The sequence below is a fragment of the Cetorhinus maximus genome, chromosome 3 (genome assembly GCF_964194155.1).
Source record: "Cetorhinus maximus chromosome 3, sCetMax3.hap1.1, whole genome shotgun sequence".
Taxonomy (NCBI): domain Eukaryota; kingdom Metazoa; phylum Chordata; class Chondrichthyes; order Lamniformes; family Cetorhinidae; genus Cetorhinus; species Cetorhinus maximus.
Genome location: NC_135881.1, coordinates 176,331,784 through 176,403,872, shown reverse-complemented (window position 1 = coordinate 176,403,872; position 72,089 = coordinate 176,331,784). Strand labels below are relative to the sequence as shown.

At 42.7% G+C, this 72,089-nt stretch overlaps 2 protein-coding genes across 2 annotated transcripts in view; one reads left to right on the top strand and one right to left on the bottom strand.

Annotated features, from left to right (window-relative positions):
- Positions 1–21,625, bottom strand: part of acot13 (acyl-CoA thioesterase 13) — a 23,354-nt gene extending 1,729 nt beyond the window's left edge. Inside the window, exons 1-2 of the mRNA XM_078539316.1 lie at positions 21,515–21,625; positions 7,658–7,842 (exon numbers count right to left, since the gene is read on the bottom strand). Of these exons, the coding sequence (XP_078395442.1) occupies positions 7,658–7,842; positions 21,515–21,598 (269 nt within the window). The 5' untranslated portion in view covers positions 21,599–21,625. The remainder of the gene's footprint in view (positions 1–7,657; positions 7,843–21,514) is intronic.
- A 10,467-nt stretch (positions 21,626–32,092) lies between these two features.
- tdp2b (tyrosyl-DNA phosphodiesterase 2b) lies at positions 32,093–71,258 on the top strand. Its single transcript, XM_078539314.1, has 7 exons — positions 32,093–32,455; positions 37,692–37,789; positions 40,158–40,319; positions 47,525–47,616; positions 61,329–61,447; positions 64,161–64,331; positions 70,465–71,258. The coding sequence occupies exons 1-7, from the start codon at positions 32,198–32,200 to the stop codon at positions 70,741–70,743; spliced, it is 1,179 nt and encodes a 392-aa protein (XP_078395440.1). The 5' UTR covers positions 32,093–32,197; the 3' UTR covers positions 70,744–71,258.
- The last annotated feature ends 831 nt before the right edge of the window (positions 71,259–72,089 follow it).

Sequence of the window (72,089 nt, the reverse complement as noted above, 5' to 3'; positions counted from 1 at the left end):
GCACTGGAGCACTGCTCCAGCACCTGCTATTTAATGCAAGCTTGTCCAACTCAATGCAGCCCGCCAAACTTGTTAGACATTCAACTGACTTAGATTTGAAAAATGCTGTAAAGCTGCTCACCCAATCACAGGCAATCACTAGTGAGCCTACCAGCAGCAAATGCAGAGAAAAACCAGCCTGTGACTGGACGAGCAGCAAAATGTGGGAAGGTACGTGTTGAATGTAAGTTCCAGGGCCTGGAGCACAAGACAGCTGGAGCAGCGAGGCCCAGGCGGGCCGGAGTGGAGCGCGAGGCAGCCGGTGCAGGGCCCAGGTGAGCCCAAGAGGCGCGTGAGGTAGCTGGAGGGGGGCCCACCAAGGTCTGAGTAAGTGACTGGAGCCAGTATGAGAGAGAGAGAGAGTGTGAGGGGGTGGGTTAAGAGAGTGTTTGTGGGGTAAGGGGAGAGCGAGTGTGTGAGGGAGTGGAGGGAGGGAAACTGTGAGGGGGCAGGGGGAAGAGAGAGAGCGTGTAGGGTTGGGGGAGAGAGAGAGTGTGGAGAGAGAGAGAGAGAGAGTGATTCACATTAATTTATTAGCAGTGATGGCCTGAGGATGTGAAACACAGTATAGCATTTCTATTCCCTGCTGGGAGCTTTACATGGAATTTACAGCACAGAAACAGGCCATTTGGCCCACCCCATTATGTTGGTTTATATTCCACACAAGCCTCTTCCCAACCTTCTTGATCACACTATCAGGTAACCTTCAGTTTCTTTCTTCCCTGAGTGTTTACCAACTTCCTTGAATATATCTATACTAGAATAATAGAATGGTTACAACACAGAAAGAGGCCATTCAGCATATTGTCTCTTTGTCGGTTCTCTGCAACAGCAAATCAGCTAGTCTCATTTCTCTACCTTTTCATTGTAGCCCTGTAAAATCTTTTCTCTTCAGATAATTATCCCATTCCCTTTTGAAAACTGCATTGAATCTGGCTCCACCGCACACTCAGGCAGTTGCATTCCAGATCCAAACCACTTGTTGCCTAAGGAAGTTTTTCCTCACCTTTGGTTCTTTTGTTAATCACCTTAAGGTTCTCAACCTTCTGCCGAATGGAACGGATCCTTCCCATTTGTTCTATCCAGACCCTTCATGATTTTGAACACATCTAACAAATCTCCTCTCAACCTCTCTTCTCCAAGGAGAACAGCTCCAGCTTCACCAATCTATCCACATAACTGAAGTCACCCTCAGAATCGTTCTTGTAAATCTTTTCTGCACTCTTTCTAAAACCTTCACATACTTCCCACTGAGGCTGAACCAGTGTTTTATAAAAGTTCATAACTTACTTCCTTTGTACTCTACATCATGGTAGTGGTAGTGGACTCCAGTATTAGATACTATACGGTACTCTGTTCTAGGGGGTCATTTGACCTGGGGTTTGAAGGTCAGATAGCACATTTTGGAACCTGTCTTGATAGAATTCAGCTACTGCAGATATGTGTTTGTGTTAGGAAAATGTATTATCAATGAAGTTAGCTCAGCTACAATGTCGATGGCCTGTGTGCATCATTGAAACAAAAAAACAAGACATGGTGTCAGGAGTAAACTAAACACAACAATGGAGGTTCCGAAACAACTGACAGAGCTCCATTTGGAGGGCAATCTCACCAAAAAATGGAGAAGGTTCCGGCAGCGATTCGAGCTGTACCTCAGTGACGGGCAGTGATAAAAAAGACCCTCAGGTACAGTCTTCCATCTTTCTTTACATAGCAGGGGAAGACACCCTAGAAGTCTATAACACATTCATGTTTGAAAGTGATGAGAAACAAAATGACTTGAAAGAAATAATGGAAAAATTCAAAACCTACTGCAGCCCTAAGAAAAACATCACGCATGAAAGATATCGATTTTTTACGTGCACGCAAGACAGTGACAACATTAGACAGTACGTAACTAAGCTGAGAAAACGATCTAAATCGTGCGAATTTGGAGAGCTTGAAGATTCACTCATCCGAGGTAGAATAATTTGCGGAATTGCAAATGACACTCTGAGAGAAGGGCTTTTGAGAGAAGTTGATCTCACGCTGAAGAAAGCAATAAATATTTGCAGAGTGGCAGAGACAACGAAATGCCAGAATAAACAGATGACAGATGATGATGATGAGCCGCACACAATCAAGCAATTAGATGCAGTTAAACATAAACAACTCTGGGAAAGAACAAATAGACAGTCTGAACGTAAAAAGAACAAACCTGCTATTAAAACATTTAAATGCAGCTGATGCGGAACAGAGTATTTACCACATAGTTATCAAGCCTATGGAAAGTAGTGTAAGAACTGTGTTAAACTAAATCACTTTGTTAAGATGTGCAAATCGAAGTGCACACGATTGACACAGACACTAAAATGGAACTTTTTGTTGGTGCAGTAACAACGAATTCCAAAGAAGACAAATGGAAGATTGATTTAAAAATTGCCAACATGATGGTTAATTTCAAGTTTGACACTGGTGCACAAGCAAATGTCATTCCCATAACCCTGTATAAGATAAGTAAAGAAAAAGAGCTAACTAAAACAAAAGAGAAGCTGTCTACTTATACAGGTGAAAAAAATTGCAGTAGAAGGCAAGTGCACACTTAAAGTGAACTACAAGAAATAGTCTCAAGCATTTCCATTCATAGAGGTTAAAATTGATGCAAAATCCATTCTTGGAATCAAAGCTTGTGAAAATCTGGAACTAATCAAGAGAATAATGACTGTCACCACTGATGGCATCCTGAGCGAATATAAAGATGTGTTCCAGGGGATTGCTTGCCTAAAAGGAGAACCCATCTCAAGACTGACGAAACTGTGACACCCAAAATACACCCGCCCAGGAAAATACCAGTAATGCTGAGAGAGCGACTGAAAGCAGAGTTGGACAGAATGGAGAAACTTTACATCATCAAGAAAATTGAAAAACCGACAAAGTGGGGTAATCCAATTGTAATTGTAGAAGAATCAGGTGGGAATCTGCGAGTCTGTCTGGATCCCAGAGAAAATTTATTGCTCATGGAATAAAAGGGACAGTAGCAACGTGGAATCAAAATTGGCTGAAAAATAGGAAGCAGAGAGTAATGGTCAATGGATATTTTTTGGGCTGGAGGAAGGTTTGTAGTGGAGTTCCCAGGGGTCGGTATTGGGACCCTTGCTTTTCCTGATATATATTAATGATCTAGGTCTCGGTGTGCAGAGGACAATTTCAAAGTTTGCAGATGATGCGAAGCTTGGCAGTGTTGTGAACTGCGAAGAGGAACGGTGTGGAACTTCAAGAGGACATAGACAAGTTGGTGGAGTGGGCAGCTAGGTCGCAGATGGAATTCAATGCGGAGAAGTGTGAGTGAGGTGGTGCATTTTGGTAGAAAGAACAAGGACAGACAATATAAAATAAGGGATGAAATTTTGAAGGAGGTGCAGGAGCAGAAAGACCTGGGTGCATACGTACATCGATCATTGAAGGTGGCAGGACAGGTGGAGAGGGCAGTTAATAAAGCATGTAGTATCCTGGGATTCATTAATAGAGGCATAGAGTACAAGAGCAAAGAGGTTATGCTGAATTTACATAAGACACTGGTTAGATCCCAGCTGGAGTATTGTGTACAGTTCTGGGCGACACACTACAGGAAGGATGTGAACGCATTGGAGAGAGTACAGAAACGGTTTACAAGAATGGTTCCAGGGATGAGAAACTTCAGTTACGAAGATAAATTGGAGAGGTTGGGACTATTCTCCTTGGAGAGAAGAAGGGTAAGAGGAGATTTGATAGAGATGTTCAAAATCATGAGGCTGCTGGATAGAGTAGATAGGGAGAAGCTGTTCCTGCTCATAAAAGGATCAAGAATGAGAAGGCACAGATTTAAAGTGATTTGCAAAAGAAGTAAATGTGACGTGAGAAAGAACTTTTTCACATAACGAGTGGTTCAGGTCTGCAATGCACTGCCTGAAGTGTGGTGGAAGCAGGTTAAATCGAGGCATTCAAGAGGGCATCGGATGATTATTTGAATAGAAACAACGTGCATGGGTATGGTGAAAAGGCAGGGCAATGGTACTAGATCATAATGCTCATTTGGCCGGTGCAGACACGATGGGCGGAATGGCCTCCTTCTGTGCTGTTGTGATTCTGTGATTCTAAACCAGGCAGTACAAAGAGAGCATTACCAGCGGCCCACAGTAGAAGAGATCACGTGTAAGCTAGCTGGTGCTAAATACTATTCACTCTTGGATACGAGTTCAGGCTTCTGGCAGGTCAAGCTAGATGAATGCAGCTCCTATCTCTGTACCTTCAACACACTATACGGGTGATATAGGTTTTTAAGCTTACCTTTTCGTATTAACTAAGCTCCGGAGGTGTTCCACAGAACAGTGAAGCTGCTGTTTGAAGGGTTAGAGGGCATGGAAACTTATATTGACAATGTGCTGGTCTGGGGAGCCTCATGAGAAGAACACGACCACAGACTGAGGCGGGTGGTGGCCAGAGCTAGAAAAAGGAACCTCAAGTTGAAGAATGAAAAGTGCAAAATAGGTCTTCATGAAATCAAGTACTTGGGACATGTGCTAACAAGTGAGGGACTGAAGCCGGACCCGAGTAACATCGAAGCAGTCGTGAATATGCCACCCCCAAAATGTAAGAGAGACTTGGAGAGGTTTTTGGGAATGGTGGCCGATCTTGGGAAATTCATTCCAAACATGTCAGACCTGACAGCACCTCTCAGAGAACTTCTACAAAATGATGTGGAATGGCACTGACCCAAGCACCAGTGTTGAAGTCTTACGATGTCAGTCAGCCAGTCAAGATCTCAGTGGACACTTCAAAGACTGGCCTGGGAGCTGTACTCTTGCAAAATGAAGCACCAGTGACACACGCTTCAAAGGCAATGACTGAAATACAGCAGCGGTATGCCCAAATAGAGAAAGAAATGCTAGCAATTGTGTTTGGCCTAGAACCCTTCCACCAATCTGGCTATGGCAAAGACGCGGAGGTAGAGTCTGATCATAAGCCTTTGGAAGCTGTATTTAAAAAACCCTTGAACTGTGCACCACCAAGAATCCAAAGATTACTAATGCATCTGCAGAAGTACCAGGTCAGAGTTAAATACAAACCAGGCAAGGAAATGTATATCGCAGACACTCTGTCACGTGCATACCTACCCATCACGAGGAAGAGGATAAAGAAACAGAAGCACAGGGAACTTACCTGTAGCTGTAACCAAACTGGATGAGATCAAGGAAGCGACCAAGAACAACGCCACCTTGAGAAAACTGCAGCAGATTGTGCAAACTGGCTGGCCCACACATGGGAGCGGAGCTGTCCAATAGTACTGGAACTTTCGTGAGGAACTTCGTGTAGAAGGAATACTTTTCAAGGGAGAAAAGATCATAATTCCTGCAACACTGAGGAAAGAAATGCTGCAGCACATACGTGAAAGTCACCTCGGCATAGAAACAGCAGGAGAAGTGCTCACGGTGTAATGTATTGGCTTGGAATGGGAGCACAAATTGGAGAAATGGTGAATGCGCGTGCCATGTGCAAAAAGTAGAGTAAGTCGCAACAACAAGAACCACTTCAACCACACAGTGTTCCAGAGAGACCCTGGCAGGAAATTGGAGTGGACTTGTTCACATTTGACAACAGTGAGTACCTACTAGCGGTAGTATATTCCTCAAAGTTTTTTGAGTCTGTACTGCTGAAAAATGATAGTAAGAGCATCACTGTAATATATCATTTAAAATCAATTTTTGCTCACACTTCATATCTGAAATGCTCATCTCAGATAATGGTCCATAATTCTCAGGCACTGAGTTTCGCAAATTTGCACAGGACTGGGAGTTTTGCCACAATACATCAAGGCCCAAATATCCACAATCCAATGGAATGTTGGAACTTACCGTGCAGACCTTAAAACACCTGTTGACGGCAGCAAAGGCAGGTGGAAGAGACCCCTACCTGGTTCTGCTGGATTTCAGGAATACTCCATTAGAGGGCATTGGATCATCTCCAACACAGCTCCTCATGGGAGAAGACTAAGAACTAAGCTTCCAACTGTGTCCCAACTGTTATTTCCACAGCCAGTGAGCTACAGCAGATTTGCTCAAACTGAGACAGCAGAAGCAGAAACAGTACTTTGATCGAGGTGCCCGACCTCTGCATGACCTGAACATGGGCGAGACAGTGAGGATTCAGCATGAAGAGATCTGGAATCCTGCTGTTGTCACAGGAATCACAGGAGAACCAAGGTCTTACATAGTGCAGACTCCAAACGGACAATACAGGAGAAACCAGAAATTCTTACAGAAAACGAATGAAACGCAACCCTGCTCTGAACCAGAAAGTGGAGCTGAAGATCAAAAACCCAGAATGCACCAGTGAAGCAACAAAGCCTGAGAATCCAGAAGACTATCCAAGGAGTGATAATGACACAGAGCTGGAGAAGGCTCCTTGTCCTTCAAAATCACCTCTATCACCATTCAGAACATCCCGTGGAAGGATTGTGAAAAAAAAACCTTAGATACAGAGATGAGTAAAAGACAAAACAGACTGATCAAAACAAAGTGAGAAAGAATAGATAAAAGACTGTGTACTTGAGTTGCATAAAAAAAGGGACAATAGTTGATTGTGGTAGTGGACTCCAGTATTAGATACTATATGGTACTCTGTACTAGATAGGGGGTCACCTGACCTGGGGTTTGAAGGTCAAATAGTACATGTTGGAACCAGTCATGATAGAATTCAGTTACTGCAGATATGTGTTCATGTTAAGAAAACGTGGTATCAATAAAGTTAGCCCAGTTACAGTGTCAATGGCTTGTGTGCATCATTGAAACAAAAAACAAGTCACTCTGTCTGTGCCTCTGTTTATAAAACCCAGAATTCAGTATCATTTATTAACTGATTCCCCAACCTGCCCTGCTACCTTCAATGATTTATTTACATACACACCCAGGTTTCTCTGCTTCTGCATTCTCTTTAGAATTGTACCCTTTATTTTATGTCACCTCCCCTCATTCTGCTGATCAAAATGTATCACTTCCCTACATTGAATTTCAACTGTCATGTATCTGCTCATTCCACCAACCTGTCTATATCCTCTTGAAGTCTATCACTATCCTCCTCACAGTTCACAATACTTCCAAGTCTTGCGTCATCTGCAAATTTTGAAATTCTGCCCTGTAAACCCAGGTGTACGTTATAAATATAAATCAAGAAAAGCAATGGCTCCCTCTATATACCACCCTCCAGTCAGAAGTAAGTACATTTTTCTGTAATTCATGTTTTTAATAGGCTTCAATTAAATAATTAAACTGTTGCATAATGGAATGCTGAAGCTATGCTAAAGACTTGTGATTCAAAATACCACACAGTTCAAAATAAAATGCCTACCAGCACTAATATTTTTCACTTAAAAAGCATAGTTTACTGGTTTTTGGGGACTCAAATGCTTAATACATAGGAAAACAACGTAATAACAGGTTTAGAAATTATATGGCTAACACATTTTCTTAGAGCTCCTGCACCTCAAAACTAGCCACTACACCACTGCAGTGAATTTAGTTGCTCTGCGATGAGGCTTCAGTACTGCTACCATATCGCCAAAACAGTTTAGTAATATTGACCAAGTTCTGAAAATTGCACTCACGTTATATTCATGTCTACACTAACTCCCGGTAGCGCACGTTCTGTATTAAGTAAGGCTATTGTTGATACCACATCCACAAGAGTGGCTGTCATTCCTCCATGCAGTGTGCCTGCTTGGTTCACATGTTCCTGTTCCACTTTCATCTCGCAGACTATTTTCCCAGGACAAGCTGAAACAACAGTCATCTAGAAAAAGGCACAATTGTAATTCCATTATAAATTTAGATTGCCTTTTAAAAGTACTGTTTTGCTAAACAACAAATACTGTTCCTTAAGGGCATTAAACTGAAACCTTGTCTACCTTCTCGGATGGACATTAAAGATCCATTGGCACTATTTTGACGATCTCCCAGGGACTTTGCTGTGCACAAATGAGCTGCCTTGTTTCCTACAAGACAATTACTACACTTCAAAATTGCTTCATTGGCTACAGATTGAAAGACAGTGTATAAATGTAAGTCTGTTCTTTCTTTATCTCATTGAAAGATACAATACTGTGCTTACTCTATGTCTCTAAAAATGTCCTAAAATATGACAATAACAATTTTTATTTGTGTAGCGCTTTTAAAGTAGTAATACATCCCAAGGCACTGCACAAGAGAATTCTAAAGTAAAATTTGACACCAAGCCACAAAAGGGATATTATGGCAGATGACAAAAAAACTTGGTCAAAAGGATAGGTTTTAAGGAATGTCTTAAAGGAGGAGAGAAAGGTGGAAAGGCAGCAAGGTTTAGGGAGGGAATTCCAGAGCTTAAATCTTTGGCAGGTGAAGGCATGGCCAATACTGACGGAGTAATTAGGATCAGGAATGCTCAAGAGGTCAGAATTAGAGGAGCATTGGCATCTTGGAAAGTTGTGAGGCTGAAGGAGGTTATTGAGATAGGGAGGAGTGAGGCCATGGAGGAATTTGAAAACAAGGATAACAATTAGAAAGTCAAGATATTGCTTAACAAGGAGCCAACAGGCATCAGTGAGTTCAGGAGTGATGGCTGAACAGGAGCTGGTGCAAGTTAGGACATGGGCAGTAGTTTTGGATGAGCTTACATTAGCGGAGGGTAGAACCAATGGACAACTGTAAGTCAATTTTGGATTCCAGAAGAGACCATAAATCAAACAAAATTTGTATGGTTTTAAAAATGTGCTGGTAATTTGGAAAGTAACTTATAGCCTTCTAATCACCTTTAACAATTAACACACATTAACAGTTTCAGGTTTCTTTAGCTTGTTTTTGCATCCAGTTTTAGGACTTTAGTGATTCCCATAAACAGTTTTGCCAATACTTCTTATGCAAATGCATTATTCAGTATTCTTCATTAATGATGTATAATTGCTGGAGCTTTATTGACAAATGCTCTGCAATTGGCCACTGCAGCAAACTGTTACCAAGATAATGGGCTTAACTTCTGACTAGTGTCGAAAAGTGTGGGGGTTCTGGGGGTCAGGCGGGGGGGGGGGTTCTGGGGGTCAGGCGGGGGGGGGGGGGGTTCTGGGGGTCAGGCGGGGGGGGGGTTCTGGGGGTCAGGCGGGGGGGGGGGGTTCTGGGGGTCAGGCGGGCGGGGGGGGTTCTGGGGGTCAGGCGGGGGGGGGGGGTTCTGGGGGTCAGGCGGGGGGGGGGGTTCTGGGGGTCAGGCGGGGGGGGGGTTCTGGGGGTCAGGCGGGGGGGGGGTTCTGGGGGTCAGGCGGGGGGGGGGGTTCTGGGGGTCAGGCGGGGGGGGGGGTTCTGGGGGTCAGGCGGGGGGGGGTTCTGGGGGTCAGGCGGGAGGGGGGTTCTGGGGGTCAGGCGGGGGGGGGGTTCTGGGGGTCAGGCGGGGGGGGGGTTCTGGGGGTCAGGCGGGGGGGGGGGGTTCTGGGGGTCAGGCGGGGGGGGGGTTCTGGGGGTCAGGCGGGGGGGGGGGTTCTGGGGGTCAGGCGGGGGGGGGGTTCTGGGGGTCAGGCGGGGGGGTGGGTTCTGGGGGTCAGGCGGGGGGGGGGTCTGAAGGTCAGGGGTGGGAGGTCCAGAGGTCGGGGGTGGGAGGTGATGGGGGTTCTGGACCATGGGTGGGGAGGGGAGGGAGAGTGGTGTTGGGAGGTCAGCGAGTGGCCGGGAGGTCAGGGGGTGTTCCGGGGGTCGGGAGATCGGGTGGGGGCGTCTGGAGGTCGGGCTGAGGATTAATGGGGGTGTCCCGAGGTTGGGGGTTGTGTGTGGGGGGTGCGCAAGTCGGGTGGGGGGTCCAAGGTCGGGGGTCTGAGCTCAGGTGGGGGGGGATGAGGTTGATGTGGGGGTGAGGTGCGATTGTTGGAGGTTGGGGGTGATGGGGGGAGTCCCGTGGGGTTGGTCTGGGTCTTTACAATGGTTACCCAGAAGATAGAAGACGTTTTAATGAACAAAAGGCAATACAAACTCCACACTACAATAAAACTTCATCTTTTCAGCTGAATTAGGAAAGCAGCAGAGTTGTTGTTGTTGATTCTGTGTTATACCAAAGCTTTTGGTGCTTGGAGGATTAGTGCAGTTTGAGCTGAAATAAGGTTGTTCAAGAAAATAATCCCTTGTGGTCTTCTTTCAATCCTTTGAAGTTTTGTTGCAACTTTCACTGTGGTGTAATTATTAGTTGCCTTGGATGTCAAGATTTCCTGTTTAGCCACTTTCAGAATATTATATTGGCCCATAACTTACATGCTTCCCTGCAGCAGTATGCCCAAATAGAGAAAGAAGTGCTAGCAATTGTGTGTTCTGATCTGTGTGTTCTAGTGTGATCTTGTGTGCTAGTATGTGCTGTGAAGATCACAGCAGAAGAACATCAACTAGACATCTCTGCAGCCTACAGGTAAAAGTCTATCTCCCTCCCTCTGGCTGGAGGCAAGTCAGCAAAGCCCCAGTCAAGGAGGAGACAGGAAAACTCCTTCAGCTAACCTGCAGAACCAAGTGTCTCCAAACCAACTGTTCAACTACCAAAATCAGCTCTACCAGAATCACCAACTTAACGGCTGTAACATTTCGCCATCTATTCCTCACATACAAGCCAAAGACTGATTCGTAAATCTTTTTTAAACTTTTATTTTTGCACTCAACTTCTCATTTCTGATATGTGTGTATATGCGTGTTGTGTTTTTATTATTTTTCTCGGGTTTTTAGTAACTAATAAACTTACTGTTTCTCTGACTCAAGAAAGCCTTATTATATTGACTCCTTCAAAAACATAAATACATTTGGGCTGGGAAAAGGGTATCCACAAGGGAAGGAATCCCTTTTAAATTAAGCTTGTTGCGACCGACTGAGGGGGTTGAATAAAGGGGGGAGCCAGCTCATTCCTCCTCACCTGGGAGCATAACAAAATTGGGGTCCCGCTCGGGAGGTTAACAATTTGGGGTATCTAGTCCAGGATCATAATAAATTGAGGGACCTTGCCAGGTGACCAATTGTAACAATGGACACTGTAAGCAGCCAGAGGTTGGTGGATCTGCAGCCAGAGGCAAAATAGAAGAGGGTTTCAGTTTTGTTGACATGGAGATAAAATGGTTTTGACTCATCTGAAACATTCTGAGCATTCTTGAAAGTGGATAAATCAGCAGGCCTGAATGAAATGTAACCCAGGCTGCTAAGAGAAGCAAGGGAACAACTAGCAGAGGCTTTGACCATAATTTTCAATCCTAACTGGCTAGAGACGTGACAGTATAAATCGCCATTTAGAGGAGCATGGATTAATCAAGGACAGTCAGCATGGATTTGTTAAGGGAAGCTTGTGTCTGACTAACTTTATTGAATTTTTTGAAGAAGTGACAAGGAGAGTCGATGAGGGTGGTGTATTACCTCGCATTTGTCCGGATTAAACTCCATCTGCCATTTCTCCGCCCAAGTCTCCAACCAATCTATATCCCGTTGTATCCTTTGACAATCCTCTTCACTATCTGCAACTCCTCCAACCTTAGTGTCGTCTGCAAACTTACTAATTAGCCCAGTTACATTTTCCTCCAAATCATTTATGTATACTACAAACAGGAAAGGTCCCAGCACTGATCCCTGCGGAACACCACTAGTCACAGCTCTCCGTTCAGAAAAGCACCCTTCCATTGCTACTATGGCCTTCTATGACCAAGGCAATTCTGTATCCATCATGCCAGCTCACCTCTGATCCCGTGCGTCTTTACCTTCTGTACCAGTCTGCCATGAGGGACCTTGTCAAAGGCCTTACTGAAATCCATGTATATAACATCCACTGCCTTTCCATCGTTGATCATCTTTGTCATTTCCTCGAAAAACTCGATCAAGTTAGTGAGACACGACCTCCCCTTCACAAAACCATGCTGCCTCTCACTAATACGCCCATTTGCTTCCAAATGGTAGTAAATCCTGTCACAAAGAATCTTCTCCAATACTTTCCCTACCACTGACGTAAGGCTCACCGGCCTGTAATTTCCTGGATTATCCCTGCTACCCTTCTTAAACAATGGAACAACATTGGCCATTCTCCAGTCCTCTGGGACCTCACCCGTAGCCAGTGAGGATACAAGGATTTCTGTCAAGGCCCCAGCAATCTCCTCCCTTGTCTCCCTCAGTACTCTAGGGTAGATCCCATCTGACCCTGGGGACTTATCCACATTAATATTCTTCAAGACACCTAATACCTCCTCTTTTTTGATCTCAACATGATCCAGGCTATCTACACACTCTTCCCTAGACAAATCGACCGCTAAGTCCTTCTCTTTGGTGAATACTGATGAGAAGTATTCATTTAGTATCTCTCCCATTTCTTCTGGCTCCACACACAGATTCCCACCTCTGTCCCTGAGTGGGCCTACCCTTTCCCTGCCTACCCTCTTGCTTTTTACATATGTATAAAAGGCCTTGGGATTTTCCTTAATCCTGGTTGCCAGTGGCTTTTCCCTTTAAGCCCTCCTGACTCCTTGCTTAAGTTTCTTCCTACTTTCTTTATATTCTCCACGGGCTTCAGCTGTTCCCAGCCTTCTAGCCCTTACGATTGCTTCCCTTTTCTTTTAGACTAATCTCACAATATCCTTCGTTATCCAAGGTTCCTGAAACTTGCCATGTTTATCCTTCATCCTAGCAGGAACATGCCGGTCCTGAATTCTTATCAACTGACGTTTGAAAGCCCCCCACATGTCAGTTGTTGATTTGCCCTCAAACATCCGCCTCCAGTCTAGATTCCTCAGTTCCTGCCTAATATTGTTATAATTAGCCTTCCCCCAATTAAGCACCTTAACCCGAGGACTCCTGTTATCCTTATCCACCAGTACCTTGAAACTTACTGAATTATGGTCACTTTTCCTGAAATGCTCCCCTACTGAAACTTCGACCACCTGGCTGGGTTGCTTTCCTGGGAAACAAGCAGTTTCCATGGCGGGCGGGCTCTTATTCGCCCACCACGCCATCACCTCGCCGCTTCATCACACTGGGCGCCATACTTAAAGTCCAGCTGTGCGCACACATCTCAGTGCTTCCAGCCCAGGGCTACTGCAAGAAAGTTGGCCACGAAAGGCAAAAAGACTGCAGCCCCCAGGTTTAATGACACGTTACTGAAATGCCATTTGGACGCCTGCCATGATGTCCTCTACCCCCGCTCTGGTGGCAAGATGGGCAGCAGCATCACCAATCCAGCATGGCAGCCGGTGACAGCGGTGGTCAGTGCCAATGCTGCACAGAAGAGGTTGGCCATCCAATGCAGATAGAGGATGAATGATCTCATCCATGCAGCCAGGGTATGGCAACCATCTCATCGCTCTAAACTCACACACTCAAGCCCATCATACATCCACTGGCATCTCACTCACTGCCAGCTCAAGGGACATCACCACCCATTCTCACACACATAGCCTCACATGTCCATCTGGCCTCATCTCCTCTGGAGACTGCTTCCTCAGCCCTCACCATCTTGAGGCCACTTGCACAGATCAACATGTGCCCCCACACACAACCTGGGATACCCTCCTTCCTTAGTATAGTTCTTGCATTGCAGCCTCTTCCCTTACCTAAGGCCACTTCTCCCCCTTTCCCAAGCAAGCCCTAGCCCTGCAGCCGTTGAAAAGCCACCCACGTATGGCTGATCTGCTAGGTAGAGACCTACCTGTGAACCCCGCTAAAAGTGATGTAATGCTGTCTGTGAAGCCTGGCGCTGATGACTGCGAGTGGTGCCTGAAGCAAGGTAGGCAAACAAACCTTGAAGTCCTGAGCAAAGTGCAGCCCGCCAGGTGCAGGTTGCTTATGTGGTGTTGTGAAACACATCAGCATGTTTTCCCGCTGACGTGGGCGGGCAATCCAGTGGGGGCAGGGGGGTGAGTCCAGCGGGCTGGATTTATAATGATACGTTCATGTATTACAATGAGGTCCCTGACGTCCAATGGCAGGAAACGTGGCCCGCCATCGGCGGGCTCACCAGATAAATGCAAACTGGTTTCATGCCATCGTGAAACCGATTGCGCCATATTGTGCGCTCACACCACCGAACATGCCTGACGCCAGCGGGCACGGAAAACCCTGGCCCTAAATTTAGGGGCATGATTAAGAAGTTTGCAAATGATACAAAAATTGACCGTGTGGTTAATGGGTTGAAAAATGCTGGGGCCTGCAGAAAAATATGAATGGACTGGTCAGGTGGGCAGACAAGTGACAAATAGAATTCAATCCTGAGAAATGTGAGATAATGCATTTGGGGAGGGCAAACAAGACAAGGATATTCATAGCAAATGGTAGGATATTGAGAAGTTTAGCAGAACAGAGGGGCCTCAAAGTGCATTGCCACAGCACCGGATGAGCAGAAATTTCCTCTATTTAAATATTGGGAAGACTGAAGCCATTGTTTTCAGTTCCCACTTCAAACTCTGTTTCCTAGCTACCAGCTTCATCCCTTGCCGTGGTGAGAGTCTGAGATTACGCCAGTCTGTTTGCAACCTTGGCATTACTATGATCCCGAGATGAGCTTTTAACCTCATATTTGTGTCATCACTAAGACCGCCTATTTCCAGCTCCATGACATCGCCGGACCTAGTCCCAGCTGCTGCTGAAACCCTCATTCATGCCTTCCTTATCTTTACGCTTGACTATTCCAATGCACTCCTTGCTGGTTTCCCAAAAACTTGAGGTAATCCTAAACTCTGCTGCCCATAACTTAACTGGCAACAAGTCCTGTTCCCCTTCAGCCCTGTGCTTGTTGACCTACTTTGGCTTCCAGTCAAGCAATGTCTTGATTTTAAAATTCACATCCATGTTTTCAAATCCCTCCATGACCTAGCCCCTCCCCATCTCATTAATCCCTTCCAGTGCCACAACCCTCTAAGATATTTGCACTCCTCTAATTCTGGCCTTTTGTTCATGCCCAATTTTAATTGCTTCACCATTGTGGCAATGCCTTCAGTTGCCTAAGCAGCAAGATCTGGAACACCCTCTCTACACCTCTCCGCCTCACTCTCATCCTTTAAGACACTCCTTAAAATCTACTTATTTGACCAAGCTATTGGTCATCTGACTGAACATCTCCTTATGTGTTTTGGTGTCATACTTTGTTTTATAATGTTCCTATGAAGGGCCTTGGGATGTTTCATTAGGGCACAGATGCTACATAAATAAAAGTTGTTGTCGTTGTTTTATTATTAAGCAAGTTATTGTTATATTATTCATAAAGAGGTAGAAATGAATTGTTATGTGAGTATGTATCCCTGGATGTCACATTTTACTGCTGCACTGGAGTCATGTTCCAAGCAACAAAGTATCAGTCTATCAGTCTACCAGCCACAATGGAGAGCAGAAAGGAATACACTCGATGAAGCTCCAGCATTTAGAGACTAAAGTGAAATTATTTCTAATTTATGGGAACCAGAAGACTTAACTTGGTGGCAGCAGATGTCTATGAGTAAAAGTTCCAAGCCTTTTAAATGAATTTAGTGCTGAATTAGGTTGAAATATCAACCCAAACGAGTGTCAGAGAGAGAAAAACTGAATGAATCATGTAAAAACAAAATGATAACCACAGCAGTGAACGCATGCTGAATTGGGAGGCTGATGACATTGTCAAGGTATTTGGGAAGCTTAAGCAAATATGTGGACTAACATTCAGTCGCTTTCTAAGAGGTACTAATGAAGAGGGGAGTGTTGGCCACATTGTTAGGTGCGGAGGGGAGGGTTACGTTTGTTTAGTAGCTGGGGGATGAGTGACAACAACAGCAGAACCCAGACAATTTTTAAAAATCAGCACACATCTCCAGCCAAAGTCAAATCATCGGATCCACTAGTATGAATTCCAAGGCCTGTTGAGGCTGCTGACAATTTCATAGCATCATTAAAAAATGCAGCCAGAAAATGTAAATTTAAGGATCCAGAAGAAAAGCTGCTGGGTCAGCTCATTTTGAGGTCTGCAGATCCTGAAGTACAAAAAGATTTGATTGGAAAAGACAAGCTCACAATAGTGCAGGCTGCAGGCACTGCCACATGAAGCCACAAGTAGACAGATGAAGCCCTGACCCCAATTGGCTAGCTTTCAGATAAGTTAAGAGAAAGACAGCAGTGTTGATATAGTGAAACTGTAACAAAAGAATGCATGACAGAGAGAAAGATGTGCAGGAGCTGTGGACGACTACATGACGGGTATAGTACGAATAAAACTGCGAGCTAAATCACTAGGAAAAGATATGCAGAACAAAGAAAGAAGATGGTCAAAGAGTTATCAGAGTCAGAGCAACAGGGCAAATGAAAATGAAAAAAAAACCAAAACATCCATACCCTGGAAGATGACAATGAGTTTGAGAATGTAATAGACATAGGAATCATACAAGTGCATGAAATGGCTGGATGCGCCAGTTCCCATAGGAAAGAAATTCGCACAACCATTCAGATCAAGAAGAGGGTGAGAAATAAACTCACAAACATAAACCTGAAGCTGAAACTTGATACCGGAACATAGAGTAACAGCATCCTGCTCAGACTAGACTACACCAGAAGATCTTTCCTGAAAATTTAAAAGAAAATGGTTACCCAAGGCACTCTGAAACCGAGCAACGCCATCCTAATGGCATACGAGGGAACTGAGTTTTCACAGCTATGAACAACCCAAATCAGAGTAACAAACAAAGGAAAAGATGTTGACTATATGTCCTACGCCACTTATACAGCTGGTCCTGCTATCCTGAGGGTGAACAGTTGTGAAGAACTGCAGTTTACCTTGATAAATAATGAGATGAAAGAGGTGACATTACTGAGGTTTGAAGATGGTACACCCATTGAAAAGCACCCTCCAATCAGAAGCAAGAAAAATCTGGTACAAATGTACTTTGATGAGACAGTTGAAAGCTTTGAAGATTTTGGGTATCACATCACTATTGATCCAGAGAAGAAACCAGTCATTCAACTCCACGTAAAGTATTGATGTAACTTAAAGGGAAATTTTGAAAGAGAGCTCCATGAGATGGAAGAAAGAAAGGTGATCACCAGACTCACCGAGCCTACAGATTGGGTAAATTCCATTGTGGTGAAAGAGAAGCCAAATGGATGGCTAAGAATTTGCCTGGATCCTAAAGATCTTAATAAAACGATAAAGAGGGATCAGTACCCTATTCCAATGCTGGGAAATATCACACCAGCACTGGCTGGGGCAATGTTTTCAGCAAGCTTGAGGCCAGAAATGGCTGGAATGTGAAACTTGATGTAGAATCTTTGCTGTTGACCACATTCAACACACCCTTTGGCTGGTAAAAATTCCTGAGTCTACTTTTTGGCCTTAAAGTGAGCTAGGATGTGTTCCAGCATATAATAGGCAAGACATACAGGGGATGCAAAGGAACAGTTGGAACAGCTGATGATATCCAGATCTATGGTGTAAATGGAAAAGATCATGACAACCATCTACATGAAGCCATGGAGAGAACCAGACAAGCTGGCATCAAACTAAGCACAGACAAATGCATTGTGAAGGTGACAGAATGCCAGTTCTTCAGAATGGTGTACACACCTGATGAGTCAAGCTGAGTCCTGAAAAAGTCAAAAGTCAGAAGTGTTTATAGAAAGACATGTCAAGACGGTCAAGAGAACCCTCACAAAATGCTGAGAGACAAAGGAGGACCCAAACCTTATTGTCACTCCGATCTACATCTCTCAAGGCTAACATGAAATTGCAAAGCTGTTGAATGGAACAAAATATAAGTCAAGCAAGATACTCCCTCAAGTGACCATGAAGAACTAAGACAACAACTTACTGTTGTACAGGTAGGATTTGATACTTCAACAGGCATGCCAAATCCTTGCTTGAGTTGTTGAAAGGACAAACTGTATATGTACATCTTGGGTCCAATCATGAAAACCTGGAACCCAGCAAAAGTAGTTGATGGAGCTGAGACTCCAAGGTCATACATCATTGAGACCTAAACCGGTAAGCAAATAAGGAGCAGAGTCCATATTCGACCTACACCCGAGCTGGAAAAGCAGAAGAGGTAATCAAGAACACCAACAACATCATTAACCAGTGAAACAACACCAACAGCATCACCAACAAGTGTTGAAACATCAACACCACCACCAGCAACTGGCATAACATTAGCAACATCAAGCACAACTCCTACAACACCAGGAACAACACTCAAAACATCGCTTATGCAGCATGCCAACTCACCACTGAGAGCAATGAATGCGAAATGTACAAGATGGAAGCACATCTTACCATCCATGTGATACCGTGAATAATATTTGGAGAAAAGAAAACAAGCTATAACAGACTCTAAAGGTGTCAGTTTATTTATAAAAGTCAATTGTTAATCTTCTTTAGTATAGGAAAAAAGTTAATGATTGGAACAGTTATATTGATATAGAGCCAATGTATATATTTTAAAGAGAGAGGGGTGTTATATTGGGTTTTTTTCTGAAGAACTAGGAACTAATTGTAATGTGAATATATACCACATTTTATTGCTGCACTGAAGTCAAATGGGGAGCAACAATGTATCAGTCTATCAGCCAGAAAAAGCCTTCAATCAAGCAATGTTTTCCCTGAAGTAGCTGTTTCAACAGTCTAATGGATGTCTAGGCTCTCAGCCAAGAATGTATAATGAGGCTTGGCTGAGAGCCCAAACATCCATTAGAGTGTTGAAACAGCTGCACTCAAGGGAAACATTGCTTGATTGACAGCTCTTGCTCTCTGATCTATTCTGTCAATTGCACAATGTTTATTTCCACAAGATAAAGAGGTTTCAAGTGTTTGTAGTTTCAGCTATTATTTCCTTAAAGGCTCTGGATGACTGAAACTTTCATAGGGCTGTAATGAAAGGAGTTTTTTTTTCAAGAAAGTAGAAAGTTATGAATGACTTGTTTTTAAAGCTTTTTCACACATTCTATTGTTCCTACAGGGTTCATTGATTCAGTACTGAGTGAATGGGCATGGAAGTGCCATAGCTTGACATGGGCGATATGAGGTGCCATGAGGGGGTGGGGGGGGGGGGCATGGAGGTGGGTGAAGGGCCATAGCTTGGCATGAGTAACACCTTTTGAACTTACCTTTCAAAAGGTCAAAAGGTCCCCTCGTTCAAACTATGGTTCACGACACCTCTGAGGTGCCATGACCCATGAGTCCTTTAAAAGTTGGCTCGACTCCATGAAAATTGTGGAGGACTAGGACATGCCTATCCCTGCAATGGAGCCTGCCAGGTCGGGAGTGCAGGGTACAGACTCACGCCCTGCAGCCCTCACCCTTAATCTACACTGGTGAGAATTGTGGGCACCAGGAATATGAACATAGGAATTAGGAGCAAAAGTAGGCAACTCGGCCCCTCAAGCCTGCTCTGTCATTCAACAAATCATGGCTGATCTGATTGTAACCTCAACCTCACATTCCTGCCTACCACCAATAACTTTTCACCCCCTTGTTAATCAAGAATCTATCTAGCTCTGCCTTAAAAATATTCAAAGACTCTACTTCCACCACCTTTTGTGAAAGAGAGTTCCAAAGACTCACAACCCTCAGAGAAAAACAATTCTCCTTATCGCTGTCTTAAATGAGTGACCCCCTTATTGTTAAACAGTGATCCCTAGTTCTAGATTCTCCCACAAGAGGAAATATCCTCTCCACATTCACTCTGTCAAGACTCCTCAGGCTATTAAAGGTTTTGGTCAAGTCGCCTCTTACTCTTCTAAATTCCAGTGGATACAAGCCTAATCTGTCCAACCTTTCCTCATAAAACAACCCACCCATTCCTGGTGTTAGTCTAGTAAACCTTCTCTGAACTGCTTCTAACATATTTACATCTTTCTTTAAATAAGGAGATCAGTACTGTACACAACACTCCAGATATGGTCTCACCAGTGCCCTGTATACCTGAAGCATAACCTCCCTACTTTTGTAATCAATTCCCCTCACAATAAATGATAATATTCTATTAGCTTTCCTAATTACTTGCTGTACCTGCATACTAGCGTTTTGTGATTCATGCACTAGGACACCCAGATCCTTCTGAATCTCAGAGCTCTGCACTCTCTCATCATTCAGTTAATAAGCTTCATTTTTCATCTTCCTGCCAAAATGGACAACTTCACATTTGCCCAAAGTATACTCCATTTGTTGGATCCTTGCCCACTCATTTAACCTATGTCCCTTTGTTTTCTTATGTTCTTTTCACAATTTACTTTCCTATCTATCTTTGTGTCATCAGCAAACTTAGCAGCCATACCTTCGGTCCCTTCATCCAAGTCATTTATATAAATTGTAAAAAGCTGAGGCCCCAGCACTGATCCCTGCGGCACACCACTCGTCACATCCTGCCAACCAGAAAAAGACCCATTTATGCCAACTCTCTGCTTCCTGCTAGCCAATCTTCTATCCATGCTAATATGTTACCCCCTACACCATGAGCTTTTATTTTCTGCAATAACCTTTGATGTTATCAAATGCCTTCTGGAAATCTAGGTACAGTACATCCCCTTTATCCACATGTGACTTCTTCAAAAAAACTCCAATAAATTAGTTAAACATGATTTCCCTTTCACAAAACCATGTTGACTCTGCCTGATTGCCTTGGATTTTTCAGAGTGCCCTGCTATAACATCTTTAATAATAGCTTCTAACATTTTCCCTATGACAGATGGTGTTAGGTTAACTGGTCTGTAGTTTCCTGCTTTCTGTCTCCCTCCCTTTTTGAATAAGTTACATTTGCTATTTTCCAATCTAATGGAACCTTCTCCAAAGCTAGGGAATTTTGGAAATGGGCTCAGGAATTCCATAATCAGGTCCCAGCCGCCATTTTCACATCTCCACAAAGTCTCTGCAATTCCATGAAAATCCATCCCATTAACTCTGTTTCTCTCTCCACAGATGCTGCCAGACCTGCTGAGTATTTGCATCATTTTTGTTTTTATTTTCTGGCTTAGTGCCCTTGCAACCACTAGAGGGAGATTTTAATTTCATTCAAATCCTGATCCCAAAGGTAAAAGGGCATTGTGTTACCCAATGTCTGTAAATTGCAACATTTTAAAGGTGACATTGTTAGTGTTTGCAGCATCTTTTAGTGCGTGGGAAAGAAACTGTTGAATATTTCACACACAAAACGCAGACTGTGGAAGTAAATAAGTTGCATCCAAGCTAATGTTTCCGGCATAATGTAATAAAACATTAACAACCTGGATATAATTTCCCCAAATGATATCAATGCAGTCGGAACAACTGCTTGCATCTTCAGTCTGGAAACCATTAACATTTTCGATCGAATTGTGTAAAGACACACTAAAAAAGCCAAATGAGGCCACCTGAGTCAGATCTTTACAGATGGTGAGGGTATTTTTGCGGGGGGGGGGGGGGGGGGGTGTCAGTCTCCTGAATTGCCCCTGATATAACCTGACTTTGCTACAATAAAGGCTGGTGACTCTGAATTTCAAAGCTGTCAGCTACCTACCTTATTCGAAACCCGACTGAAGCCAGTTCCTCCCGTCAAACCCTGAATGATCTGCCTTACGGCATTCAAGGACGAAGTAGCCATGGCCTGAAATCTGGTCCGGGTTGAAGTTGCAGCTTCACAGACCAAGAGGAGTTGCAGCGAGGCCTCTCTTTGCAGCAGGTTAGATTGCTCCTGCTCCAGCTGATTGACAGCTCCCCTCCCTCTACCAGATTTCACACAGTACCAGGAGCAAGAGCTTCCTCAACTCAGGCTCAAGTGCTCCCCCTGCTAACCTACTCACTAACTTTCGTTCCTGGCTGCATTTTCGTTTTCGAACTGAGCAAGTTTTAATAGATCCCTTTACACAGATTCCAAGGCGATTTTTTAGCCTGTATATTAATTTTAAAACTTATTTTATAGAAAAGTAATATAAATCAGTTTCTGGTCTGCCTTACACATGTCAAAGTCAACAATTTGAGGTTTTATATTCGTACCTTACTCTCCATAGAAGTTAAAGAGAAAAGTGAGGGGAATAAGGTAGGATCAATTCTCTTCACTTACCAAAGACAGTCCCAGGATGAGGCACTGTATCCCCAGATAAGTTCCTTATTCACGAAACACCTCCCCGAATCCTAACTATTAGCAGACACGGGGGTTAAAATCACTTGTTTCTGTGTTGTGCTTTCACAGAGTGCTGATCCTTGTTTGGTGATAAACACATTCTGCTATCTTACCTTTATGCCCCTATCAGCACCTTCTTTAGTCTTTAACACTACCATTAACACTCCCTTTTTCTTATGTCCATGACATCTTTGTCAATCTCTCCTAAGCTCCCACCCGTCCCTGACCTTCTATTTTGCTCCACTTGTTCCACTCCCTCTTAAATAGTATAATATCCAGCACATTACTACTTCTCTTTAGCTCTGAATAGTCATTTGGGCTCAAAACAACCCTGTTTCTCTTTCCACAGATGCTGCCAGGCCTGCTGAGTTTTTCCAGTATTTTTTTGTTTTTATCCCCGAGTAGTCCCTGGATTTTGCAGTTTTTCTGTGAATTTCAGTTGATTAGAAAATGTGGTTGACTCTTAGCTACCCTGTGAAATGGCTTAGCAAGCCACTCAGTTGTACCAAACTGCTACAGAAAAGTCAAAAAGGAAAAAAAAACAGACAGACCACCTGGCATTGACCTAGGCACCAGAAATGACAAAGACACACCCAGCCCACTCTACCTTCAAAGTCCTCCTCAATAATGTCTGGGGCCTTGTGCCAAAATTGAGAGAGCTGTCCCACGGACTAGTCAAGCAACAGCCCGACATAGTCGTACTCACTAAATCATATCTTATAGCCAAAGTCCCAGACACCACCATCATCATCCCTGGGTATTGCCTGTCCCACTGGCAGGACAGATCCAGCAAGGGTGATGGCACTGTGGTATACACTCGGGAGGGAGTTGCCTTGGGAGCTCTCAACATTGACTTTGGATCCCATGAAGTTTCATGGCATCAAAGAAAACGTGGGCAAGGAAGCTTTCTGCAAATCATCACATACCACCCCCTGCCCCCCCCCCCCCCCACCCCTACCCCACTCAGATGAATCAGTACCCCTCCATGTCGAACACCAATTGGAATAAGCACTGAGGATAGCAAGGGCACAGGATGTACTCTGGGTGGAGGACTTCAATGTCCATCACTGAGAGTGGCTTATAACATCAATACCAACCAAGCTGGTCGAGGTCTGAAGGACATATCTGCCAGACTGGGCATGCAGCAGGTAGTGAGGGAACCAACAAGTGGGAAAAACCTACCTGACCTTGCCCTCACCAATCTACCTGTCACGGATGCATCTATCCATGACAGTATTGCTAGGACCACTGCACAGTTCTTATGGAGACAAAATCATATCTTCATACTGAGGATACTACACATCGAGTTGTGCAGCACTACCAGCATGCTAAATGGGATAGATTCAGAACAGAACTAGCAGCTCAAAACTGGCATCCACGAGATGCTGTGGACCATCAGCAGCGGCTGGACTATATTCAAGGACAATCTCTAACCTCATGGTCTGGCATATACCTCACTTCATATACCATTACCATCAAGCCAGAGCATCAACCCTGGTTCATTGAGAAGTGCCCAGCATACCTAAAAATTAGGTGTCAACTTGGTGAATCTACAACACAGGACTACATGCATGCCAAACAGCAGAAGCAGCATGCATTAGACAGATCCACAACCAACGGATCAGATCGAAGTTCTGCAGTCCTGCCACATCCAGTTGTGAGTGGTGGTGGACAATTAAACAGCTAACTGAAGGAGGAAGCTCCACAAATATTCCCATCCTCAATGATGGGGCAGCCCAGCACATCAATGCAAAATACAAGGCTGAAGCATTTGCAACAATCCTCTGGAGGTCCCCGGCATCACAGATGGCATTCTTCAGCCAATTCGATTCACTCCACGTGATATTAAGAAATGGCTGAAAGCACTGGATACTGCAAAGGTTATGGACCCTGACAACATTCCGGCAATAGTACTGAAGATTTATGATCCAGAGCTAGCCTTGCCCCTAGCCAAGCTGTTCCAGTTTAGCTACAACATTGGCATCTATCTGGTAATGTGGAAAGCTGCCCAGGTATGTCCTGTACACAAAAAGCAGGACAAATCTAACCCAGTCAATTATCATCCCAGTCAACCCTTGATCATAAGCAAAGTGATGGAAGGAGTCATCAACAGTGCTATCAAGCAGCACTTGCTTAGCAATAACCTGCTCACTGACGATCAGTTTGGGTTCTGCCAGGGTCACAGCTCCAGACCTCATTACAACCTTGGTACAAACATGGAAAAAAAACTGAACTCAAGAGGTGAGGCAAGAGTGATTGCCCTTGACCAAGTGTGGCACCAAGCAGCCCTGGTAAAACTGAAGTCAATGGGATTCAGGGGGAAAACTATCCACTGGTTGGATGAGTGGGGGCTCCAACAGCACTCAAGAAGCTTGACACAATCTAGGACAAAGCAGCTCACTTGATCGGCACTACTTTAAACATTCAATCCCTCCACCAGTGATGTATTGTGGCAGCAGTGGGTATCATACACAAGATGCACTGCATGACTAGCCAAGGTTCCTTTGATTGCACCTTCAAAATCTGTGACCTCCATCACCTAAAAGGACAAGGGCAGCAGACACATGGGAGCACCACCACCTGCAAGTACCTCTCCAAGCCACACACCATCCTGACTTGGAATGATGTCACAATTCCTTCACTGTCACTGGGTCAAAATCCTGGAACTCTCTCACTAACAGCACTGTAGTTGTACCTACACCACATAGACTGCAGCGATTCAAGAAGTCTGCCACCTTCTCCAGCTTTGCCGGTGATGATCACATAGAAACATAGAAAATAGGAGCCGGGTAAGGTTATGCGGCCTTCGAGTCTGCTCCGCCATTCACTGAGATCATGGCTGATCCTCTATCTCAACACCATGTTCCTTCTCTCTCCCCATATCCCTTGATGCCTTTAGGGTCTAGAAATCTATCTATTTTCTGCTTAAATATAATTCAGTGACTTGGCCTCCACGGCCTTCTGTGGTAGAGAATTCCACAGGTTCACCACCCTCTGAGTGAAGAAGTTTCTCTTCATCTCAGCCCTAAATGACCTACCCTGTATCCTGAGACTGTGACCTCTTGTTCTAGAGCCCCCAGCCAGAGGAAAGCATCACCCCTGCATCCAGTCTGTCCAGCCCTGCCAGAAATTTATACATTTCAATGAGATCCCCTCTCATTTTTCTAAACTCCAGTGATTACAGGCCTAGCCGACCCAATCTCTCCTCATACGACAACCCTGGCATCCCAGGAATCAGCCTGGTGAACCTTCGCTGAAAGTATATCTTTTCTTAGGTAAGGAGACCAAAATTACACACAATGCCCCAGGTGTGGTCTCACCAAGGCCCTGTACAGCTGCAGTAAGGTATCCTTGCTCCTGTACTCAAGTCCTCTTGCAATGAAGGCCAGCATACCATTTGCCTTCTTAACTGCTTGCTGGACCTGCATGCTTGCTTTCAGTGATTGGTGTACAAGGACACCCAGGTCCCTTTGTACATCGACATTTCCCAATCTATCACCACTTAAATAATACTCTGCCATTTTGTTTTTCCTACCAAAGTGGATAACTTCACACTTATCCACATTATACTGCATCTGCCAAATATTTGCCCACACACTCAATTTGTCTAAGCTGCCTTGAAGCCTCTTAACATCCTCCTCACCACTCACATTCTGACCAAGTTTTGTGTCATCAGCAAACCTGGAAATATTACTTTTGATTCCCTCATCCAAATCATTGATATATCTTGTGAATAGCTGGGGCCCAAGCACTGATCCCAGCAGTACTCCAATAGTCACTGCCTGCCTCTTCGAAAAAAACCCATTTATTCCTACTCTCTGTTTTCTGTCTGCTAACCAATTCTCAATCCATGCCAATATATTACTCAAATCCCATGTGTTTTAATTTTGCACACTAACCTCTTATGTGAGACTTTATCAAAAGCTTTCTGCAAACCCAAATACACCACATCCACTGGTTCTCCCTTATCTATTCTGCTAGTTACATCCTCAAAAAACTCCAGTAGGTTTGTCAAACGTGATTTTCTTTTCATAAATCTATGTTGACTTTGTCTAATCTCATTGATTGTTCCTAAGTGTGCTGTTAGCACATCCTTCATAGTAGAGTCTAGCATTTTCCCTACCACTGATGTTAGGCTAACTGGTCTGTGATTTCTTGATTTTAATCTCTCATGAACGAACTGAATAAAAGGACCTGGAGCCCAAATGTCTGAGTAACGGGTCACTGGTAACTGGACTAATGAATGGTGTTTGAAGCCAGGCCATATGGACATACCAGGAGTCAGATTGCATTCTGCAATTGTGGATGGTGTGGGCATGCATCGTACTGTCTATCCCCAGATTCGTTTTAGAATGTATGGTCACCCAACACTGAGGAAGCTATTTATGCCTTGAAAGAGAAGAAATTAAATTCTGTAGAGGAGCAAACAGATCTGGAATGTAGATCCATAAATCAGAAAAAGTAGGAACCCAAGTTGATGAGGCCACAAAGAATGCCAAGTACCGTGTTTCATTTCTAGAAGAATGGAATACAAAAGAGAAAAGATAATGTTAAATTTAAATTGAACCTGAGCTAAACCACACAAAAACATATTATTTGATCATTGCTTATGTGGGAATTTGTTGTACCCAACTTGACAACTGCACTTCCTACATTAGGAGATTGGCAACACTTCAAAACGTACTTCATTTCATGTAGGGCGCTCTGGGAAGACCTGAGGTCATGAAATTCACTATATAAATGCCAGGTTTTTCTTTAAATCTAAATTGAAATAGTATCTGCAATGTTTGACTCTATAGAATTAATTCTTTCATGATTTTGAACCATTTAAAAAGGTTTTTTGTTGTCTTGAGTCATAGAAACCAGGAAACTCTCTCCTTTGACCCTCTTATTTGTGTTGCCACAGCTGGTCTTAGAGGGGAAAATAAATTCTGTCAGAGCTGCTCCCACTCCACTGCCATAATGTCACTGGAACTGTGTTAGAAACCAGTTTTCTTTCTCCAGAGATCCGGTCCTCCAAGCTCCCTCTCACCAACACCACTGCAATTGGCAGGGGATCCATAGCTGATGATAATGTGGGCCCCTCCAGTTGAGCAATGTTGAGAGGTGAAGATGTTTTATCTTTTGTTTGTTCTTCTGCTCCTGAATGTGCTCCTTTCCCTCCTCAGTAGAGGTACTATTGATATCACATCTTCTGGTGATGGTGGAATGGTGTGAGGGGACATGGTTGGAGCAGTGTAATGTCAACCTCCACCATCTTAACTGTATTGATGGCTTGGGTGGAAGCATAATTCTTGCAAATATGCTTCGCCTCCTTGCAGGCAAGGTCACGAATTGGCCTCAGGGGTTCAAAAGATCAAAAATAAGGTCAGCTGTGGCTCAGTGGCAGCACTCTTGCCTCTGAGTAGAAGTTCGTGGGATCAAGCCCCTCTCCAGAACTTGAGTCCATAATTTAGACTGAGGGAGTGCTGGAGGTGCTCACTGTCAAATGAGACTGCAAACCAAGAGCCTGGCCTAAAACATCCCATGATATTTTTCAAAAAAAGGAGGGGGATTCTCCTGATGTACTGGTCAACATCCAACATCATTAACATTATCCAATATCACTTGTTCTTACGGCTTCTCCCATTTTACTTGGTGGCATCACAGTGTTTATTGATCACCCTTCTACATCTCCTGTCAGTCACCCATTCCTCTTCCAATTCCCCTGCATTTAAGTCTCTTACCATTGCAACTTTTCATCTGGTTTAGGTCTTCCTCTTCCCCTTCTTCCTGGCATTTTCATCTCCATCACTAGCCTTACCACATTTCCTCTCCCTCTCTCTCTCATAACAGATAATTATATAATTTCAATCTCTTCTCTGCTACTTTCTTCAATGCTCTCACAATCTTCACTGACCCCCTGATGTGTTGCTTCCTGATTTTGTTATTTCTCATTAATCCACAAATCCATCTCAGCATCCACATCTCATTTGTATCCAGTCATTATTCCTCTGTTCTTGATGTTACAAGACTGGTTTCACACTGTCTTGTAGATTCTTCCTCTCAGTTTCAGCGATACTTTTCTATTACTCAACACTCCACTGCACTTCTTCCAATTACAACAAACAGAACTAATCAGTTACTTAATTTCCATTTCCATACTTCCATCTTCAGCCATTGACCCCAGTTATTTGAAACTACTCACTTTCTCCAAGTCTTCACCCATAATCTTTACATCTTCACTCTGTTCCTCTTGCTTAGGCTCAAGTTGACAGTCCATAAGTTGGGTCTTTGGTCTAATGATCTTTATACCCCTGTCTTCCAGTGATTTTCTCCAGTTAATATCATTAGTATTAACATTATCCAATATCACTACAACAGAATATCTGTATAATATGTGAAAATTATTAGGAATAACTTCTTGTTCTGGAAGATTTGGATTATCCATTTCTCTACTTTGGACAGCGAAGGAGTGAATGGAGAAGAGGGAGTGGAATTCCTAAAATGTGTACAGCCCTCCTTATTCCAGTAGCACCATTTAAGGGCTACTAGGGAGGGGTGTTGCTAAATGTGCTTATGAGTAATGGATTGGATCAGATAGATGAGCCAAATGTGAGAGTGGTGACCACAAAATGAAAAGGTTGAACATCCATCTAGAAAATGAACATCATTACAAAAACTCAAACCTCAGACTGAATTCAGGCACATTTTACAAATTTGAGGAGCAAGCTAGCTGAGGTGAGGTAGAAGGAAATATTTGCACACAGGAATGAGAACAACAGTGGGATTTATTTTAAAAAGAGTTTGCAAAGGTACAGAATAAGTTAGGAGAGAGACAAGGTGGGAGTATAAAGAAAACAATTTCAAAACATCAAAACGAATAGTGAAGGGTTTTAAAATATATAAAAAGAGAAATGAAGGAGGAAATTAAGCATCCCAAGATATTATTTTTCAGGGCTCTACTGAGTGTAGATGTGTATGGAAACATTGGCCAAAGAAGTACCCATAAAATGGAGACAGCCATTTCAAGCCAGTTAGCTTAACGTCTGTGCTAGGGAATTTATTTTGTGTTTAATTAAGGATAAAGTTTGAATGTATATAAATGAAGAGAAAATAATTAGAATTACCAACCTGGATTTCAAAAAAATGATCATGCTGAACAAACTTCATAGGATTTTTTTGGGAGGTAACAGTAGATGGAAAATGCCGTGGCTGTGGTATACATGAACTTTAGAAAAAGCTTTTGACCAGGTACCACATGTTATATTAACAGGGAAGATTAGGGGGCATTGAGTTAGGGAAGATAGCATACTATTAAAAATTGGTTAGGCAGGAGAAAAAGACAATAGGATTTAAGGATTATTTTTCAGTGTGGTTGGAAGTGGGTAATGGTTTCCCTTGAGGTTCAGTTCTAGGGTCACTTCTGTCCTTTGTTTATGTCAAATATTTGGGTGTAGGCTTGGAGAAAACAGTATCAAAATTCGCAGATGATGCTAAAATAAGATGAATAGCTTTTGTTTAGAAGACCAAAGGAAACTGCAAAGAGGTATTGCAGACTGGGGAATTGGTTAAAAAGTGGCAGGAGTAATTCAGCGTTCTTAAATTTAAGGTAATGCTCAAGAGGAGGGCACCACTAGTAAAGATCAAAAATAAATCCAACTAAACTATAATCTTGTGTCTTGCTGAAAAAAGACATTTTGATTAAGCTTTTTGACTTGCACTCATCAGGACAATTGCAAGAATTTGAATTGGCAACCTCGTAAGCAGGGCCCAAGCCATTTGCTCACCATGCAAGCTTGATGTTAAAATAGGGCGCATCAAAGATATCCTGTGGAATAATGGCTACCCTGATCAGATCATTCTGCGCTGTATATTACACAAACTCATGACTGGGCCTAAGACTGTCACTTTTGGCTCTGAAAAGTGCCCAGTCTACCACAGATTACCCTGGAAGGGCAAGGTATCTCAAAAATTTGAGCAACAGGTAATACAAGCTGTTTTACGCTGCTGCTATGCAGTAGCAACATGAGTGGTATTTGCCACCAACAGGAAGCTGCTGTCAAGCCAAAAAGACATTCTGCCTATCACACAAATGAATAATGTGGTATATAAATTTCAGTGCCAGTGTGATGCTAGGTATGTAGGCTGTACATCCCAAAGATTGGTGTATTGTATCAAACAGCATGTTCCTTCCACTGTTCGCAACAGACAAGGTATAGACCGTGCCCAACCAACCATTGCTTGCAAAACTCAAAACAGTGTCCAAGATTAGATATGATTCCATGACTGGACAACGTTTGCTAAATAATCCTCAGTGTGCCAAAAATTATGCTGACGGCCAATTTAAGATTGTCAGTTGAGCTCGCAGAGTGGCGCACTTGCGTGTACTGAAAGCTACATATATTATTACACAGAGCCCTGTTCTTTGCAGACAGGAAGAACATGTACACACATTGCACCTGTTTCAGCTAAATGAATAAGTGATACCTATTCACTGGTTCATTCCTCAGGGCAATGCCTTGACCAATCAGAGTCAAGCTGCCTGATTTAAATTTCAGACAATGCTTGGCAGTTAACTGTCAGTCACCATTAACTGGTACATTCTCTGTGGCAATGCTTCTGCCAATCAGAGTCCACTTGCCAACCAATCAGAGCTCTCTTGTCATACAGTATAAAGTTGTTGCTTCCCCTGATATTGGTATTCTTGATTGTCCTGATTAGTGCAAGATGAAAAGCTTTGACAAAATGTCTTTTTCTCAGTAATACTCAAGTTCTGTACTACCAAACGACTATTTATAATCTTGTCTTCATTATTTATGACGCAAGTAAGATTCTGTGATGTCCACTGGTCACAGGGGCCTTGGTCCTCCAATCAACCTGCTCTCCCACAACAACTCCCTCCCCACCTATCAGGTTGAATGGTGTTGCCTGCCCTCCAGGATTGTCCAGGAATTAAAGGTTAATCGCCTGGGAACTGCTGAGAGATATCCAGGAAATAACACAGTGGGTGATAAAATAAAACTGTGTGTCTCTTTCATTTTCTTTGAATATTTCTGTCTATGAGTTATAAAAAAAATGAAAATGGAAAAAAAAAAAGCTATTTGACCAACTGGAGATGGGGATCATGTGACAAAACCAAGTTGACAATCCTAGTCGCCAAAGTTCAGCAGCGTTGGGTTAAAGCACTGCCAAAAATTTCATTTCATTTCAAGGGTTTATTTATTTAAAATCTACTTCCGTCACGTCCAATGACTGAATTGTAAGTTTTACAATCAATAGTTTTTCCAAGTAAAATCAAAAATTTTAAAAATGATAGAAAGAGCAGAGTAAAACAATGGACAAGCCGCCAAAGGAAATAAGTCACAGCCTCATCACTTGAAATCTTCACGGCCCATCTTTAGATTATTTCCATTTAAAAGAATAGCAAAAGAACCAAAGGCCACATGAGGAAAGACATTATTACGCCTTGAGTGATTAGGGTCTAGAATGAACTGCCTGAGAGTATGGTACAGACAGATCCAATCTCGGCTTTCAAAAGAGTACCGGATAATTATCTGAAGAGAAAAAATTTGCAGGGTTACTGGGAAAAGGCAGGAGAGTGGGACGCGCTGAGTCGCTCTGAGAGAGAGCCGGCATGGACATGACAGGCCGAATGGCCTCCTTCAGTGCTGCAATTATTCTATAATTCTAAGTTTTCATTATCAGGGCTACCATTTCAGCAGGTCATGCCTGGTTTAGCTAGCGTTACCCACGTAAATGTTGTCGGAATATGGATGTGATGCTGACACAATTTAGGTAGAAGCAGAAACGCAAGAGGAGTTTTTGCGCCGAGCTACAGTCTATCCGCTGGAGGGCGCTAGAGGGTGACCCCCGAAGCCCGGGATATCTTCGCCCCGCCCCTCCTCCCCGCCCCGCCCCTCTCCTCTCCTCCCCGCCCCGCCCCTCCTCTCCGTCCCTCATTTCCGCCCCTCCTCCGCCCCGCCCCTCCTCTCCTCTCCTCCAATCAGCTTGGTAACGGGGAGTGTGCGCGGAGCGCGGGTGAGGGGCTGCTGGGGAATAGGGTCCGAATTTGGAAGCCGCGGAGCTGAGCTGGTTGCTATGGGTGAGCCGCAGCCGAAGAGAGCACGCCTGAGCGGGCCGGAGCAACAGAGAGCGGCCGGGGCCCAGCATGAAGAGCCGACCGGTGAAGCCACTCCTACAGCCGAGGAGGAGGAGGAGGAGGAGCGGGAGGAAGAAGAGGAAGAGAAAGAGAGGCGCGGGCACCGCGAGGGACTTTGTGCCGAATTCGCGGTTGTGACCAGTACGGATGAGGCCGTAGCCCAGTGTTACCTGGCGGAAAACGACTGGCTTTTAGAAGTAGGTTGACTGAGCGATGAAAGTTTGGCGGCCTTTCAACGATGATCGTACGTTCAAAATGCCACAGCTGGGGCAAGGGGAAAAGAGGCTTTGGAGGTGCCATATTGATCAGTTGGGGAATAGGACGGACCGTTCGTTTCTATTTGTGAGCAGGATGTGGGTAACGTCGGCAGAGCTGCACCTATTGGCTAGCACTAAGTTGTTCACCCTCGATGAAATGTTACCCTGCCTGCTGCTTTCACAGGTTGTTGGACCCCTGGTCCACTAGTTTAGTTGGACTAATGGATCCGGGTTGCACGCTCGTTCCAGGATGACCGAGTTGGTATCATAGACAGAGTAGATCAGCAGACAGTTCTTATGTAGAACACACTCTACTTATTTACAAAGGAACTCAGCAGCTACACTTGTGTACTTGCAACATTACAGACTCTTACTCTAGACTACAGACTCCCAAGGTAGCCTGTGCTACTCTGTAATTGGACAAGAAGATCATGTGACCTATTATGACATTCTTCTCAAAGGTGTGTTACACATCAGATTGTCGTACAGGTGGAAAAAAAATCCCGTGGCATTATTTTGAAGAGCAGGAGTTTTCCCTGGGGTCCTAGGCAATACTTATTCCTTAATCAATTTCACTTAAAAACAGATTCTGATTAGTTATCGCATTCTCCTCCTTTGGCAGCCCCTCAGGATCGAGGATGATTTGTTTCCACTCTGGTTCAGTGGGTTCTGAGAGTGGGTTCTAAGTCCATTGCACGATCTACAGACTCTGCCACATGTAGGGCAGGTGATGCTTGAAGGGTTAGGTTGTTGGGAGGTTTGTGCGCTTTCTCTGCCTTGACTTTGCCTCTGCGTGTTCCCAACAAAGCCTTTGTGTGTTTCGTGCTTTGTCAAATGAACCTTCTCCATTTTGTTCAGTCACAAGCTGGGGACTCCCTTGAATCAGTGGTTGTTTGACCACTTCAGAGATGCTTTGAGGACACCCCTAAAGCATCCCCAGAACCATGATAGGGACCCCCTTGTCCTCACTTTTCACCCCACCAGCCTCCACTTTCAAAGGATCATCCTCTGCCATTTCTGCCAACTCCAGCATGATGCTACCACCAAACACATCTTCCCGTCACACCCCTCCCCCCATGTCGGCATTCTGTAGGGACCGTTCCCTCCGGGACACCCTGGTCCACTCCTCCATCACCCCCAACACCTCAACCTTCTCCCATGGCACCTTCCCATGTAATTGCAGAAGGTGCAACACCTGCCCCTTTACTCCCCCCACCCTTCCCACCATCCAATGGCCCAAACACTCCTTTTAAGTGAAGCAGCGCTTCACTTGCACTTCCCTCAATTTGGTCTACTGCATTCGCTGCTCCCAATGCAGCGGCCTCCACATTGGAGAGACCAAACGCAGTCTGGGTGACCGCTTTGCGGAACACCTTCGGTCTGTCTGCAAGCATGACCCAGAACTTTCTGTCGCTTGCCATTTCAACACACCACCCTGCTCTCATGCCCACATGTCCGTCCTTGGCCTGCTGCGATGTTCCAGTGAAGCTCAACGCAAACTGGAGGAACAGCACCTCATCTTCCGACTAGGCACTTTACAGCCTTCCGGACTTAATGTTGAGTTCAACAACTTCAGACCATGAACTCTCTCCTCCATCCCCACCCCTTTTTGATCCCCCTTTTTTCTATATCCATTTTTATTTTTCAATTTTAATTTTTTCCTCTTATTTTCATTATTGTTATTAAAAAAATTATTTCCATTTATATTTATTGTTTAATCCTGAGCTTTTAGCCTATTTTTGATCTTTTTTCCCACCACCATCCCCTCTCCCCACCCCACCCCCATTAGGGCCATCTGTCACTTTCCAGAGTGCTTACCCTGGTCCGGCCATTATCACATTCTGCTTTCTACTCTTAATGTCACCATTAGCACCTCCTTTAGCCAGTACCACCACTATTAACAACTCTTTGACCTTTTGTTTATGACACCTTTTGCAATCTCTCCTTTGTCTCCACCTATCGCTGGCCTTCTATCTGGCTTCCCCTGTTCCACCCCCCTTAAACAGTATCCATTTCACCACATTTCTACTTCCCTTTAGCTCTGGAGAAGAGTCACACGGTCTCGAAACATTAACTCTGTCTTTCTCTCCACAGATGCTGTCATACCTGCTGAGCTTTTCCAACATTTTTTGTTTTTGTTTCAGATTTCCAGCATCCGCGGTATTTTGCCTTTATCTTTGTATGTTTGTCTGGGTATCTGATAGATTGCAGCAACCAGCCGAGCTCCATTACTAATTTCCACTGCGTCTATCCTCTCTAGCTGCTGCATGACAGGGTTAGGATTCATCTAAAGAGGGAAAGTGGTGTTCCGAGGGTGCTGTTTTAGTATTATAACCTCCCAGTGCTATGGATTTATGGCTGGGAGCCATTCAAAAAGAGGCTTTTGAATCAAAATGGTGACCTTCACCAAATCTTGTTGGCTTCAAGGTGTTTACCAGTGAATCTGTGAACATGCTTGGGATTTTGGTAGAGTCCTGCTTGCTTTTAACTGAAACTTGGTGAAAGTCAATGTTCCCTTCCCCCTCGCGCTTTCCACAGGCTGGCCTCCAGCACCTCTAATGTGTCCTTGATCAGTGTTTTAATCTGTTTCTCACATTAACTCTGGGGAGCAAATGGTCAGAGCAACCTATTTAAGGTTATCCTTCGCTAACTCCCGATAGGTGACCGTAAAAATCTCCCACTTTGGTGCAATGAAAAGGGAGTCAGTGTCCATTTCCACCATTGTCCCTAACTACTCCTTCAGAGCCTAAACATCAATGGAGGGAAGGGACCAACATGCGATTGTGATGGTGGTGACCTTTCTCTGGTCCCTAGTGGATGTGAATGGTTGTTCACTATCCCCTTTTATTTCCTTCAGTCTTGGGCCTAAGTCATTCCTTAGGCCTGCTTGGGTGACCAAACCAATTGTTATTTTCCTGTCGTGTATGGGAGATGTGGAGCAGAGGGGGTGAGATTCTCAACTATTCTGCCCCAACAAGGACCAGTGTTACCTGCTCTATTGGAGACAGAAGCCACTACTGCCTGCTGTTGGCCAATTTGTGTCTGAAGTTGTTTGGATTTTACTTAACTGTGGTCTGCTTCAGTGGAGCTAACTTCCTTAACCACCACCCCTCCCTTGCATCTTCTAAATCCTCACCTAGTCTGGTATTTTTCTGCTTGTAACTCTATTTTGTACCAGTATTTGCTTTTTTTTTTCTTTGTATGATGTATTCTGTCATGTTCTCCCAGTTCCCAGTGTAACTCTGCAGGACAGCAATGCTCTCCTGCCAGCCATTGCTTTCTTTTTGTAACTTACCTACCTGTTCCTTTAAATCTTTGTTTTTGAACTGTAAGGCACACACGTGTGCCAACTACGCCATCTCGGCCCCTTTTGTTTTTAGCTCTAGCTAGCATTTCTGGACATCTCAGAAAGTCTACTGAGAATGCAATTGTAATCCCTATCTTTACCTAACTGAAACTCTCCTAAGGCTTTCTGCCAGTCTCAACAACACTGACATGTATTTAACCAAGACAGTTACTTCTCGTAACCCAAGTCTATGATCCTAACCACTGAATCCTACTTTTGACACCACTGTAAGATTTGGTCCAGGAGTCACAGATTACCCCAAAAGGAGGCTGAAGTCATGGGTGGTTTTAAAACAATTTATTTTAAAAAAACAACAGTTTAGATACATAAGCTAAATAAGTAGAAAATACATATGACCCATAACAGGTGAGAATGCTGTCCCAGGTTGGATGAACGGACAGATGAAGGAGCATGATGCTGACCTACATAGCTGGAGGTGACAGTATCCCCTGCTCTCAGTTGTCTTGAACTAACCAAGGTATTAGGCTGGACCCAGCACAAAAAGCTCTAATTTGCCTGAAGTGATTTTTTCCCTACCAAGAGCCTGTTTATGTACATTATTTTGAGAGGGCTGGTGGGTGTTTCATGCCAACCACTTATTAGCAAAGGACAGATGCTCAAGGTAGATCCCTCCTATTTCTGTCTGAAGCCCATGAAGCCATCGTGTGGCTTATCGCTTGCTAGGACATCCTGTTAACCTTTACTCAACGGTTGGTTTAGATATAGGTCATGAGATCCCAACTTATCAGGCTATAGACCTATCAGAGCCTCTGCTAGGGTCCTATCCTTGGTAGAGGTAACAGGGCTATGCTCTCCCGTGTCTATCATACCAGCTGCCTGCTATACAATCTTTCTTAATAGAGAGAACTATTTCTATGATAAATTAATTTCTTAAGATTTGATAAGGTTTTTGGATAGTAATTTCTTACAATACTTTTCATCAAGTTTTATTTTTTCTGATGGGTTAACTTCTGGGATATTACACCAACTCAGCATGTTGGTCTGGAGCAGATACACTAATGAACTAGAGCAAAAACCACCACTTTGTAGCTATCTTGGAAAAAGTTAACTTGGTCATTTGAGGAAAATTTGTACTGCAATTCAGTGGTGCATTGATAATCACAATGAAGTGGAGGGTCAGTGCAGGCAGGTATTCAACATTTGCAGAGTGTTAGCTATATTTCCTACATTACCACAGTGACTATTTTTCAAAACTACTTAATTAGCTTAAAGTACTTTGGGATGTCTAGATATCATGAAAAAATCTATCTATCTATAAATCCCAATCTATCTTTACTTGGGCCTTTATCATGTTTTCTTACTGTTTCAATCTTTTTGCCAAAGAGATTTTGGAAATGATTGTGATACTTCAGGCATGGTATTCTGTAGCTATGTTTTTTTAAATGTCTCCGTCTATGTTAACTGCAACAGTATTATATTAGGACTTGAGAAGCTAAGGAAAAAAAAAGTTTTAAGTATCTTGATTGGATCTTTCTGCAAGTTGTGTTTTCTTTCCATTTATAAGCTCCCACCCAGCTAGCTATCCCATAAGTAGTTATGTCTGGGGCTATTACTGCTTAAGTTTTCTGTTCATAATCAATCTCATTACAGTGAGGTTTAAATTTCATTAATTATCATAGAATACGAGAAAGTAGTCTGAGGATGGGGAAGGGTACAAAAACTAGATCAGCTATTGTAAGATGTTGGCTGCTCATAAAAGCATAGTTGCAGACTGCACTTTCATAGTTGAACAGCATCAGTGTGTTTGTTTAAAAAAAAAAGACTGAAGATTATTTTGGATTGATTTTTGTTTGCTGTAATTATTCGCAGAGAGCTCTCAACTCCTATTTTGAAACACATGTTCAGCCATCATCTTCTGCAATGGAGTCTACCTCGCAGTTGGTTGAAAGAGCAAACTTCCAGGGATGGTATGCAATACCCCATTTATTTTGGCCATCGCAACTTAACTATTCTTTGGGAGAGTGTAACTTATAAGAAAAATATGAACCTTATCATGCAAATATATGTATTATAAAGTTTGTGTGTGTGTGTGTGTGTAAATATATACACTCAGGCGACATCCCTTTGCACATCTCTGAAATATCCTTGATTTTTAAATAATTAACTACAGTAAGAAATTTGCCCTAAGATTATAGTTCTGTAAAGAAATGACTGTGTTAGCTTAATTTACCTGTATGCAAGTTTTGATTGGGAAGCCAGGCTATTTTCAAGCAAAAACTGACTGTGATTTGTCTAATTGTTGTGGCAGTCACTTTTCAAATGTTTTGGAAAGTTGCACAAATCCAGGAAGTCCCATCAACAGTTCTTGGGAGTATTTTTAGACCTGTAGTTGTTGAAATTTACACAGATCAGTTTGGAACTCTCAAGCAATATAGATGAGCAATATTTTCAGAAATACAAGAAAAGAAACACTGCGTATTAAATGGTCATTTTAAAAAAAAACTGCATTCAGATTGCAACCTTTTTTTTAATTTTGGAGAGTGTTGTGAGGTGGATTTCTATGTAACTATGAAGACACTGCATTACTGTTGTTTATTTGCTTATTTATCTTTTGTTAAATTAGTTCACTTAATAGTTTAATCCTTAACTTAGGGCTGATGATGTGATGCTCTGCTGCTTATTGAAGACTGGAGAGATCCTATGGAGACAGACAGCATAATTCTAGTAGCTAAAATAATTTACTGAAAGGGTGTCTCATGGATGTGTTAGTGGAGGTAGGCAAAAGAAATTTATGAAGGCATTGGGGATTTGCATCTCGTCTCAGTGACTAAAGAAACGGGAGCTGTGAAAGCTGGAATAAGCAGTGTGAAAACGAACCAAGAAGAAAATAAATAGCAACATCGGGGGGAGAAAAAGAGGATAACCTCTTGTGTTTTTGTTTAATCAAAATTGGAGTGCTATATGCTAAACATATGATGAGAATGACATCCAAGTTGTAACCATTCATACCACTGATCATAATTTATTTGCAGCATATGCATTATTGGGCTGCCTGAGGGATGTTGTATGCTCAGTGACCTCTTGTCTTGCGTATTCTGTGTCTCATTGTAAACCTAAAAAAAACCTTTAGATTTACTAATTTGAGGGTTATATTTTCCTCTCTGCTTTGTAATTAATGTTAGTAAAAATCTCTTGTGTATGTAAAGCTTGTCTTATACTGTTAATTTTTTGCTAACAATGACTAGAAAAAAAGTATACTCCTAAGTGTTGAACAGTACACTTTTGCATACAAAAGTACCATTCGAAAGGAAGACAGTTATTTGCATAAATTGAAAAATTTGGGAATCTGCATTTCTGTATTGTTGTAATAATGGCCAGCTTCACATGCAGGGATGGTATTATTCTATATCTCCAATGGACCAAACATGACTCAGCGCATTTTGCTCTTGGCATTTGTGTTATGTAGAAACCTCTGCTAAAATTTACAATTTATCATTCTTAAATGATCTTTCATATAGACATACTATTATTGCTATGTAATTTCTTAAAATATCTGTTTGGGTGAAACCTCTCTCCTTTAAGACCCTTCTTAAAACCTTTTTTTGACCAACCTTTAGATCATTCATCCTGATAGCTTTCCCCTTTGGCAGCTTTCCCCTTTGGCTTGTTTATCAGTTTGTGTCTCATTACACTCCCACAAAGTGCTTTGAGACATTTTACAATGTTGAAGATGTTATAAAAGTGCAGGCAATTGTTGTTGATTCATTAGTGTGGTTTATGTCTGTAAGGGGAAGAGTATGTGTATAAGACTTGAACAGATTGGGCTTGTTTCCACTGGAATTTAGAAGAGTGAGGGGTGATTTGATTGAAGTATACAAGATCCTGAGCGGCCTTGACAAGGTGGACGTTGAAAGGATGTTTCCTCTTGTGGGTGAGCCCAGAACTAGGGGGCACTGTTTTAAAATCAAGGGAAATTTTTTCTGCGGGTTGTGCAACTTTGGAACTCTGCTTCAGAAGGTGGTGGAGGAGGAGTCGTTGAATATTTTTGAGGTAGATAAATTCTTGTTAGGCAAGGGAATCAAAGGTTATCGGGGGGTAGATGGGAATGTGAAAATCAGAACACAAGATGATCAGCCATGATCTGACTAAATGCTCGAGCAGGCTCGAGGAGCCAAATGGTCTACTCCTGTTCCTATTTCTTATGTTCATATGTATTTTGCACAGGGATGGCGATGCTGCTTATGTGAGTGGGGAGAGAAGGCTGACATGTAACTTAAGAGCAATTAAGTCATAGTACAGATTAACTTTCTTCTACTGTTCATTTTTTTAATACAGTATTGATTTGACAGACACTGACAATGTGCAGACCAGTAAGCAAGAGAGTGCACAGCCAGAAATAGATGAAAGTCGGATCTCATTGTTAACCTGGAACGTGGACGGACTTGATCTGGAAAACTTGCCGGAAAGAGCACGGGGTGTTTGTTCTTGCCTAGCTCTGTGAGTACAAACATTATATCAGTACAAATAAAGCAGAGTTGGCTTGTAAAGTAATTTGTCATTTATTTTTATAAAGTTGTCAAAATAAATATACATTTTACATTCCTTTCAGCACAGTTGCTGATGACTGCCACCTCTGTCAACTTTTCACTCAGTGTAACTTGTACATAGAAAATAAATTCATGAGCATCTACCCTCTGTGCAAACCTGGGTGGGTTTTTTTTTTAGGTGATTGTGTGTGTGTGTGTTTAGGAGGAGCATGCAGTGAACTAATGATTTACATAGAATTGTAATCAATTTTACAGCACAGAAACAGACCATTTGACCCAGCTTTTTTAATCTGGTTATGCTGCACATGAACCTCCTCCCACCTTATTTCATCTCATTTTATCAACATGTCCTTCTATTCCCTTGTTCTTCAATACTTATCTAGTTTCCCTTAAATGTATCCATACTAACTGCCTCAACCATTCCATATGGTAGGGAAGTTCCTCATTCTCTCAATTCTCTGGTAAAGAAGTTTCTTTTGAATTCCTTATTGGACTTATTATGGCAATTTATATTTGTGGGCCCTAGTTTTGGACACTCCCTCCAGTGCAAACATCTTGTCTATGTCTACCCAGTCGAAGTCCTTTATAATTTTAAGGATCTCTATAGAGTCACCCCTCAGCCTTCTCTTTTGTAGAGAAAAGAGCCCCAGCCTCTTTAGTCTTTCCTGATAGTTGTACCCCTCAATTCTGATTTGTCCTGTAGTGGCAGAAGTAACTGTCCAAAGTGAATGTGCAAACCCTTGGTAGCCCAAAGGTTGTAAATGGTGCCCAGCTATGAAAAGGTGAATTTATGTTGGGATTACAAATTCACAATGACTATCTGTTGAGAGAGTTGTTACATCAGACCCTTAACCTATGCACATTGTAGTATTCTAATGCAGCCTCCATCTCTTCATTCTTTTGTTTCTGTGCTCAGCCTCCAAAAACATTTTAAGCAGTTCAGAACACGCCTACCAGTCTGATATTCAGGCTTACCATGGAATTTGATTAACATGAAATTTGTTGTTATTGATGTTATTGATAATACATTAATGCTTTTGAAGAGGGTCCCAGATGCAAAGGGAGTTCTGACTGGCAGGCCTCCATGGTGATGGAATTTGTCAAAGTTTATGCCCCATTGTTATTTATGCATGGCAAAGTTCCACAAACAGCAATGTGATAATGACCAGATAATTTTCTTTTAATGGTGTCGTCTGCGGGATTGATATTGGTCAGGACGTTTTAATGGTACTTTAATTGTGTATTGCCCTTGTCCATTATTAACTGTTGCTGAACATTAACAAAAATAGTGCACCTTTTATGCCAAGTAACAGATCGGGGTCACAAGTTACAGAAACCTGTATGAAAGGTGTGATTCGTACACTGGATATTACAAGATACAAAAGATTGCTAGATTAGCTTAAATATTAATGTTTCATGGTGTAATATGTTGCTAGTCCTACAGATAGAATTACTGCCATACAAATCAGTGAGGGGATTGGACAAGGTCATGCATAATATTACAGGACTGCTTCCACATTTTGGGGCTGCCTGTGTTCCAAATGCATCCCATATCTATTGATGGCAAAACTTGCAAATACACAGTTGCTTGAAAGTCTTGTTTGCCACTTATGTTTCTGGCCTTGGACCTTCTTCAGTGTTTGCTAAGGCTGGAATTGTCAACCTTTGTAAGCCTGCCTCTGGCCAGAAGAGAACAATGGGCTGTATGTCCAACAGCAGCAGGCTTCTGCCTGTGGCAATCAAAGCCACTCTGATGTGGAATCTTCCTTTGGAGACATATGTATGGCCTTGTCCTGGTTATTCCATTGCCTGCACCTCTTAACCATAATATCCTGTTTCTCTGGACCTCTTGTCTCTTGAAATATCTATTGACCTCTCTTGCCACCTTTTTAAAAGCCTTCTCGGAACCCATTTCCTCAACCACATTTTCAAGTCCCTTCTTGCAAGGCTCAACATCCATTCCTTTCCTTCACAGAAACAGGACTAGGCCATTCAGCCCCTTAAACTTGTTCTGCAATTCAGTTAGATAGTGGCTGATCTGTATCTTAACCCCAGCTACCTGCCTTGGTTCCATAACTCTTCATACTCTGGCCTAATAAACAATTGATCTCAGTTTTGAAATTTTCAATTGACCTAGCCTCAACAGTTTTCTAGGGGAGAGGGTTCTAGCTTCTCACTTCCCTTTGTGCGAAGAAGTGCCTCCTGACATTGCCCCTGAATGACCCAGCTGTAATCTGAAGGTTACTCCTCCTTGTCCTGGTCTCCTCCAGCAGAGGATATAGTCCCTGTCTCTCTTTTTCATATGAATCCTTTAATCATTTTAAACTCCTCAATTAGATCACCCCTTAATCTACTAATCTCAAGGGAATACAAGCCTACTCTATACAACCTGCCCTCCATAATTTTAACCCTTATAGCCCCTGAGAAAACTGCACTGCACACCCTCCAAGGCCAATATATTTTCTTGAGATGTAATACCCAGAACTAAATGGATTAAATACCCTAGATGGAATCCAAATGCTTCTCCGTATTTTGGCCCTCTTGAGTTAAATATCAACGTTACATTGGCTTCTTAAATTATTTATTGGACTTACCCACTAGCATTTAGTGATTTCTGTATTTGAACTTCTAAATCTCTCTGCTCATCCATATTTCTGTATTTCCGCCATGTAAAAAGTATGCTGATCTAACTTTCTTGGGTTCAGAGCGGGTAACCTTACACTTCCTAATGTTGAACCTCATCGGGCATAGTTTTGTCCACTCATTCAATCCAACTGTGTCCCTTTTAAAAGCTTTCTTTTTGAGAACGAGAGGTCACAGATTTGAAGTAGTTGGCAAAAGGAGCAAAAGCGATATGAGAAAAATCTTTTTCACGCAGCAAATGGTTAAGGTCTGGAATGCATTGCCTGAGAGTGTGGTGAAGGCAGGCTCAGTTGAAATATTCAAGAGAGAACTGGACTGTTGTCTGAGAAGGAAGAATGTGCAGGGTTACGAGGAGAAGATTGGAGAATGTCACTTAAGTGGACTGCTTATTCAGAGAGCCAGTGCAGACATGATGGACTGAATGGCCTCCTCTTGCACTGTAACAATTCTGTGATACTGTGATCTACACTATTTTCTATGTCACCTAACTTAGTGCTATCATAAAACTTAAATATATGGCCCCTATTCTATTCTCCAAACTATTTATAAATAGTGAAAAGCTTAGGCCCTAGGACGTAGCTCAGGGGAACACCACTAGTCACATCCTGCCAATATGAGTATATACCCATTATCCCTACACTGTCTCCTACCTCCTAACCAAATCCCTATCCAAGCTAATTGGTTGTGTCAAATTCCATGTGTGCTCCTATTTTTGTGAACAGTCTCTTAATGTGGACCTATGTTGAATGCCTTCTTGAAGTCCATATAAACATATTACAAAAGATTTATGCTTCACTCCAATCTCCTCCCATCTTTCCTCATCTAATCTATTATCGTAATGCTCTATTCCCTTGTCCCTCAAAATGCTTGTCTACCTTCCCCACAAATACATCTCCACTGTTCACTTCAACGTCCTGTAGTAGTGAGTTCCACATTCTCACCATTCTTTGGGTAAAGAAGTTTCTTCTGAATTCCCTATTGGATTTCTTGGTCACTATTGTGTATTGATGGTCTCTAGTTATGCTCGTCCCCACAAATGGAAACATCTTTATATTCACTCTATCGAAATCTCTCATAATTTTAAAGACCTCTATTAGTTCACCCCTCAGCCACCTTTTTCAAGAGAATAGCGATCCATCCTGTCAATCCTTTCCTGAAATCTATACCCACGCATTTCTTGTATCGTTCTTGTAAACTACAATTTAAAAAAAAAAAAAAAATTTTTTTATTCATTCATGGGTTGTGGGCTTCACTAGCTGGGCCAGCATTTAATGCCCATCCCTAGCTGCCCTTGAGAAGGTGGTGGTGAGCTGCATTCTTGAACCGCTGCAGTCCATGTGGTGTAGGTACAGTGCTGTTAGGAAGGGAGTTCCAGGATTTTGACCCAGTGACAGTGAAGGAAAATTCACCTAGATTTATTAGACATGATGTACCCTTTACAAATCTGTGCTGGTTCTCTGATGAACTCACATTTGTCCAATGCTCAGTTAATCTGTCCATAATAACATTCTAGTAAATTTCCCCAGAACTGATGTTAGGCTTATATTTTTTTAGTTAACTTCTATGATCACAATTCTTGAATCAAGATTCTTTTGGAAGATCATGATTAATGCATCAACAATTTTCTCACCTACTTCTTTTAATACGCTGGGGTGGAAATCATCGGGTCCTGGAGACTTTTTCGTCTTTGTCATTAGTTTACCTATTGCTTTTTTAAAAGAAAAATATTTTTTCACGGGCTGTGCGCATCGCTGGGAAGGGCAACATTCATTGACCATCCCTAATTGCCCTTGCGAAGGCGGTGGTGAGCCACCTTCTTAAAATGCTGTAGGCTATGTGGCGTTCGTGCACCTACAGTGTTGTTAGAAAGGAAGTTCCAGGATTTTGACCCAGCAACAGTGAAGAAATGACAATATAGTTCTGAGTCAGGATGGTGTGTGGATTGGAAGGGAGCTTGCAGGTGATGTTCCCATGTATCTGCTGCCCTTGTCCTTCCTGGTGGTAGGGGTCACAGGTTTGGAAGGTGTTGATGAAGGAGCCTTGGTGAGTTGCTGCAGTGCATATTGTAGACTGCGCACTGCATTAGTGGTTGAGGGAGTGAATGTTTGAGGTGGTGGGTGGGGTGCCAATCAAGTGGGCTGCTGTTCTGGTGTCCAGCTTCTTGAGTGTTGTTGGAGCTGCACTCATCCAGGCAAGTGGAGTGTATTCCATCATATGCCAACTTGCACCTTGTAGATGGTGGACAGGCTCTGGGGGGTCAGGGGGTGAGTTACTTACCACAGAATTTCCAGCCTCGGAGCTTCTTTTGTACCCATGTTGTTTATATGGCAGGTCTAGTTCAGTTTCTGGTCAATCGTAAGCCCCCAGGATGTTGATAAAGGGGAATTCAGTGATGGTAATGCCATTGAATGTCATGGGGAGATGGTTAGATATTCTCTGTTGTTGGAGATGGTCATTTCCTGGCACTTGTGTGGCATGAATGTTACTTGCCACTTGTCAGCCCAAGCCTTGCTGCATATAGCCATGGACTTCTTCAGTACCTGAGGAGTCACAAATGGTGCTGAACATTGTGCAATTATCAGCAAACATCTGCACTTCTGACCCTATGATGAAAGGAAGGTCATTGATGAAGCAGCTGAAGGTGGTTGGGCTTAGGGCATTACCCTGAGGAACTCCTGCAGTGATGTCCTGGAACTGAGATGATTGACCTCCACCAACCACAACCATCTTTCTCCTGACTCCAACCAGTTACCCCCTGACTCCCATTAACTTCAGTTTTGCTAAGGCTCCTTAATGCTATACTCTGTCAAATACTGCCTTGATGCCAAGGGCAGTCACTCTCACTTCACATTCTGAGTTCAACTCTTTTGTCCATATTTTGACCAAGGCTGTAATGAGGTCAGGAGCTACCTGGCCCTGGCTGAATGCAAACTGAGCATCAGTGAGCAGGTTATTGTTGAGTGTGCCACTTGATAGCTCTATTGGCGATTCCTTCCATTACTTTGATCGAGAGTAGACTGTTGGGGCGGTTATTGGCTGGGTTGGATTTGTCCTGCTTTTCTTTTGTGGACAGAACATACCTGGCCAATTTTCCACATTGCCAGGTAGATTCCAGTGTTGTAGCTGTACTTGGATAGGGGTGCAGCTAGTTCTGGAGCACACATCTTCAGTACTATTGTCGGAATGTTGTCAGGGCCCATAGCCTTTACAGTTTCCAGTGACATTTCTTTATCACGTGGAGCGAATCGAATTGGCTGAAGACTCTGATCATCTGTGACATCTATGATGCTGGGGACCTCAGGAGGAGGTTGAGATGGATCATCCACTTGGCACTTCTGGCTGAAGATGGTTGCAAATGCTTCAGCCTTGTCTTGTGTGCTAATGTGCTGGGCTCCCCTTTCTTTGGCGGCAGCGATATTTGTGGAACTTCCTCCTCCAGATAATTTTTTAATTGTCCATCACCACTGATGTGGCAGGACTGCAGAACTTTGATCTGATAAGTCGGTTGTGAGATCGCTTGGCTCTGTCTATCGCATGTTGCTTCCGCTCTTTGGCATGCAAGTAGTCCTGTGTAGGTTGACACTTCATTTCAGGTATGCCTGGTGCTGCTCCTGCACGCCCTCCTGCACTTTTCATTGAACCAGGGTTGATCCCTCAGCTTGATGGTAATGGTAGAGTGGGGGATATGTTGGGCCCTGAGGTTGCAGATTGTGATTGAATGCAATTCTGCTGCTGCTGATGTCCCACAGTGCCTCATGGATGCCCAGTTTGAGTTGCTACATTCCCGCTCAGTTTTTCAGCAAGTTTCTCTCCTGTGTGTTAATGCATCGGCTTCTTTACACTGTTATATGGTGGTTAATTAAAAAAACTCCCACCAAAATTAATTCTACTTATGATGTTTCTATTGCTCGCTTACCCTTGCTGATGTTTTCCCTTCCTAATGCTGTAATAGTGTCTGCCAATAATGCTACTCTGCCTTTCCTAATTTCTCTGTCCTTTCTAAAGAACTTGTGACCTGGAGTGTTTATCTTCTAGTTATGCCCAACTAGAAACCAGGTCTCAGTGATGACCACTCTGTTATACCCTTGAATTTGTGCTTCTAATTCACTTGTGCTCTTCAAATTGGCATTATAGTTTTAATTGGGCTCTAAACGCTATCATGTCCTTGTCTCCTGATGTTTTTAACACACGTTTTAACTTATTACAGTCCTTGCTTTTTACTACTTCTGCAATTTTCAGTTATTTTGCCATTTCCTAGATTCTTTCTGAACCTGAAGCATTTACCTTTTAATACCTTTAACACCATGGATTGCCTGGACTCTTACACACATCTTCAGGCTATTATTTGTTTTTACCTGAGTCTACGTTATTATAGTACCATATAAATGTGAGTTCTTTTTGTAGTGTATTTGGGCTACAAAGGGTTTTTGAACTCTTCGTGGGTTTATATTAAAATCTGAGGGTTTTTAGATGATGAAGAATGACTGAACAAACTTTCTTTCCTTTTCAAAGGTATAACCCTGATATAGTGTTCCTGCAGGAAGTTATTGAACCCTATTACCTGTACTTAAAGAAGCGAGCAGTCAGCTACACAATTATTCCAGGTATGAAATGAGCTATGACCTAAACTTTGTGGATTTGAGTATCATTTTTCTGCCTGAATGAGGACAAAGTGGTTTGTGATTTTAACTTTTGAAAGTATTTCAAATTTTGAATTGATTCACAATTCCACAAGAGTTTACACTGAACTTTCCAGTTTTGTTCCTGCTGATGTTCTATAATCGCAATGATAATGGAGAATTTAAAGGTTGCAATACTTGTCCACAATTGGTGGTCATGCCTTCAGCTACCTAGCCCTTAAGCTCTGGAATACCTACTCTAAACCTCTTTGCACCTCTACCGCTTTCTCCTTTTTAAGATGCTCCTTAAAACCTACCCTTTTGACCTAGCTTCTTGTCATCTGTCCTAATCTTATGTAGCTTGGTGTTAAATTTTGTTTGAGGATGTTCCTGTGAAGTGCCTTAAAACTTGTATGCTATGTTAAAGGTGCTGTATAAATACAAGCTGAGAGGGTTAACGGGAGAAAAAATTGGCCTGTTCATAAAGCCACCTATTGGCCTTTCTGCTACATTGCAAACTTATTTCTGATTTTCATTTCATGTTGTTTTGATAAATGTCATTCATAGTTTGGTCTGCCTCAGTAACTAACAATTTGTCAGTTTTATTGGCATATTTTCAGTTCTACAGAAAGTAGTTATATGGATGAAGCTCTTCATTTTATTAAATGTATGTCTTATTCATTTGCTTTTGGGGAGAGTGGGGAGTGGCCATTATTCATCAATTCTGGTTTAGGTCAGAAAGGCAAGCATTTTAATGATGTACCAAGAAGCAGCGTGAGATGTTTTGAATTTTGGTTGAATTTCCCTGGGGCCAGTGGATGATCAGCTGACTGGTGTGAGCACCAAATGTCAAAAAAAAGACCAAGGTTATTTCCTGGATAAATAGACTTCAAACTCAATTTTGAGACAGCAGTTTTCTGTATTAAATATCCAATGAATAAAATGCTGACTTGCAGTAGCTAAGCCAACTGTCCTGATGCAGACCTGAAAATTAGCTGTAACTTTACCAAGAGCATCTTATCAAAATCCTTCAAAAAAAAAATTAAACATTCAGACTGATTTATTTTACTTATAACTTGCAACTGGCCAATCGCTTAAGTGTAGTGGAAATAGTAAAGATCTTAGCATAGTTTTGGCTGTAACTCAAAAACTCTGTGTTACAATCTCTATAGAAACTGAAAACTTCTTAAAAGAAATTCAAACTTCCAGCTAATAGCTGAAAGAACAACACAAGATTTCATGTTTTAAGACGTTTACTGTAAGACAGATTAAAAGCACTTTTGATGAAACACTATTTTTTGTACTTTTAAACTGCAGAACGGAATACCTCCCCATCTTGTTTCTAGCACAACTGAAAAAAACCCACTATCAGGTATCCATTACACTGTCCTTTATGTCAGCATTCAATTTCCCCAGAATCAATCCAAAATGGTTCATAGCTCCCGAGGGTTTACTTCTGTGTTGTTTTCTTTTCTCAACCTGCTAACTTTTAACCCCAGAACAGTCCTTTACTGGAGATCCTCCCTCTAGTGCAAGCTAGGCAAATGTTTCAGCTTCGTTTTAACTCCTCACAGATTTGGTCTTTTCAGTTTGAGCATGAGCTTCCACCTGTGTTCCAGCATGATGAATCATAGAGACTGTCTCACATCGGCCTTATATTTAAGTATAATTAGCTACCCTTGAGACCCCCAATTCTCTTATATTTTGACTGCCATTGTCTCCTATTGGAAAAACCTTGTTGCACCTTCCTCATAAAACAATCTGAGCCCCCTTCAATCTCCAAGAATAAAATCACCCAAGCTTGCTGTCAGGCAGACTTCAGAGCAGGTCACATGACCTCCTTCGTTTTACCTTATGTTGAAGACATGGTCCCAAATCATAACAATATTTTTAATCTCATTGTAACAACACCTGTTATCTGATAAATAGCAAACAGCTTTAGCAATGTTACCTGTCACTAGGTGGAGTATCTCCCTAAATCAGAACATCAAGCTTCAAAAGGGGAGGAAATGATATTTGGGCGCACTCGCATGCAGCCCCTCAAAGTGAGGAGGGTGCTTGCCACGGAGTCCATGGCAAGAGCTTGTGGGTGGACTCTTTTAATGTGGGAAGGCTGTTGTGTTGCAGCTTTCACACTGTTCTAGTTAACCAGGACCGACGACCCACCCTCCGGCTCTTACTCCCTGCCATAGGCATATCAGAAGGATTTACAGGTTAACAATCAACTTGCTTGGCTGCACCACGAACGCACCAGAACAAGTCCTGGGGTGGGACTCTGATATTGAGTCATATTATTCATGAATAATAAGGCAATTGAGAAAATTACAGGGGTGTTTGTTGCCTCTTTTAAGGAAATGTCAATTATATTATTGTCTTATTTACCTGTTATTATGGTGTGAAGGGAAATAAGTAAGTATTACAATTTACTTTTAATTCTGAATAATCCAGTTATGGATAAATTCTGAAATGCTTTCACACTGATATGGTGAATAAGGCTTGCTTTTATACACTACTTGAAGTCATGATGTGCCAGACAAATCCATGATCAACATTCGTTAAGTAGTTGTGATTGATGCCCCACATAAATGACTCAAACCCTCCTCAGTTACAAACATTCAGGGACTTGAGATATGATCAGACTAGGGTAAGGGAAAGGAATTGGTTGTAGCATTGGGTTAGAATACCATCCTTTCACTCATGGGACCTGGGTTTGATTCCCTCCCAAACTATCGAGTTGCTCTTCATGCAATAGTTGGGTTGCGTAAGTATCCACTTTTTTCCTGCAGCTTTTGTGTTCATGTTGGGGAAACTACCCCTTAATTCAGAAGTACTTAATTGGCTATGGAGCTTTGTGGGATGTCTTGAGATCATGAAAGGTGCTATATAAATGAAATTTCTTTGTTTCCTCATTTGACAGTCTTAGCTAGCCCAAGAATGGCTGATGTGGGAGATGATATCACTGTAGCAGATATTGCTTTTTTGAGTTTGGAACTAAGGTGTTTTGGGAGAAGATTTCTTCTGCTCTATGGTTAATTAAGTTATCTGATTTTGCACACAGCATATTGAGGAAGGCTTTCCTTACAGTTGGGTCAGTGTAAAAACATAAGATAGAGGAGTAGGAGTCAGCTCCTCAAGCCTTCTCCGCAATTCAGTTAGAACTTTGCTGATCTTCTGTCTCAACTTTACTTTTCTGCTCTATTCCCATATTCCTCTATTCCCTTAGTCCTTTAGATCCATCAATCTATTTTGAATATATTCAACTGAACACCTAACGCCCTCTTAAGTTGGAGAATTCCAAAAATTCACAACCCTCTAAATGAAGAAATTTCTCCTCATCCCAGTCCTGAATGGTTGGCTACCCACCCTGAGACTATGATCCCTAGATCTAGACTTTCCAGCCAGGGGAAACATCTTCTCGGCATCTACCCTGTCAAAACCCTCTAAGAATTTTATACATTTCACAGAGATTGCCCCACACTCTTCTAAACTCCAGAGATTATAGGCCCATTCTACTCTGTCTCTTCAGAAGACAACACCTTTTTTATAGCCCAACCCCCTTACAATAAAGGCTAATATACCATGTGCCTTCTTAGTTGCTTGCAGTACCTGCATGTTACGGACAGGAGGGGGTTTAATTTAAATAGCCCTGATCTCTCCTCTTGCCACCCATCCGCAAACAGAAAGGTGTTTTGAGTTGCTTCCTCCTTTATAAGCGGTCATGTATTTCCCAACCCTTTGGTTTTGGTGTGATCCAATGTTTCTATTGATAACTCCACAGCAAACTCGAGATGGGATGAACTTAAAGGGTTAGTTTATTTGCACACACTCAAATTGTGTGTTTGGGGGGGGCGCGGGTGGCAGGTGGGCTCGCTACATTACCTCCTGTGCACTCATAGTAAAAAGGGGATAGAGAAAATAAAGATTTACAGGGCAAAGACCACAGGAAAGAATTATTGTTTCACGTGGGTTCCAGAGTCCAGAATCAAAGGCATTCCTTCACAGAAACCCACAGGCTGAAACCGATGCTGTAAAATTCACTTTTCCAGTGGAGTTGACTTCACACAATGAGAGAGGCACGCAGGGATGAATCAGTCTTGCAGGCAACGATACAGAGTTCCAGTAGAAACGGTGTAGATGGGGCCAGGTATTCAGTCTGGGCAGAGTCCCTTTTCTGTGCTGCTGCTGGTTAGATGGTAAAATAGCAGACTGAGTTTGCAATACAGCAAGGCAATATAACTGGTTCCACCAGCTAGAGGTTCACGTCACATGACTTCTGCCTCACCACATTGTCTTTGACAAAGGATGTCTATTCCTTGTGTGGGCTCCAGAGAGGGTTAAATGTCCTAAGTCTGTTTAGATGGAGATAGTAAATAGCTGACGCCTAAGCACTGATTCTTGTGGCTTTACTGCACCTTGGCCCCAGTGTTGATGTGCTCAAGTCCTGTTACCCTGAGTGCAAAGATTTACCTGCCAAAGGAAATAGGTTAATTTGGAGGGCTGGAGGAGTAACAGTCCTAAACAGACTTAGGCTTACCAATAAATGCAGCACTCAAAAATGCCTGTTTCTAGCCAATGAAGCTCTTGGTCCTCTTTAGTATGCTGCAGAAAAACTTAACTACTTTTTGTTGAGAGCCACTGGATTTGAAAATTTCTTGTGCCTGTGGAACTCTTCAACTCAGCTTAGCCCATCACCATACAGGGGCTGGGCTGTTGATCACCTTTCTACAAGATGTTGACCGAGGCACTATCACCAGAGTTGTACCAATTGGATATATTGGATATCTATACTTAAAGGGCTTGCATTTATGTAACATCTACCTTTGATGAACATAGCACATTCTAAAGCCATGATTTTGAAGCATTATGCCTGTTGCAGTATAGGATACGTGGCAACACAGAAAGGTCCTGCAAACTGTAATGAGATAAATGACCATATCATTTGATTTGGGTGTTGGTTGAGGGTAAATGTTGTGGCCAGGACATTGGGAGATGTGGCCGTCTTTGAATAGTGCAGTAGGATTTTGTATGTTCAACTGAGAAGAGATTTGGTTTAATGTTGCATCAGAAAGATGGCACCTCCAGCAGTGCAGCACTCCGTCAGTACTGCACTGAAGTGCCAGCTTATATTATGTGTTTAGGGCTCTGGAGTGGGACTTGAGCTCATTATTTTCTGACTCAGCTTGATGGTAGCATTCTCACCTAAGGCTGACACCTTTATTAAATCTTTTAAGTGGTAAACTGCTACAACTGTGCCTGAAGATTCTGCATTGGTCCAAAAGGCTGGCACCAAGTATCAGCAACTAAGGTTCATGCACACTAGGGGCAGGGACATGGTGCAATACTTTTAAATACAAAGCCAACCAGCAGAAACCTCCAGGAACTGGGGAGGCACAAAGAGGTCGGGGTGCTCATGTACACACTAAAAATTAGATGGGTGCACTAATAAATCAAAATGACTAATGGAACATTGTCCTTTATCTCAAGGGAGCTTGAACACGAAAGTAAGGAAGTGTACCTTCAGTTGTACAGAGACTTGGAACCCATCTGGAATACTGCTTTCAGTTTTGGCATCGCATCTCCGGAAGGATTTATTCCCCTTGGAGGGGATGCAATGCAGATTCATTCAGGGATTAGAGGGTTGAAATATGAGGACAGGTTGCATAAACATTGAGAGATGCTTTGAGTGAGGTGTTTAAATGAAATAAAGGAATTCGATACAGTAATTACAGAGAAACTATTTACTATTTCCGCTGGGGGAATCTCAAATGAGTAGCATAATAAAATTAGAGCAAGGCCATCGGGAACAATTCAGGATGCACTTCTTCACACAGGGCAGTTGAAATCTGAAATCCTGTACCTGCAAAAGGCTGTAGATACTGGAGCTGTTGAAAATTTAAAGACTGAAATTGACACCTTTACCTAATGAAAATCTATCAGGGGATATGGAGCAAAGGTCAGTGAATGGGAAACATAAATTGGAGCAGGAGCAGACTATTTGGCTCCTGGAGCCTGCTCTGCCATTCAGTAAGATCATGCCTGATCTGATCTTGGCCTCAACTCCCTTCCCTGCCTTTTCCTGAAACACTTGACTCCCCTGTTGTTCAAAAATCTCTCTGTTTGAACCTTGCAACCACCTCTGTTATGGTTATCAGATCATACCCATTTGTTTCTATTTGTGCTGTCAATTAATCAACCTTTATGAATTCTGCATGCATTCGGATAAAAGACCCTTTAATTCTGTCCTTTTTACCATTTTTCACTATTCTGACCCTATTTGCTGATGCACTCTTATATTTGTTTGCCCTGTCCTTGCCTGTCACACTCTGGTTATTATTACCCATGTTATTACTCTTAACTGTTACCTTCGCCTTCCTCTTTAACTTTCTAAATTTTCCTCACCTGAACCCTCACCCGCTACTATTTAGTTTAAAGCCCTCCCTACAGCCCTAGTCATTCGATTCACCAGGACACTGGTCCCAGTAGGTTTCAAATGAAACTCCCCCTAATGAAACAGCTCCCTTCTACTTCCCTGGTACTGGTGCCAGTACCCAGTGAATCGAAATCCATTTCTTCCACACCAATCTTTGAGCCACTCTCTGACCTTATTTGCCCTACGCTAATATTCTTGTGGCTCAGGTAGTAATCCAGAGGTGACCCAGATTACCTTTGTGGTTCTGCATTTTAATTTGTCTCCTAGCTGCTCATGCTCTCTCAGCAGAACCTCTTTCTTAATCCTACCTAAGGTGCTGGTACCTATGTGGACTCCAACAACTGGATCCTTCCCCTCCACTCCCAAGTTTCTCTCAAGACCAGAGATATCCTAAGCCCCAGCACTGGACAGGCGCAGCCTTCGGGACTCGTGCTGTTGGCTGCAGAGAACAGTATCTATCCCCTGACCTATGCTGTCCCATACTACTACATTCCTTTTTATCCCCCCACCCCACCCCTGCCACCCAACTTGAATGGCCCCCTGTATCTCAGGGCTGCGGTCAGTTTGGTTCCTGCAGCCCCTGCTCATGTGCATATAAGATGCAAGATCCTCGTACCTGTTGGACATGTGCAAGGGCTGAGGCTCCTCCAGTGCTATCTTCTAGATCCCCAAACTCACCTCACTCATAGTTGCATCCTCCTGTCCCTGGCCACAGAATAAATCTGAAGTACTTAACCTTAACAAGTGCGACTGCCTCCTGGAACAAAGCATCCAGGTAACTTTCTTCCTCCCTGATGCACCACATTGTCCGAAGCTTGATTCCAGCTATTCAACTCTCAGCAAATGTTCCTTGAGCTGCAGACACTGCAGTTGTGGTTGCTGTCCTCTGCCCTCCATATATTGTAGCTGCAACACATTACCTATCCTGCCATCTCTATTGTCTTTTATTTAATTATGCTACAATCAAGTGAGGACGGGTTGCAAGGACTCCCCATTTTCCCCCCACTCCTCAATTGATTGTAACAATATTGTTTGAAATTTATAAAGATGAATGTGCCAATTCAGTATGTACTTAACAGTTTATGTGCTGATTGCAAAGAACTCGGTCCGACAGACTTTCTTGAGTCATGCAAAATTATAAGTTATGAAGTAGAGGAGGTTAACTTTTGGCTAAATTAAGATTCAATGATCAAAGGTAAATAAATAGAGTTCAGATTCCTTCGCTGTTGTTCTTGGCAGTTCTTTAAACAGTGGCCCTTGTTTTTTTTTGCCCCTGGAGATGCTGGAATTTTTAAGTCTCCAGAATTTCTGTCTCTTGTTCCCAGTATGATATAAGCAGGCAGAATTCACTTTAGTTGAAAGAGAGAGAGAGGCACACAGCCTTATTGCTGCCTTCAGCTGTTTCTTCTCTAGACTTGTGCTTCTCCTGCATGTCACAAAAGCACAAGCTTATAATCATAGCTTTTCACACGTGGGTTTTCGGTGATGTGACAGCTGCTATTGGTACACAATGGAGGGCAATCCATATTAATGAAGGAGCTTTGATCTTCCATTGTTAAAGCTATCAAGATGCCATCGAAATGGATAAGGGTCCTTAGCACCCTCCTTGCAGAATGAGTTTTCTTAGTCCCTCATTGTTCCTGGTAGTTTCTGGGATCAGAAAGCCTAGTGGCCCATCGTCCTTATGTTTTGTAGAGAATTCAGACAATGGCAGGTGTGAAGCCCGTCAGGGGAATGCCCAGACACATCCCCTGGCAAATCCACGTTCAGAGGCTTCCAAGCTTGGCCAAGTTGTAGATCAGGTGACTTCTGCAGCCATTTTAAAACAGTGCCTTTGCAATTCTAACTGTTTCTTTCCTTTCTAAAAACACAATCCAAGGCGTTATACCAGTGGATGAAACTAATGATTAGTAGTTCAATAGTTCACATTGTGACAGTTAGGTTTTCAAATTTTGACATATCAGTCAATTGTCCATTTGTAGTTTTTAATCTGGGTAATAGCTTTGTTTAATTTACTAAATTTAGTTATATGCTTTACGTCTTTGATGTGATGGTTTCGATTTTTATCTCTGCTCCCTTGACTGGGAGACCTGTAAGTGGGATTTGGTCGTCGTTTCGTTGACATTAGTTACAGATTCGAGAATTCAAGAATCCGCTCGACAGGATAGACCACAAGAAGGCTGTCATCATCCACCCCAATGCCTGTGAATTGAAACCCATTTCTCCCACACTAAACTTTGAGCTACGCTGCTGCCATGTGTCAAACTACTCTGGGTGCTGTGGACATTTCTGTGCAACAGAAGGATTAAGGTCTACTCATGAGGCAAAGTCCAGCACTCCGAGAACACTCAACAACAGTCTCCAACAGAGTAGTGCCCTGGCACTGACGCTTTAACATCTACATAAGTGACATGCCCACCACATCACAAATATTAATTTATGCCGACGATATTGATTTGACAACTTGAGTAAAATCTTTCTGTGATATGAAAGCTACACTAAACTCTGACCTGTCAAAAAATGACAATATTTCTGCAAGTGGAGACTGCATGCAATCAAACCCAGCCATGTCCATCATTTCTACATTCTACCTTAAAAATTGTAAGGCACACAACACGCTAAAATGTCGCCTGCTGTGGAGAAAAAGTACGGCATGGCCCAACTCTACCTACCTTGGAGTGACCCTTGTCCGCTCCCTAACATACCATCACCACCTCCAAAAGACCACCAATCACTTACCTGTTTCCTGTGACGTCACACTCTGATGTATATTTTTTGAATACGGACTGTCTGTTCCCAGCTTAACTATTTTATTATAATAAAATAAAAGCAAAAAACTGCCGTTGCTGGAAATCCAAAACAAAAACAAAAATACCTGGAAAAACTCAGCAGACCTGACAGCATCTGTGGAGAGGAACATAGTTAACGTTTCGAGTCTGTGTAACTCTTCAACAGAACTAAGGAAAAATAGAAAAGAGGTGAAATATAAGCTGGTTTAAGGGGTGTGGGACAAGTAGAGCTGGATAGAGGGCCAGTGATAGGTGGAGATAACCAAAAGATGTCACAGACAAAAGGACAAAGAGGTGTTGAAGCTGGTGATATTATCTAAGGGATGTGATAATAAAGATAGCCCTAGTGGGGGTGGGGTGGGGGGAAGTGATCCAAATAGGCTAAAAGGCAAAGATAAAACAATGGATGGAAATACATTTAAAAATAATGGAAATAGGTGGGAAAAGAAAAATCTATATAAATTATTGGAAAAAAGGGGGATCGGAAAAGGGGGTGGGGATGGAAGAGAGAGTTCATGATCTAAAATTGTTGAACTCAATATTCAGTCCAGAAGGCTGTAAAGTGCCTAGTTGGAAGATGAGGTGCTGTTCCTCCAGTTTGCGTTGAGCTTCTCTGGAACAATGCAGCAGGCCAAGGACGGACATGTGGGCATGAGAGCTGGGTGGAGTGTTGAAATGGCAAGTGACAGGGAGGTCTGGGTCATGCTTTCGGACAGACCAAAGGTGTTTGTTTTGGATTTCCAGCATCCGCAGTTTTTTGCTTTTATTTTATTATAATAAGAGTTATGCTGGGAACAGACAGACTGTATTCAAAAAATATACATCAGAGTGTGACGTCACAGGGAAACAGGTAAGTGATTGGTGGTCTTTTGGAGGTGGTGATGGTATGTTAGGGAGCAATCAAGGGTCACTCCAAGGAACTCTTTTATTTGCTGAGTTCCCACTCCTTCTGGTCTCGGACTTGCTCTGCTGTGGCACTTTCATCCGCTCTGGTCTCGCTGAGTTCCTGCTCCTTGTGTCAGGTGCAGATCAGTCATGATCTGACTGGCAGAGCAGGCTTGAAGTGGTGAATGGCTTTATTCCTTGTGCTCCTATTTCTTGCTGAGCTAGTGTGACTGGAGCATGTGTTGACCTGCAGGAAATCTATTCCCTGTAGCTTTCCCCCAGCTCTTTGTCTGCCCTTAAATGACCTTTTAGGATCAATTTTCATGAGGCATCATCCTCCTCTCTAGTTGTATCCTGTTATTGATGTCCTTAAGAGTACGTAAAAGAAAATGAAACACTTCAGGTTTCAAAGTGTGCTTGGCAGTCATATTTATCAGAATAGTTAGAGGATAGGTGGTGGTTGAGAGATCAAGCAGTGATCAAGACAATCTAGGTATTGATGATTGTTGGCATGAGAGTTGCATGAAGTTATAGATTGAATGCAATGGTGGTGCAACATTAACTGACAACAAACTTCGACAACTTGTAGTTGGGTCAGAGGTGCAGAAGTTTACACGTTACTGATCTATTGAGAAACTGCGAGTGCGTCAGAGTAAATTCTCATTGACCAAATGACACCAAATGGTGAAGGTGACAAAGTTGAATTTATAGTTGTATGGCTTTGCTGATTTTTTTATTGATTCATTTCTTAAATGTGCTTTAATTAGTCAATCAAAATATAAAACACAGGTCATTAGGACTAAATGTGGTAATGGAGTTTGTCTTCCAACCTTGCTTTAAGGTACTTGCTCAAACCTCTATATTTGGCAGTGAGAAAAGTAAATACACTAACTGTTCTAATGTCAATGCTGTAGATTTATTTTGCTGTTTTGAGCTTTTGTGTTAATAAAAGTGCACTCTGGATATCCGGTATACTAGCTATTTCCCGAACCACCTTCTGAGATGCGTTCTCTACTTAAGTGGAGCCGATAATGCTGTATAATGATGTCAGGTGGAATGTAAAATCCCTTTTAGATAAATGCTGCCCTCAGCTTGCTCTTGCACATACATGTGAAACATTGAATCCAACCTTTATTTGTAGAAACAAAAAGCTAAAAGCTACTGCGGATGCTGGAAATCCAAAACAAAAACAGAATTACCTGGAAAAACTCAGCAGGTCTGGCAGCATCAGTGGAGAAGAAATCAGTTGACGTTTCGAGTCCTCACAACCCTTCGGCAGAACTGAAGTATAGTTAGGAGAGAGGTGAAATATAAGATGGTCTAAGGTGGGGGGCGGGGGGAGAGAGAAGTTGAGGGTGGGGTGGTTGTGGGAATAAGCAAGCAGTGATAGGAGAAGATAATCAAAAGATGTCACAGACAAAAGGATCAAAGAGGTGTTGAAGGTGGTGATATTATCTAAGAAAAGTGCTAATTAAGAATGGAAGGCAGGATACTCAAGGTACAGCTCTAGTGGGGGTGGGGTGGAAAGACTAACAAAGTTTTAGTTTTAGATTTAAAAATAATGGAAATAGGTGGGAAAAGAAGAATCTATATAAATTATTGAAAAAAAAGGGGGAGGGGGAAGAAACGGGGTGGGGAGGGGGAGTTTAAGATCTAAAGTTTTTGAATTCAGTATTCAGCCCGGAAGGCTGTAACGTGCCTAGTCAGAAGATGAGGTGCTGTTCCTCCAGTTTGCGTTGGGCTTCACTGGAACAATGCAGCAAGCCAAGGACAGACATGTGGGCAAGAGAACAGGGTGGAGTGTTGAAATGGCAAGCGACAGGGAGGTTTGGGTCTTTCTTGCGGACAGACCACAGGTGTTCTGCAAAGCGGTCGCCCAGTTTGCGTTTGGTCTCTCCAATGTAGAGGAGACCGCATTGGGAGCAACGAATGCAGTAGACTAAGTTAGGGGAAATGCAAGTGAAATGCTGCTTCACTTGAAAGGAGTGTTTGGGCCCTTGGACAGTGAGGAGAGAGGAAGTGAAGGGGCAGGTGTTGCATCTTCTGCATGGGCATGGGGAGGTGCCATAGGTGGGAGTTGAGGAGTAGGGGGTGATGGAGGAGTGGACCAGGGTGTCCCGGAGGGAACGATCCCTACGGAATGCCGCCAGGGGGGGTGAAGGGAAGATGTGTTTGGTGGTGGCATCATGCTGGAGTCGGCGGAAATGGCGGAGGATGATCCTTTGAATGCGGAGGCTGGTGGGGTGATAAGTGAGGACAAGAGGGACCCTATCATGTTTCTGGGAAGGAGGAGAAGGCGTGCGGGCGGATGCGCGGGCTATGGGCCGGACACGGTTGAGGGCCCTGTCAACGACCATGGGTGGAAAACCTCGGTTAAGGAAGAAGGAGGACATGTCAGAGGAGCTGTTTTTGAAGGTAGCGTCATCAGAACAGATGCGACGGAGGCGAAGGAACTGAGAGAATGGGATGGAGTCCTTACAGGAAGCGGGGTGTGAGGAGCTGTAGTCGAGGTAGCTGTGGGAGTCGGTAGGCTTGTAATGGATATTGGTGGACAGTCTATCATCAGAAATTGAGACAGAGAGGTCAAGGAAGGGAAGAGAAGTGTCAGAGATGGACCATGTGAAAATGATGGAGGGGTGGAGATTGGAAGCAAAATTAATAAATTTTTCCAGGTCCCGACGAGAGCATGAAGCAGCACCGAAGTAATCATCGATGTACCGGAGAAAGAGTTGTGGGAGGGGGCCGGAGTAGGACTGGAACAAGGAATGTTCCACATACCCCATAAAGAGACAGGCATAGCTGGGGCCCATGCGGGAACCCATAGCCACACCTTTTATTTGGAGGAAGTGAGAGGAGTTAAAGGAGAAATTGTTCAGTGTGAGAACAAGTTCAGCCAGACGGAGGAGAGTAGTGGAAGCCCGTTTTAGTCTTGGCTTAACACAGAGCAGAGTGACAACAGTTTTTTTAAAAAAAACCCAGATGCTGGAAATCCAAAATATAAACAGAAAATGGTGGAAATGCTCAGCAGGTAAGGCAGCACTTGTGGAATGAGAAACAGTTGTTTCAGGTCAATAACCTTTGGTTGTGTTCCACCTGGCATTTCCATACTCTGCCATCAGTTCTGACAATAGGTCATCAACCTGAAACATTAAATCTGTTTCTCTTTCTGCAGATGCTTCCTGACCTATTGAATATTCCAACGCTTTTTTTATTCGAGCAGCATGGGTCTTAAATCTTGTGCATCTCCCACTTCCCATTATTGATGGCCATGCCTTCAGCTGCCTAACCCTTAAGCTTTGGAATTCCTTCCTTGGAACTCTATGCCTATCTGCCTCTAGTTGCTCTCCTTCTCGCCAATTCTTAAAGCCTACCTCACCTGTCCTAATATGTCTGTCTGGTTCATTGTCAACTTTTGTTCAATGCTACTATGAAGTGCCTTGGGACATTTTACTATGTCAAAGACATTGTATAAATGCAAGTTACTGCAAACTTCAATGAATGAGGTTGCATGGAGTGGAGCTACCTTTAGGGAGAAGAGGAAAGAGGTTTTATTTAAAAAAGAAACATAAAGCATGTATTTTTTCTCTGTTTAGGAGATGAAGATGACTACTACACAGCCATTATGCTGAAAACATCCCGAGTGAAATTGTTGAAACAAGAAATAACACCTTTTCCAACCTCCTCCATGAAGAGAAACCTTCTCACTGTTCAGGTAAGAGGGATGTACAGTGATCCATCCGAAGAGAAAATCAGTTATCAGTTGTCATATCGTACAAAGAACCAGCTTTATAAACTGCATCCTAGTCATCTTTCTTGAGGGGGAAAATCCTTTTGCAGTGCATACATTAAAAAAAATGTTTAATTCTCATGTAAAAGTTCTGAAGATCAAGCTCATTGGTAGGTGAGCATAATGTGTGTGGTTGAATGTTACTTTGCACTTATAAATAGATGTGTTTTGAGTAGAATTAGAGGTGGAATAAAGAGTTACATCAGCAAACATGCTTTAATTGGACAAGAATTTTTCATACCACAGATTAACTCCAGAGCCTCTAATCATGCCTCTCCAACCTGTACAGTCATCTCAGCTATACCTCCAGAATAGCTCCTTGGTCACTTCTCTTTCCCCATTACACCCAGCTGTAATCTGTTAAGGAAAAGGCTCCAATCTCCTCATAAGTGGTTAGCAGTTAGAATGCACTGCCTATAAAGTGGTGGATAAAGATTCAATACTAGCTTTCAAAAGAATATTGGCTAAGTACTTGGAGGGGCAAAGGTTGTAGGGGTATAGGGAAAGAGTGGACAAGTGGGGCTAATTGGATTGCTCTTCGAAAGACTCAGTGCAACTTAGAATCATACAGAATAGATCAGCCAAAATATTCTCCAGCTGGCATCCCTTTTAGTTTTTGCCAGAGCCTACGTGCTTCTGGCTTTGACTTCCATCTGCCTCCCCAGCTGCCACTTTTGGCTTTGTCAGGAGGTTTTGTGCAATACTTGACCTCTAGCTTGCCAGCCTTTTCTATACATGCTTTGATACCATATGCATTTTCTCCAGTGCTAAGGCACCCATGATTCCTTTCTGAAGTACTGAGGGTTTTTTTTTTTAACATTGCTGCTTATTTACAGCTGACCATACCTTTCTGGAATTTCCATGGTGTGTTTAAAACTGTTTTGCACTGCGATTTCCACCAAGGGGAAGGAGGCAGGTCCCAAATCCACCTCTGCTGGAACGGAGATCGAACCCCTTGCTGTTGGCACCAATCTGATCCAGATTGGCCGTGCAGCTAACTGAGCCAATGGTGTTGCATGTGACAACATACAGTTTTACACATATGTTGTAACCCAGAGCTATGGACAGTAATGGTACAATTTATTTTCATACATGGCTGACCAAGAAACCCTCTGCTCTTGCCACCTGCCATTGGCATATGTTGGAAGGATTTGCAAGTTGATACTCAACCTGTTTAGCCACATTATGAATGCAACTTTCTTGGCCATCGAGCCCTGGAGTGAGACTTGAACCCGGAGCTTCTAGCTCAGAGGCAGGGACTCTACCACTGTACCACAAGATCTCCCCTTAAAATTGTATGTAGCAAAGGTAGTTTCTGCACCATGCCTGTGTTTGTGGAAAGCTTAAACCAGTCAATGGGAACTGCTGCAGCTAGTCAAATCCTGGCTAGAATGATGATGATTGGATCATTCCCATGTCTGCCTTGCGTATACATGACTGATTCCATAAACACAATTTGTATCATGTAACTATCCTGCACTCCATTTTAGGGGAGGAGAAAATGCTACTTTTATTAGAAGACTGCTATAGTTTCAGTCAGGCATTCTGTTTGTTATAGCTCATAGCGACGCTTTGCTACAAAAAAGACTGCTGTAAGTCCTGCCCTAAATCCAGCCCTGCCTCCAGTTCAATCGCTGACATTGGTACCAATACTCCCTTTCCAAAATAATTTCATAAGGATGACAGAGTTGCTCCTGTCTTATCAATATAATGACCAATTTTGCATGGGAACTCTTTCCCCTCCACCTTTTTAAGGGGCACAATTAATAAAGGAACTCAACTTAAAATGTACTTTCAACAAAACGAAAGGAAACTTTTATAAAGCTAGGTCATAATATAATTGTTAGTGTCTCTCTATTCTCCTTGCATGCCAACTGGGATATAATGCGACTATTGAAATTTGAAGGAGTAAGAGAGTTCAGTTCACAGTATCACAGTCACAGTATCTTTACAGTGCAGAAGGAGGCCATTCAGACCATCGAGTCTGCATTGGTTCTCTGAAAGAGCATTCCACCTGGTCCCACTCCCCTGTCTTATCCCCGTAATCTTGCACATTCTCTCTTTTTTCGGTGGGCAATCTAATTACCCTTTGAATACCTCGATCAAATCTGCCACTACCACCCTTTTCAGGAAGTTTGTTTTAGACTCCAACCACCCTCTGGGTGAAAAAGCTTTTCCTCATCACATTTACTCCTTTTGCCAATTATTTTGAATCCATGCTCTCTAGCTCTTGATGCTCTCTTGAGTGGGAACAGTTTCTCACCTTGGATTTTGCTGGCATCATCTTGACAAAACTCAAATAACAAAGTTTAAAATCTAACTCTTCCTCCTCCCCCTGCATGAAATATAACATTGGATGCTAATTGGTGATTCCTTTCCCATGTAGCTGAGGAAGGTTTAAACATTGCTCTTTAACTTCCATTTCTCAAAATTCTAGCAAATTACTCAATTAGTTTCTAAGGGAAACAGAATCTTTTATAAGATATTGGAACATCTTTTAAACGTGGCTTTTCATGTGAAGGAAATGGATTGTGAATTGCAGATAGTGTGACGTTCCAGCATTGCAATGGCAGTTTCATAGAAGTGCTAAGAAATAATGTCAAATTAGTGTCCTTGCTCTGTCCTCCCTTTGTTACAGGTAAACATTGCAGGCAATGAACTCTGCTTAATGACTTCCCACCTGGAGAGCACTAAGGCACATTCTCAGGAACGGATGAAACAGCTGGAGATTGTCCTGAAGAAAATCAAAGAAGCACCAGAGAGTGCCACTGTAATATTCGGAGGTGACACCAATTTGAGAGACCAGGAGGTGAGTATGTTACCAAAAGTACGTTAGGGCTTCATTCGTTTTGCCCAGCTTTCATAGGATTGCTTATGATATATGACACAGAAACACAGGCCATTTGGCCTAACTACTCCATGCCAGAGTTTATGCTTCATTTGAGCCTCTTCCCACCTTTGCTTATGTAAATCTATTATTGTAACCCTCTACTTCCTTCTCCCTCATGCTTTGAATATGCTTTCAGAAATAAGGATAACTATTTTGCACCAGGTATGAATTTTTATCTTTGTCATTTGTTGATATTCCACACCCATAAATACTGGGGAGAGAAAGATAATAGAGGGGGAAAACCATTAGGGCATTAATGGTGTACTGCCACCATGACCTTCCCGAGCATAAAGCTTTCTTATGATAATGTACCTCAGTTCCTGTTCTCTACTGGCAAAAAATTCTGCTGCTGTCCTAAGAAAATTTTTCTTTCCAAGGTTAACCTTTTTTCTGAAACCTGCCTTCATTCATCCCTCTTTCTTTTACCTTGTCACTTCTCCAACACTTCACAAGCTTGATAGTTGTTTAGACTAGGAACTTTGGACTTATACCTAAGAAAAGTTATGGGTGGGGCTATATGATCACTATTTATATAGCCACTTTCAGGGAACCTCCTCTATTTTCTTTGCACTCTTGTTTAAGAGTCAGATAGGAATTTTATTTTTCCCACTTAGAATAAGATTATACCTCATTGACAATAAGGCGATGAGAAATTTCAGCTACCCCATTCAACAGAAAAAAAACACAAATTATTGCTTTGGCCCATACATTAATCCTGAGCTGAATGAAAATGTATTATCTAGTCGAAAAAAAAATTGCCTTTTTAAGGTCTTCGAGAACAAAATGCCTTGCTGCCTCTGTTCTCATTATCCTTCCATCATGTGTCCACCGAACTTGCATGGGAGGTGAAAGACAGAATACTGTATAAAGAAGTCACAACATGAAACCAGGCGAGTTGGTCCAGCCAGCTCAGGTCTGCATATACTTCCACATGGGCAAATATTTTTAAACACTGTTACTCACCCTGTTCCCATCTCCCTTCAGCTCCTTTTCCTTCATCCATCTATCCAGTCTCATCAGGTCAATTTCTGTCTAGCTGACTAATCCTGGAAGTGAAATCCCACAGCCTACAACTCCCAGTGAAGATGCTTCTCCTGCCCTCTTTTCGAAATCTCTGACGTTTAATCTTGTATCTGGGCCCCTTGTTTTTGACCTCTCAAATACTGGAAGCCATCTTCTCAATTTAGAAAATAAATGGAATATTCAATTTAAATTTAAAATTGTCTCAGAAAAATACACTGCAGCAACTCTATATATAGGCTTGTATGTAATAATATGGTAAACAACCAGTCATCATTTGCCCCCATAGCCTCATAGCTGCATATTGATGATCAACACTAATATGGGATACAGTAGCATGGTGGTTATATTGCTGCTGCTTGTAGCTGCTCCTACCAGAACATCTGCTGCCATGCTATGTCACACTTGTCTGTCTTGTGCCATCCTCACACATCCACTGTAACTCGTCTGCAACCGCTCTGACATCTCTCATCGAACCATAGTTGAACCCTCTTTCTGCTGCCCTCCATTTTGCCCCCTAGGAGAGATCTCTACAGCTTTTCAGCTCTGATCAAATGGCCAAAATACTGATATTTTCTTTTCTGGATGTCAATTTTTAGAGTTCTACCTCTTTTGTCTTATGATCTGTATAGGGAATTTTAAACATTTGTCTTAGCATCCACATTTCAAAGGCCTTTATTTATTTCCATGGATCTTTATTTATTGTCCAGACTTCTGAGGCATACAGGAAAGTGGATAGAATGTAGTATGAGTTTTTTTCCTTGTTACAAGCTTGAATTTCATTTTGTTAACCTATCCTTATCTTCATGAAATTCCTTCTGGCCTTTTCTATCCTTCTGAATTCAGCATCACATGTACCATTTTTTCTTATCATTTGTCCTAAGTAGGCAAACTTATCTACTTCTTGTTGTTATTATTGGACCATTTATCCAGAGGCCAGGACTAATGACCCAGTCACATGAGTTCAAATCCCACTACAGCAACTGGGAAATTTAAATTCAGTTAATTAAATTAATCTGGAATTAAAAATAACTAGTGTCAGTAATAGAGAATGTGAAACTACTGGATTGTCATAAAACTAGTTCTCTAACTGCCATCCTTTCCCAGACTCTCAGCAATGTGGTTGACCCTTAACTGCTTCTTAGCGAGCTACTGAATTATATCAAAACCACTATGAAAAGCTGTAATTATAAATAAAACTAGACCAACCTAACTGGCAGTGACCCAAAAGCAGCTATGGCACACCCAACCCAGTCGACCTTGCAACGTTCCTCACTAACATCTGCTGATTTGTGTCAAAATTGGGAGAGCTGTCCCACAGACCTATCAAACAATAACCTGACATAATCATACTCACTGAATCAAACCTTACAGCCAAAGTCTCAGACTCCTCTATCACCATCACTGAGTAAGTTCTGTTCCATCAGAGGTGGTGGCGAAATGGTATACAGTGGGGAGGGAGTTGCCCTGAGAGTCCTCAATATTGACTCCAGATCCCATGAACCACATGTCATCAGGTCAAACATGGTCAAGGAAACCTTCTGATTACCACCTACTGCCCCCTATCAGCTGATGAATTGGCATTCCACCATGTGGAACACCATTTGGACGAAGCACTTAAATGTAGCAAGGGCAAAGGATGTACTTTGGGTGGGAGACTTCAATGTCCATCACCAAGAGTGACTTGGTAGCACCACTACTGACCGAGCTGGCCAAGTCTGGCAGGAATTATCTGCCAGAATGGGCCTGCAGCAGGTAGTGAGAGAACCAACAAATGGGAAAAACACGTTTGACCTCATCCTCACCAATCCACCTGTCTCGGATGTGTCCATCCATGACAGTATTGATAGGAGTGTCCATGACACAGTTCTGTTGTGGAGAAAATAGTCCATCCTTACACTGAAGAGACTCTCCATCATTTTGTGTAGAATTACCACTGTGCTAAATGGGATAGATTTTGAACAGATCTAGAAGCTCAAAACTGGCTCTGTGGGCCATCAACAGCAGCAGAATTGTGTTCCACTGTATTTTGTAACCTCATGGCCCAGCTTACCATCAAGCTATGGGATCAACCCAGGTTCAAGGAGGTGTGTAGGAGACCATGCCAGGAAGAGCACCAGGCATACCTAAAAATGAGGTATCAACCTGGTGAAGCTAAACCACAGGACAGCATACATGCTGAACAGTGGAAGCAGCATATGATAGCGCTAAATTATCCCACAACCAGTTAATCAGGTCAGAAGTCTGCAGTCCTGCCACTTCCAGTAGATAATGGTAGTGGAAACTTAAACAACTAACAGGAGGCAGAGGTGGCTCTGTGAACATTCCTGTCCTCAAATGATGTGGGAGTCCAGCATGTAAATGAAAAAGATAAGACAAGGTGTTTTTAACAATCTTCAGCCAGAAGTGCTGAGTGGATGCCCCTTTTCAGCAAATTCAATTCATTCCACATAATATCAATAAACAGGTAAGTGCACTGGATACAGCAAAGGCTATGGGCCTGACAGCATACCAGCTGTAGTGCCGAAGACTTTTGTTTTGGAACTAGCCGTACTTCTGGTCAAGCTTTTCCAGTACAGTTACAACACTGGCATCTACCTGACAATGTAGAAAATTGCCCAGATATGTCCTGTCCACAAAAAACAGAACAAATCCAATCTGGCTAATTACCATCCCATCAGTTCACACTAAATCAGCATAATGATGGAAAAAGTGTCGTTGACAGTGCTATCAAGTGGCACCTCCCCACCGATAACTTCCAGTGCTTGGTTTGGGTTCCGCTAGGGCCACTTGACTGCAGACCTCATTACAGTCTTGGCTAAACAGAGGTGAGATGAGAGTGACTGCCCTTGACATCAAGGCAGCATTTGACCAAATGTGGCATCAAGGAGCCCTAGCAAAACTGAAATCAATGGGAAACTTTCTGCTGTTTGGAATCATACCTAGCACAAGGAAAGATGGATGTGCTTATTGGAGGTAAATCATCTCAGTCTCAGGACATCGCTGGAGTTGTTCCTTGGGGTAGTGTCCTAGGCCCAACCAATTTCCGTTGCTTCTCTCCATCATAAGATCCGAAGTTCATATGTTTACTGATGATTGCAGTGTCCAGTCGGATTTGCAATTTCTCATAATGAAGTAGTCCGTTCCCCCATGCAGCAAGACCTGGACAACATTAAGGCTTGGGCCTAAGTAATGTTTGTCATACAAGAGACAGGCAATGACAAAGCCCAAAATGAGAGAGTCTCAGAAACAACCCCTTGACAGTTCCACAGCATTACCATCTCCGAGTCTCTCACTATCAATATCCCAGGGGTTACCATTGTAAACTTAGCTAGCTAGGTCATACACATACTGTGACTACTAAAGCAGGTCAGAGGCTGGGATTTCTGCAAAGAAGTCACACCTTTTGGCTTCTCAAAGCCTTACCAGCATCTACAAGACAAGTCAGGTGTGTGATGGCATACACTGCACTTGCCTGGATGAGTTCAGCTCCAACAGCACTTATAGGCTAAAGCAGCCTGCTGGCTTTGCACATAATCCACCACCTTAAAACATTCACTCGCTCCACCACTGGTGTGCAGTGGCAGCAGTGTGCACTGTATACAAGACCATTGCAGCAATTAGCCAAGGTTTCTTCGACGTGAATTCCAACCTCCATCACTGAAAGACAAGAGCAACATACCCATGGGAACAGCACCAGCTGCAATCTCTCCTTTTAAGTTGCACACCGTCCTAACTTGCTGTTCCTTCATCGATGCTGGGTCAAAATCTTGGAACTCTTAACTGAACACTGTGGGAGTGCCTTTACCTCATTCACTCTCTAGTGGTTCAAGAAAGTGGTCTCAAGGGCAATTAGGTTTGGGCAATAAATGTTGGCCTTGCCCACAAAACTCTCATCCCTTGAATAAATAAAAGAAGAATCCTGATATGGCATTAATTAGATACTGTGAACTGGAGCAGTTGTGTTAGAGGTTTTCAATGGTGATGGAGAAGCTAACTTGGATCACTATATGACAAAGTGCTTGATTACATGAAGAGTCAGATGAAAGCATTGGTGTATCTCTTGGTATGACATTACATAATGGTGTATCTGCTCAACTCTTACTGTGTGCACACTGATCCTTTGGAATGAACTCTTGTTCCACTGTGGTAGTAGTTAATGATATTAGGCCAGTATACACCATCTGCACAATGAACAGTTTACTGAGGCTGCCAAGTAAATTCTGACCTCATAACCCACAGATCCAAGAGGGAGATGGTCATAGGAAATAAAGGATGTTTTAACAGACTTGCATTGCCCTAGTAAAGCTTGGTCTCTCATTCTCCTGTGTTACCTTCATTTCTATTCTGTCATCCAGTGCTCCCAGCAAACCCCTGCCCTGCAATGGAATATCCAAGGCCATGAACTTTGTAAGGGAGAAGCTAGAAGTATGTACATGCCTCCGTGGAGGCAAACGTGTCACATGAATTCAAATATTGCCTACAGTGTGACTGTTGATCTTTCATTCTGGTTTGTTTTTCATAATCTGTTACAACTGAATGGTTTCAGTGATTTCTATTAAGTTTTCTGGTAAACATTTTTACCAATTTGGTTTTATTATATAATAGTGAGGGGGCCTGATCTTCAGATTGCTTTGCAAAAATCCTTTAGAATTCTTTTCATAACAGAGAATGAATTTAATATCTCTGCTCCAATAAACCCTTAGCAGCTTTCCAGAGGACTTTTTTTTTACTTTATTCTGATGGTAACTCAAGTGAAAGAAAATAAACAATTATTGACTAGGGAGTATTTTGAAATAAGAAGCATTTACTATTACTAGAGTAAACCTGGGTAACTTGTCCTGTTAAGTCACTACATGTTGGAAAGCACCTATCTTCCACGCAGTGTCAGTCCAAGGTGTTGAACTTGAAGAAGGAAGGTATATGGGTTTAAATATCTTAGTGTGCTGTCATCAACATAAAGTTCTGAGTGGCTACTGTTGGAGCATTGTGCAGATAAATCACCTTTTCTCACCGTGAGTTTTCTTTGCAGGTTGCAAAGGTTGGAGGTTTGCCAGCTGGTGTCTTGGACGTCTGGGAATTTTTAAACAAACCTGAACACTGTCGGTATACCTGGGACACTAAAGCCAATAACAACCTGAAGGCCCGTTACACTTGCAGGCTCCGCTTTGACCGTGTGTTTTTCAGGACGGCCAGTGAAGGTCAGATTGTCCCACAGCAGATGACCCTCATGGGACAAGACAAGTTGGATTGTGGACGGTTTTGCAGTGACCACTGGGGGCTCCTATGCGACTTTGATGTCATTTTGTGAGACGAGACTGGTGGGTAGGGTAGAAAGCAATGCTCAAAGTACAATTGCACTTGAAAGTGCTCTGCCTATGTCATTGAGATAACTCAAATATTCATGGTTATTTCTGAGTTAATCAGGTGTCTCTTCAGGTTTTTCCTGATTTAAAATTATCATACTACTTTTCATTTAAGTTTGCAGTCTTATTCTGAAGAGCCAGAGGGGTAGTTTCAGAGTAAAATGGAAAAATTTACGCTGCTGTGATATAAACATTAGATTGTGCTGGAACAGAACTTCCGATAGGCTGGGAGTGCTTAATGCTGAAACCAAGTGCTTCCAGTGGTAATCTGCTCCATTCTTTAGCACATCTCTTGCCTTGATTAATATTAAAAAAAATTATCCTGCAATTTTATTTTTATAATCGCTATGACAGAATGCCTTTTAAATTGTAGCCTTTTCTCTCTGTCTAGTGTAGCTGTGATGGGGAGCTTGGATTTAATGTTGCAATAAAAGACAATTTTTAACTATCTACAAATAAATTACAACGTATTTTATTTTGCCAGGTATATATTATGAATGAAATGCAATTTTTATATTTTTGAAATGGTGCAGGGATGCAGCATGATAGAAGAGCAAAGCGCAGTAGCCTATAGGAAGGAAATGCCTTTTGCACAACTGCCCAGAGTTTTTGATTTCCATTATCCTGTTTGGAAGGAAAGTCGGATGGGAGAGTATATGCAAGGGCACAAAGAGACTTAGAAGCTGACTGAGGAAGAACAGTGTTTACTGAGGCTCTGGGGCTGACTGAGGAAGAACAGTGTTTACTGAGGCTCTGGGGCTGACTTAGGAAGAACAGTGTTTACTGAGGCTCTGGGACTAAGTTACCTGAGCTTATTGTAGCAGGTGTGGTGTACCTGACTGAAACCTATGTGGAAGAGGGTCATTGTGCATTTGTTGCAGCATGCAAACTTTATGTATCCACCCCACTGCCAATTAGTTGGTAAGTGAGGAAAGGAATTGATTCCCACAGCTGTTGAGCCTTTCTGTTGCCAGTAAGTACAGAGGAAGCAGCTTGTTCAGAGTTTACAATTTTGTCTGCGCTGTTGCCCACTGCATTTTTCTTTCTATGCACATATGTTGTATGTTTTTAGCTTCCTTTGTTTTAAGTCTTTTAGCCGCAGCCTCTTTTTTTTTAAAGATTTATATTCCTCATATTTTTCCACAAAAGGAGAATTTATATTGAAGATTGGTTAAACATAATTTTTCAATGTTTCTGGTTATGATGCAAGGAATTCTATATGATGGTACTGATCTCTACCATTGTGATATTGCTACAAATCAACAATACAACAGTGTGCATCTTATTATTG

Excerpts from the sequence above, each read along its gene's own strand:
- tdp2b (XM_078539314.1), top strand. The coding sequence starts at position 32,198 with ATGGGTGAGCCGCAGCCGAAGAGAGCACGCCTGAGCGGGCCGGAGCAA. Across the intron at positions 61,448-64,160 it reads GAAACCTTCTCACTGTTCAG|GTAAACATTGCAGGCAATGA; the intron begins GTAAGAGGGATG and ends CCTTTGTTACAG. Across the intron at positions 64,332-70,464 it reads CCAATTTGAGAGACCAGGAG|GTTGCAAAGGTTGGAGGTTT; the intron begins GTGAGTATGTTA and ends TTTTCTTTGCAG.